Source organism: Vicia villosa, linkage group LG2 (assembly GCF_029867415.1).
Source record: "Vicia villosa cultivar HV-30 ecotype Madison, WI linkage group LG2, Vvil1.0, whole genome shotgun sequence".
Classification (NCBI taxonomy): Eukaryota; Viridiplantae; Streptophyta; class Magnoliopsida; order Fabales; family Fabaceae; genus Vicia; species Vicia villosa.
This window is the reverse complement of record NC_081181.1, coordinates 197,583,531-197,655,619: the sequence shown is the minus strand read 5'-3', so window position 1 is coordinate 197,655,619 and position 72,089 is coordinate 197,583,531. Positions and strand designations below refer to the sequence as shown.

Here is a 72,089-nt window from a genome sequence, read left to right as displayed (position 1 = left end):
ACCTGTATCTAAAATTCAAAGGGAAAAGTTCTTACTAATGCTTGTGGGAGTGTGATGGCAAAGAGTGAGGTAGTGATTATATTAGAAGCATTGATAGGTGTATATTGTTTAAGCAAGGCTTAGATGCTTTAAAACTCCTCTTGAGTGAAGCCAAAAGAGGAACTTGCAAGACCATATGTCGATGCTGAACCATTAATGGAAGCATTGTTGGCCTAAGGCTGTGAAGAATTTTGAGCAGAATTATGACCTTTCCCTTTCTGTTTGTAGCCTGGTGGAGAACGATGCTTCAAGAAGTAAGTGTCCACTGTATGGTTTGTTCTCCCACAGTGAGTACAGACCCTATGTGACCCTTTGCCTTTGGAAAACTCTGAATTTTTGCCATGTTGAGCATTGGCATGTAGGGTAGTGATTGCAGAATCAGTAGAATCAACTAGTAATGTGGAATTCAATTCACGTTCTTGTTGAATAACAAGATATTTGTCAATGTGAGGTAGAGGATTCATCATCATGATTTGAGATTTGGAATGTGCAAATCGCTCATTCAACCCTTTCAAGAACCTGATAACATAATCTTACTCATAGTACATTTTAGCAGAATCAACAGCGCCACATGAATAAGCAAAGGAACACGCACAACAGGGAAAGGGAGATAATTCTCTAGTTCGTCCCAAAGAATTTTCAGTTGAGTAAAATATTCAGAAATATCGAGTGTACCTTGGCGGAAGCGATAAAGTTCTTGAATATCTGAAATGCGAAAACATCACTCTGCAAAAACCTAATTTGAAGATTCATCCAAACACCTGAAGCAGTGTCGATCCATAACACCGATTTTGCAATGGATTTAGAAATCTATCTTTGAATCCAAGAAAGTATTATGGTGTTGCATCGAATCCACTGAGCATAAAGAGGATCAAAGACAAAGGGTTTGGTGAACGATCTATGAATTTCTCCTTGTTCTTCGAAATCAACATGATGTGCATTGATCGAGACTATGTATGGTAATTCTTGTTATCTAATTGTGGAGCAACAAGAATGAAAGCGGGATTTTCGTTTGGATGGGGATAGTAGGGATTGGCGGGGTTCGTCACTAATTCACCATAGCTCTAGTAATCCATAGGAGAAATTGCAAAAAAAATCGAGAGAGATCAAGATTAAAGTTGTGGAATCTTGAACAAATGAAAAAGAAAGGAAATGAGAAATGGTCACCAGAGCTCAGTTGAGCCCTGATACCATGTTGATATTGCAAGAAGAAAATATGGAAAGAGATATTTTCATTATGCTTCAATAATACGTTACATAGTAGTGTAAAGGGTATTTACATATTCATATATGAGGCCTATGCTACCAATATATATTATTGTTCTATGTACACAAGGGTAACTTATATGCACCATATAGTGGTTATATTGATAAATACATAAACTAAAAGCTTATTAAAATAGTAAAAATTAGATTAATACACTTGTATTATGTTGGCACTTGTGAATGTCATCTTTAAGTCGCTTTTGTCTCTTTCATTCATGTCATCTTTTAATCCCTTTGTGTGTGTGCACGCGTGCTTTTTACATGTAATATTAGTGGTGATATCTCATATTTTGACCTCGAAAGTTATGTGAGTACACATACACACAACTCAATTTATTTTCTTTATTCTCCTCAATAATTTGCTCAAAATGTTTGAAGAAATGTATGTTATCTATATTTAGTTTTATACAAGATTTGAAGTAAGCATCCACACTTTCACTAAATTGATTATTTTGCAAGTCAAGTGTGAATTTCTTTATGTAGCATGAATCCTTTTTTTTAATAGCATAAACTAATTTAATCCAATCATTTTCATGAAGATTATATTGACTGACCAAATTGTCCATGCTATTATAAAATCCACTTCATCATTAAATTCAAACAAGAGTTTCTTGAAACCTCTTTGAAAAAATTCTTCCCTTCATCAAGTTCCCGAGGAGTTTGTTTTCATTCTACAACAAGTGTCATGTGCTTAAATCTTGCTAAGTCGTGTGCCTCACTTTAACAAGTGCTCTAGCCATTATCTCATCTTGGTCAGTAAATACAATATTTGGTTTTTGTTTCAATATGCCTATAAGAATGTACCAAACAACCATTTCAATAATTTGATTGTCTTGTCATACAACAATGCTGAAGCAAAAATGATAGAACATCTATAGTTCTAGTAACTAGAAAATGGATCTAGTGGTCTATTAGCATGGTTGTTTTTTCTTAATTACACCATGTTGATTTCATTATGAAACTTAATGTGAAGATCGATAATAAGGGGAAAGCAACAATTTGTTTTGTTCTTTACTTAATTACAAATACTCGATCTCAAAAAAGATGTGCTTAGAAAATATCCACAGAAAAACGAATAAACATGTAAATAGTTTTAATAATTAGAGTCAATTATATAGTGTAAAAAAGTTATTAAAAATGTGAGTTTTTTCTAAGAAATACTTTGATCGAGTTTAAACAAAATTTTCTAAAAACATGCATAAAAAAATAAAATATAAATAACGATGCAATAATTATATATCTTTAAATTATGATAAAATTAATGTATACTCAAACAAAAAATATATTATTTTTTAATTAAATAAAAAACACAATAGTTGTGGAGATGCGGGGTATCGATCCCCGTACCTCTCGCATGCTAAGCGAGCGCTCTACCATCTGAGCTACATCCCCATGTTAGAAAAATTTTAATGTGTTTTTATTAAATATGTTTCTTCTAACTATAATATTCATAGCTTAATACTCTTTTTTTGTCCCGTGTCTTTTACTCTCGATTTATTTTGGTTCCTTAACTATACAAACTGAATCACGTAAGTTATTTCGGTCTATTATGTTAGTCAAAGTCAATCAATAAAACTATATGGCATTGATGTGGAATGTAATAGGGCTTATACCAATTTTGTGTCTGATTTAGTGGGAAAAAAATATGTCAAAAAAATATGTTTTGACTTTTCAATGATTTTCTTCTTCGTCAAAAGACAAATCCAAATGCTCAAGGTCCCCCAGTTCTTACTAATCTCTATGGGAATAACTCCACTGAATTGAGTAAAAGAAAAAAACACTCATTTTAACTTCCCAATAAAACCATAATCGTAACCATTCATACCATTTGAAGCTAAATTCAAAACCTCTAAACTATCAAGAGAAGATAAAAAAAATTAGTTGTCACTCCAACAATCTTATTAAATCTCAAATTCGAAACCCTCAATTTTTTCAAACCTTGAAAATAAAAAAGGAAGACAACCACAAATAAAATATGGAAGATTTCCTAACAAATAACTCTTACAACTCAAACAACTTATCCTAATTTCAAATTCGTAAAGAGGAAAATACCAAATTCAGAGTAAGGATGTGAGTTGTGGTTACCATCATCGCCTTCATTGTTATCGATGATGAAAGGGATGACGAAAAAATTTGAATCACGGTGGACACCATACCATAAACATTGACCAAAGGAAGGGTTCATCATGGAAAGTACATTGGCGGACATCATACCATATAGCGGACACCATCTCACAATAGAAGAAACAAGAATCAATTCAAGAAAACATTTATTCTTCTCCTTTTGATTAGAGAGAGAGGGGGGTGTTTCTAAAAACCTTAATTATAAATTGTGAAAGGAAATAGAAGATGCAGAAAAGGAATGAAGAAGAAAAAGAAGACTCAACGCAAAATCGTGAGGATTATGGGTTGATTATCTTGTTCATTTATGCTTATGCTGTCGGATTTTAATTTCCATTTAGATTCGATATAGAAGTTAATTTTAATGAAGACAAAAAACCTATTTCAGTAACTAATTTTTTATGTTGCTAAATCGATTACAAGCGAAAATTGATGTCTTTACGAATATTTTGATTAAAAAGACTAACGTGATATATTTTGAAAAATTGAGGGATCAAAATGATCTTCTTCATAATGATGGAATCAAAATGAACTTTGAGCATAAGATACGGAACGAAAAAGAGTATTAAACTAATATTCAACATACAATTAAATTAATTAAATACACTAATTGATCTCAATTATATACAATTAACATTGACTTTATATGACAATCAAACACTTGGACTCGAGTGAACAAACTCCTACTAAAGAACGAAAGTTCGAGAAATACTGAGTTGGATTCTTTCTAGATTACAATGTAAATTTTCTAGTTCATACTCTACACAATAACCTCTTATTCAACAGCTGAATTATGAAGGAATTCAAGATAATCATATTAGATCAAGAGAAATCTATAGAGTGAATTAGAAACTACATCTTAATTTAAAACCTGAAGACAATAAATATATAGATTTTTCTCATTAATATCTTAATATGCTGTTTAACACTCACTTTTTAATCTAAAGTGAGATTACTAATTCACATTTGACAAAAAAAAAAACATATAAATGAAACTTTTCAAAATTGTGTATAAAAGCTAAAGTGAACCAACAACACCCTCCCTTTAACCATGGCCCATAGTACAAAATTTAAAACCTTACTTTAATTTTGTGGTACTTTTGTTAAGTGAATATAAAAACACAGTGGAAACCAACAAATAGAATATTGAGACAGCTGAAGTAGCTTTTTGGCAGCTTATAAATACTCCTCAATTCATCATATCAATCAACCACAACCATTCTTCACTTCTTCTTTATCTTTTGCAACTATATCACTTCCAATGACAAAAACCAATTCCTCCCAACAACACTCAAACTCAAAAGTTCCTAGTGATCAATTGGATATATGGAGTTCAATTTTGAACCAAAAGAACAAAGATGAAGCTTCACAATCAAAAACCAGTCCCTATATTCACCCACTTGTCAAAAAATCAGAAAGTTATTTAAGTGAAAAGAGTCTTGAAATTTGCACAGAGAGTCTTGGATCAGAATCTGGTTCAGATGGGTTCTCTTCTTCTTACAAATCATCATCATCTGAGGGTAATAGTTCAGAAGATGATGAAAAATTGAAAGAAACGGTGAACATGGTGGTGAAGAAGCCTCGCTGTTTTCCTCCTCCACTTTCTTCACTCACTAGTCAAATTCAACAACTCCAAATGAGTCCTCACCGTGACAATGGAAGGTTGTTTTTGTCCCTCCAAGTTGCGTCGGTTCCTTCACACAACAATTTCTTCTCTAAACGACATAACGGTCGCCTTATCCTCACTTTTGCTGATGAACAAGAAGAAGAAAGTGTTGATGAGTTTGTGAAAGATGAGTGTGTTATAGAGAAACCACAGTTGAGTGGTTTAGAGATTATGGTGCATAAGGAAATTGTGTTATTTGACAAGAATCAAAAATGGGTAGAGAGGTTCAAGAGAGAGACCAGTTTTGAGGATGTTAGAGTTGTACAAATACATAAACATGGTTCATGGCCTCGATTTCTCAATCAACAAAATAACTTGTCGTTCATGAAGGAAAATGGTAATAGAAGTAACAAAGATGTTGTCTATGGGAACATACATCAAAGTTTAAAGGAAACACGACAACAATTGTTGGTTTTGAGAGAGAAGAATGGAGATTTCTTGATTAATGATTTAAAGTGTTACAAGGATTCTACATTCCAACTCCAAACTCCAAGACCCATTAAGTTAATAGAGTAATTTCTTTACATATTTACAGATATATTGGTCATCTATAAAATTAATATTTTGTTGTTCACACTCTTGCATTTTATTAATATCATATTCATAAATAAGATTTTTTTTTTATTGATAACAATTACGATTTATTAATAAACAAAATTTAAAATTTTTCAAAACACAATTCCCTAAAAAATAGCATGTTAAGCAAATAATACTTTTATTTTTAAATAAAGTGGAGAGCTTTCTTAAAATTTGTGAATTAAAATTGAAAAATAAATTGTAGTCCTCACAATTCTTAAAATCACCTCATAACACCAAATTTATGTGGCGGTCAAACACTTCAGAAAAATTGTAGTCGTGCTAAGTAAAAATCATCTCGCAATTTTGTTAGGTGTAATTCACGTCTTAATTCTCTTGTCAGCATGTGCAAAGCGCTCAGAGCAGGGCGTCAAGGAGATTAGACAAGTGAAAAACACATCGCAATAGATAACATTTATTTGTTGGATGTTTAACCCCTCGTATATAAAAATTTATTTAATAAAAAACTATCATATTATATTTATACTACAAATATTCATTTTAATATATATAAAAATATTAATATAATAAATAATTTTTAGACATATTTAATATAACCGTCCTTATCTGGATCAATTTGTGGTAGTATTTATTGATGATATTCTAATATATTCCAAGTCTGAAGAAGAACATGTTGAACATTTGCGAACCATGCTGCAATTGTTGAAAGGGAAGGAATTATATGCTAAATTATCGAAATGTGAGTTTTGGTTGGAGAAAGTTAGTTTTCTTGGTCATGTTATTTCAGGTGAAGGTATTGTTGTGAATCCATCCAAAATAGATGCAGTGTTACAATGGAAAACTCCAAAGACGGTTACAGAAATTAGAAGTTTTCTAGGCTTGGCTAGTTATTACAGGAGGTTCATTGAAGGTTTTTCCAAGTTAGCACTTTCGCTAACTCAGTGGATTTGCAAAGGTCGGGCATTCATGTGGGATGTCCAGTGTGAGGAAATTTTTACTGAATTAAAGAAGAAATTGACGACAGCCCCGATATTGATATTACCTAATCCCGAAGACTCATTTGTGGTATATTGTGATGCTTCTAAATTGGGCTTAGGCGGTGTGCTTATGCAGAATAATAAGGTAGTAGCGTATGCGTAAAGACAATTGAGGATTCATGAAAGAAACTATCCTACTCATGATTTAAAACTAGCTGCAGCGGTCTTTGTATTGAAGATTTGGAGGCACTTTCTGTATGTCTCTAGATTCAAAGTGTTTAGTGATCATAAGAGCTTAAAGTATATTTTTGACCAAAAGGAATTAAATATGAGGCAACGAAGATGGTTAGAATTACTAAAGGATTATGATTTTGGCTTAAATTACCATCTGGGTAAAGCTATTGTTGTTGTGGATGCTTTAAGTTGGAAATTGTTACATATGTCAGCCATGATGGTTAAAGAATTAGAATTGATATAGTAGTTCAGAGATATGAGTTTGGTTTGTGAGTTAACACCTCAGAGTGTGATGTTGGGAATGCTAAAGATTAACAGTGATTTCTTGGATAGTATTAAAGAAGCTCAGAAGTTGGATGTAAAGTTGGTAGATTTGATGATTGAAAGTAACCAAGTCGGAGGTGGTGATTTCAAAGTGGACGAACAAGGTGTGTTGAGATTTCATGATAGGATTTGTATTTCTAATGACACTCAGCTGAAGAAGATGATTTTAGAAGAAAGTCATAGGAGTGGTTTGAGTATTCATCTGGGTGCGACGAAAATGTACCAAGATTTAAAGAAGTTATTTTGGTGGAGTGGGTTGAAACACGATATGGCACAGTTTGTGTATGCGTGTTTGACTTGTCAGAAGTCGAAAGTCGAGCATTAGAAGCTGACAAGATTAATGCAACCGTTAGAGATTCCAGAGTGGAAGTGGGATAGTATATCGTGTGGATTTTGTGACAAGTTTTTTGAGTACACTAAGAGGATATGATGAGATTTGGGTAATTGTTGATAGACTGATAAAATCAGCTCACTTTATTCCGATAAATATCAGTTTTTCGATACCGTAGTTGGTAGAGATTTATATTCGGGTAATTATGAAGATGCAATGTGTTCCATCGAGTATTGTGTATGATAGAGACCCACGATTTACTTCTGTGTTTGGGAAGAGTTTGCAAGATGCGTTAGGTTCTAAGCTGAAATTGAGTTCGGTGTGTCATACGCAAACAGATGGGCAGACGGAGAAAACCATTCAATCGTTGGAGAACTTGTTGAGAGCTTGTGTGCTTGAACAAGGTGGTTCGTGGGATAGTTACCTTCCTTTGATAGAGTTTACTTATAACAAGAGTTATACCATTCTAGTATTGGAATGGCGCCTTTCGAAGCGTTATACGGTCAGAAGTGTAGGACTACGTTGTGTTGGTGTGAATTTGGTGAAAGCATAGTACTTGGACTTGAAATTGTCCAACAAACTACAAAGAATGTGAAACTACTTCGGGAAAAGATGAAAACTTTGTAGAGTAGACAAAAGAGCTATCATGATAAAAGAAGAAAGGACCTTGAATTTGAAGAAGGAGACCATGTGTTTTTAAGAGTCACTCTAGTGACCGGTATTGGACGTGTGCTGAAATCGAAGAAGCTTACTCCTCGATTTATTGGCCTGTATCAGATTTCAGAAAGAGTAGGAGTTGTTGCTTATCGGGTGTTCTTACCACCTAACCTTTTGAATTTGCATGATATATTCCATGTTTCACAACTTCGGAAATATATTTCAGATCTATCTCATGTGATTCCAATTAATGACATTCAAGTTCAGGATAATCTTACGGTCAAGACGTTACCGGTGAGGATCGAAGACCGTGAAATGAAGCAGTTAAGGGGCAAGGATATTTCTCTTGTGAAAGTAGTTTGGGGAGGGGCTGTTGGAGAGAGTATGACGTGGGAACTAGATATCAAGATGCGGGAATCTTATCCGGGATTGTTCGAATGAGGTAATTTTCAAGGACGAAAATATTCTAAGTGGGGAAGAGTTGTAACACCCGTTTATTTTACTTGGTTATTTAATTGATTGATTTTGAATTATTTAGCGAAATTAGAAATTATTATTAATTATGCTAATGTATTATATAGTTGAATAATAATAATAATAATAATAGAATAATGTGTTAAATAGTAGTTGGGCCTATTATAGTGTTAGCATTAGAAATAGTGGGGGGAGTAGTGTTAAGCCCATTAGTGGAATAATAGTTAGTGAAGGGTTAAATAAAAATAAGAGGAAAAAGAGAGGATTAGAAAATAGAGAAGAATTTGAAGAATCAGAGATAACGTAGAAGAGAAGAGGAACTCAAAAGGCTAGGGCAAGATTCTATTGAAAGATTAGAGCACCTTCAGTCCAAAGGTAAGGGTGGAATTCTAACTATATAATGGGTTGTATAATGATGGAGAATGGTAGTAATTAGGTTCCCATAGTTGTAGGTCTTGAGTTCTCATTGTTTGGTTTTATGGGATTTTACCCAATTGATAAATTGTGATGTTTTTGTGTGAAATTGATGATGTGAATTGCGTTGAAGTGGTTGGTATTACATGTGTATAATTTATCAAATAAAAGCTACTGGTTTGTTGTGAAAATCTGGAATTTTTGGGGTTTGAAAGGAAAATCTCGCAGGAAAAATTATAGTTTTTGGCCCTGGTTCAGTGAAGTAACCGGTTACATGGTTGTGGTAACCGATTATTTCGTAATAAAAAGGTGTTTTGGCTGAGTTACAGTGAAGTAACCAGTTATTGGTTTGAGGTAATCGGTTACCTAGTACAAAAATTGGAAAACAGTAACTACTAATGTGAAGTAACCGATTACTTGATTTGAGATAACCGGTTACCTGGGACAATTTTTGTTAAAATAGTGGCAACGTGGGTGAAGTAACCGGTTACTTGGTTTGAGGTAACCAGTTACCTTACTGAAACTGACAGATTTTTCAAACTTTGAAAATTCATATCTTTTGACTCGGGTGTCTGTTTGACGCGCCGTTCAAACTGTTAGAAAGCTAAAATTATTTTCTATCTCATAAAAATACATTGTAAACTAGTGGGAAATTATTTGATAACTTATGCTTGTTGTAGGTGTTTTGTTAATATTCAATGATAATGGTGTTGTATGATTGATGTCATTGTTTGTATGATGTGTTGTACGATGAAGATGGTGAGGGCCTGTATTGGCGTGATATTGATAAGATGAAATATTGTTGCATGTCAATGTCGCATGAATTCATGGTTGGGACTTGTGTTCCTTAAAGATGGCATGTATTGACGTAAATAGGGCATGTATTGGTGAATGATGGGGGTTTATGCTCTGATGGTACCACATGCATTTGAGTCGGTGTTAGTCCTATTGCATTTCACCGTGAATGATTTGATGTTTGATGCGGAAGAAATATAATTATGTGTGCTTAATTTGTTGCCTACTCATTATTATACTTCCTTTTATATTGCTATGATATATCACCCCTTCTATTTGAATGTTACCTATATGTTGGTAACACGCAGATGACAAGAATTAAAGCAGTCGAGGTATGGAGCGATGCCTAATATTGCGTAGATTGAGTCGGGTTTTCTCTGATATGTAACACCGGGGGATGAACACTTGTTTTTACAATTCTTTTGTTTATGATTGTGTTTTGAAAGTTTGAGAAGATTATGAATTCTCTTTTATATTATTGCGATGTTGGTATTTCTTTTAAGTTGATTCAAAGATGATGATCATTATTCCTGAACTATTTCCATTGCGTTAATAAATTGAAGCTTGAACAATTAGGATGATCGTGGAATTGGTTCATCCGACTAACGTGTCATGTATCTTTGTTTAAATATCTGAGAAAATTGTATGATGTTTATGATGTAGCATCCCATTTGGCGTTGATTAATATTTTTAATTACTCTGAAAATTTAATTAATTTACGATGGGGAAATGGGGTGTTACATACTCCCTAGGCAGGGTAAACATAGTGATCCTCGATTGAATATAACCATTGCAAAAAGACCTCCTGGCACACTAAACAACGCACTTCCAAACCACCACATAATGCATACTATGGAAGTTATAGTCGCCGCAGTTATATTTTTGAACCTCATCAAAACCTTCTCTATAATGTGGTGGGGAATTAAGAACCACATCACCAACAGTCAATATTTCAATGCACACTATTCAAAGAGATCTTACCATCATACACAAAGAAATGTTTAGAGACATGTCTGGAAAACATTGTTAATCACAGGGAAGGAATTTAATGCACATTTTCCCAAAGACATCAACACCCATCAAGACTCTTCTGCTCTCTTCCATCAGAGCTCGGACTGAAGACAAATAAAGTAAAACCTTCACTTTATGACATAGGAACAATGGCTTATGGGGAAATTACTTGAGGTCATTTGTGAGGGGAACCCTTATCTCTGTCAAGGACACACGATTGTGCAATCCATTTCACCTCTCACCATCGATATCTAATCGAACGGTCATCCATTCAAGACGCTGAATCACACGGGGGCAATTTTAACCTCACATACAAAATAAATATCAGATTGCGTCATTTCAGATACTCAGTGCATTTCCACTCTCATATTATGTTTCACTCAATACTGACTTAGGTGTTGGCAATGCTAACCTTCCAGGTTCACTCTTTCTTCCTCATACTAGATGTTTTCTCCACCGCACCAAAATCTCATTCCACCACTTCACTACTGGTTTATTAATTTATGATTCTCGAAAATAATAACATGTAAATTCTAAACCAATAAAAAATTCCTTAGGAAAAAGAAATCTTATGTTTCTTCTTTTAAACATTTGTAGAAAATATTCTTAGAATAAGAATTCAAACATTGTCAAATTATTCCAATTCCTACACATAATTTAACTCAAACAATATGCGCTCTCACGAGATTAAGTATAAAAATAGTACAACATAAATTGATTATCAAATAATAATAGAGCAACTATGGCTGTCACACTTTCTCGAATGAGCTAATATATGGTTGTACTCAATTGAAGTATATAAACAGAACCGTCTTTAAGGGCGTGCAAAACAGACTAGCGCAAAGGACCTCAAATTTTCTAAGATTAAATTATAACTAAATATGACCTTATAAATATCTCATAGGTTAAATCATGAGTACAAAAGACCTCTATTAATTTTTTATGATTAAACTATAGCAAATCTACACAGGGCCTTCTAAAACTTGAGACGGCCTTGTATATAAACACTTTATTTTCAATCTTTATAAAGGCATTAAATAATTGATGGAAGTTATTATTTATAAAAGAGAGAAAAATGGCGAAAAGTTTTCAGAAGTCAATTAAGCTTAACTTAATCTCCAGCTTAGGTCCACATTTGATGCAAGCTAATAATCCAATAAGTATGAGGTTTGGGAAGCATATGCTTGATGTAATAATTCCAAAAGATAATATAATCCAATTGTTGAAAATGATGTTTGTTATGCTGAATACACGGTCCCTGATTAGTTAATTAGTTCAAGTGATTAGTACCACAAATTTTTCATATGCTTATGAATATTATATATGATAGCTTAGTGGTTATCTAGTTCATTTCAATATTTATATACACTTAAGAATTTGAAAAGCAAAAATTCAGATTCTAAAATTGCAGTTTTATGACGAGTCAACTTCAAATCCATCCGTTGAACTTTGGACAATTTTTTTTTTAAAAGAATATGCAAATTAATAAAATTAAACTTTGTTGTCTATGGCTTTACTTTTACGAGGATTCAACTTCAAATCCCTTTACTGTTGTGTATGACTTATACAAAATAATTTACGTGGAATTAAGGTCAACACAAGGGCTAGATAGAGTTATATGTATAAATATCTCACAATCAAATAGTGAATCACAAAATAACAAATCATTTTAAATTAAACAAAATAAAAATATTAACCACCATATAATCCAAAGATGAAGTTTATTTATGATAGAAAATAAAATACATTTAAAATTATTAAATCCATATATAAATAAGGGCCGAAAAAAAAGTCAAAAATAACATATCATTTGAAGTAATAAATATAAGAAAAATTAAGATAATATTTGAAAAATATATGGTCTAAAAAAGTAATTTGGATATAACACTATAAAATGTTTTAATTAATATATTAGATAAATTTAAATTATTTTATAAAATTTTATTAAATTAAATATAAAAAAGCACTTAATGTATACTCACTAACTCATATATTATGTACCGAAGAACTAATAAAAATGTAAATTTAATAAAATATAGTTATTAATAATAAAATTTATAAGATAAATATAAATTTGGAATAATAGATAAAATATATTAAAATATTATATAATTTCTCTTTAATGATAAAATTTAACATATCTTTTTAATTTTATTAAAATTCATTGGATACCCCAAAAATAATATATATTTTAAAAATATTTATCAAATTTATAAGTTAAAACAATTAAAATGTTCATACTTCTAGGGGTGTTTGCGAGTTGGGTTGAGTCTAATTTAATTAAATTCAATACCCGGCTCAATCAAGAATGTTTGGTTTGGGTTGAGTGTTCAACGCGTACTTTTAAGACTAAACCCGAACCAAATCAACCTGCTCATTAATAAGTTGGATTGGGTTGAGTTGGATTTGTGGGTCACCTACTAAATATAATTTTTAAATTCTAAATAAAATATCAATTTAATTAACACATTTATTTTATAAAAACATTAAAAAATATATATAAAATTTTGTATTTAATTTAAATAAAATTTATCATTTAAGACTAAAAAATTCGTTTACAGTTCCAATCAAGTAAAAAAAAAATACAAATAGTGTAAAGGATAATTAAAAGGTAAGATATATCTCTCTTTAAATAAATAAATTTGATTTAGACTTAGACTTTTACAATTAATAAAAACTATAATTATATTTTTAAAAATATATTTATGCTAAATAATTTATAAATAGAATAAAATAAAAATAGATTGACATGTCAATGGGTTGGGATTCGCGGGTTTGTGGGTTTAAAACTTCAAACCCATTACTCAAACTAAATACTAATGAGTTTAAATTAGTTGGTTCAGATTGGACCCTTACATAATTAGGTTGAGTAAAAATATGAGTTAAATTGAATTAGGTGAGTGAATTCGCGGGTTGGCCCCTACCCATGAACATCCCTACATACTTCTATATAATACTCTTATTTTAAATAAAAATAAACATTAAACCCAATATTGTTATATTTTATAACATATTTAATGTTCTTATATATATATATATATATATATATATATATATATATATATATATATATATATATATATATATATATATATATATATATATATATATATATATATATATATATATATATATATATATATATATATATATATATATATATAAGTTTTATCTAGTCTTTAATATAAGTTTTATTTTTTATTTTTCTTAGTAATCACAATCAATATTTTATACATATTTACTCCAATAAAAAATATGGACACAATTGATTGAGCAATGTGATCAATTTAAATTTATCAATTTCTCAAATATTTATAGGTTAATAAAAGTCTTGATAGATGTTGCATAAATACGAACTTGATAACATGGATAAATTGGATTGCACGAGTTAAGGGAGAGGGTTGTGGAAGGAAACAAAACAATATGTTTCTATTTGGCCAACATGGTAATGAACCACGCAGTGGAATTGACATCTCTGATAGAAGTATGAGAAAAATTTGATATGGGTTTGTTAAAAATTCGCCCAAACACTTTAGAGTGACTTTCGGTCATTATTCATCGTCTGCTCTCTCAGACTAAAAAAATACTAACAAACCCGCCCAAACACTTTAGAGTGACTTTCGGTCATTATTCATCGTCTGCTCTCTCAAACTAAAAAAATACTTTCACATGGTTGTTTTTTATTAAATAAAATAAAATATGAACAAGGATAGAAAACAAGAATTGTATGGAGAAGAGAAATCACGGTAGCACAATCTAGAAAATCAAAAAATTCCTGCTTCTTGTCGCTGTTAGTGGCACCTTACCACCTCCAACTTCCATATGGTCGGCCGTCCATCTTTTTACGACCTCGGTCCTTATTTATTTGTAGGGATGCTTTATGTGTTTAGGGTATTTGGACAATATGAAGCTTTGTATGTGTTTTTGTGGGAATTGGAGACATTTTCCTGTCCTAAGATTGAAGTATTTATAGAAGTTTTTTTGGTCTTGAGTCGGAGAGTTAGTGGGCCGATTTTTTCCTATATCCACTACCAAGGAAATGGTCGAGGAAAGGCTTGTTCTCTCTTGAATTATAGATGAAACGATTTCTTCCATTGACTGGCTCTCTTCAGTTAGTCATTATGCTCCCATGTCATCACCCATGTTTATTTGGTAAGTGGGGTTACTTTGGGCGACCTGTCACCAAGTTTTGAAGAGTGCGTTTGGCTTGTATTGGCGAGCTTAGGCTTCGTTATGTTACTTGCCCCTCACTAGTGTTTGACTTCTCATAGACTATTCACTCTTATATTGGTACAAAAAACTTAAACACAAAAAACACTTATTAATAAATAAAATGAATCTTGACCTTAAATGTTAAAAGAATGCAAGTATATATTATAAATGTTGTTGGAGATAAATTTGACATATTTGTTTATGTCCTAATCACACTTGAACAACATGGCATAACAATGAACTTGTTAATTGTTAAAAATCTATTGAATCTTATAAAACTTATTCACTTTAAGAAGGCATGCTATATATCAACCTTATGTCTTTTAAAACGTGATTTTCTTTATTTATATAAAAAAGGCAAGCTAGATATATGCATAACATTGCATGATAAAAGGTTTCTTAATGATTTATTTCATTTAATGATTCATATCATTAAAAGAAAATATAACTCATTTGTGATATTACATCTCTTAATAATTCATTTCATAAAATAATTACATTTTTTAAAACACCAAATTAACATAAACTAAATAATATAATTTTTAATTCATCAAGTGATAAGTATTAAAGCAAAAAGTATTAAAACCAAAATATCTATATTATTGATATACCAAAAGTATAATTTAATGACTGATCAACTCCAATCACCATAATGTTGCAATATATGGCTCATTTAGAGACGTATAAATAACAACAACAACAAAATTAACATCATGATAAATGTAAACATAATGATAATTCATTTTCAAAGATAAAACAATTTAAATTATCATAAAAAATATCATAAAACTAAATTGGTCCAAACTATCTCAAAATCCACTTTAACGTCAAATTCAAACTTGTGCTTTTTGAAATATGAAATTTCTATAAAAAATTCCCCTTCATCTAATTCTAAAGGTATTTGATTTCACTATGCAACAAGTTGCATGGGCATAAATTGTGTTGAGTTTTAGGCCTCACTTCAACAAGTGCTCTAGTCATTACTTGATCTTGTTTACTAAATACAATATTTGATTTTATTTTTTTAATTTCTATGTGCCTATAAAAATGTATCAAACAACCATTTAAGTGATGGAACCTCTATAGTGGTTTTCTCTAAAAATAGAGCTAGAAGGTCTATTATCATGGTCTAGTGACATCACATCACCAAATTGTTCATAATATAAAACCACACTCGCATCATACTTAAACACATATGTGGTATGAATGGAAGAATGATGAATTCTCTTACAACTACTGCTGAAAATATTGGTAAGACATTAAGGATAACAAGGATAAATCAATAATTTGTTTTGTTCTTTGCTTAATTACACCATATTGATTCTTTTATAAAACTTGATGTGAAGATCGACAATAAAGATAAAGTAATAACTTATGTATTTCTTTACTTAATTACAAACATTTGCTCTCGAAATGAAAGTTGCACATCTAAAAAAATAACTAATTAATTTATAAATAGTTTTAATTGTCCGAGTTAGTAATATAGTGCAAAAGAAGATTTAAAAAGTGATTTTTTTTATGGTTACATACTTTAAGTGAGTTTTAAAAAAATTAAAGACACTCATAGAAAAATAAATGTTAACGTTAGAGAAAGTATATCTTTTATTTTAATAAAATACAAAAATACTCCAATGACACATCAAAAGAAATATGGTACAAAAAATATAATTAAATTAGTAAAAGAGTAATAATTTAAAAACTAAATTGAATATTAAATTAGTAAAAGAGTAATAATTTAAAAACTAAATTGAATATTAAATTAGTAAAAGAGTAATAATTTAAAAACTAAATTGAATATTCACTTAATCAATTTATTGATGGAGATGCGGGGTATCGATCCCCATACATCTCGCATGCTAAGCGAGCGCTCTACCATCTGAGCTACATCCTCATATATTATTATGCCAAGTATATAATTTTTTATTAAACATGTTTCTTTTAAATGTAGTGCTCAACCAACAATTGGACTAAATGCACTTATTCATTTCATTTGCTTAGAATTATTATTGACTTCATATGACAACTATATATATATATATATATATATATATATATATATATATATATATATATATATATATATATATATATATATATATATATATATATATATATAGTTATAATCTCATAATTATGCATATATATCACTTTTCATCATGATAATAAAAATGGATCAAACTGACAGATTTGACTAGTTAAACCATAAATCAGATTTGTGTCTAATACATTTTACCATTAAAATTAGATTGCACTGAAACTTATGTGCAACCTTTGTTAATAGGCGGTGGAACCTCCCTCATAGGTGACATTGTGTCCAATATAATTGGTGACACCTCCCTCTTAGGCGGTACCGCTCTTAGTGTTGCATCTTCTCCTCCCATACCCCTTTATTATTTATTATGAAGAACTTTACAGTGGATCTTTTTTAGAGTTTATAGTCTATTATGTGATCCTATTCTTGCAAATAGACGGGGGTACTGAGTATATGAATTGTTACTTGTTAAAATAAAATTTTCTTTGTGTACGTGCCACATATCGATAAGGCCTATTAATACCCTATGGAAGTACTTATAGTATTCTATATTATGGAGGGTCTAAGACATCATTTAGATCTTAATTATCTTAGGAAGCCACCATTTTATTCAAAACCTACAAAATGGAACCCATTCAGCCTCTATCATTATGCAAGGAATTCCTTCTAGTGGATTTTGGATGTTTCAGCTCTTGAAGATCACAAATGTTTTCGTTATCCCAATTGTTAGTTCCTGATGTATGATACCGTGTTTCATGAGTACGAGAAGCAAATTGTCCTTAATTTGTTTGAGCAACAATTATTAGTGGCCTTTTCCTTGGCTTCTTTATAATTGTACCCATCATGTTGGGCTTACATTTGAGGCTTTTGGGTTCTATGTTTGTATCTTCGGATCTCGTCCCATATCCAATTTTCTGCCATCTTCCATCCTAAATGGTGACCGTCAAGGTTTGGTTTCGTTTAAGAAAATTTTGATTATCTTTAAACCTTCGTTTTTTTCCTTCTGCTAACTTCGTGTATTGGTGGGTTATTATTATGCCTCTAACATGAACCTCCTAAAATATTATATATTCTACTTATAAGCTTTTTACTGACTTTGTCATGTCATTTTCTTATCATTTGTGTGTTTCCTAAATACTGGTCTGGAGACAACTTCGAGAAACTCTTGAAGAGCATGTGCTTCAAAATTAAAGATTTGACATCCCCTAATGTGTGTTACCTGCATGTAATCTCTAAATACACACACACACACACACACACACACACACACATATATATATATATATATATATATATATATATATATATATATCAACAACGATGTCTCATGAAAAAACATCGTGAATAAGAAGTTCCACAAGTGAAAGGTATTCTTTTCCTCAACGGGGCTTCCCAAACCCATGTCTTTTTCTCTTCATGTTGTTGTTAATGTTGATGAAAATGAAGTAACAATAGATGAATATGGTTTTGATACCTCGTATGTAATTTAGGACGTCTTTTCTCATTGTTCTCCAAAGGTTGTCTTCTTCGATCGGGAAGGTAAGGAAGATGTTATTATTTATCACTAATTTACTCCCTTTAAGACTTCATGACCTTCAATCCTTAGTACCATATGTTGATACTATCACGGTGTTCGTTCTAACGAGGAATGAATTAAGTGTAATCTTGCCTAAACCTGAGAAAAGGCTCGTTCTATTACAGCCCGATTTGAGAAATTGAAGGTCTATTTAGCTGAAAAAAAGGTAGATTAAAGTAATGGAAAGATCTTTTTAAGAATAAAAATGAGATGAACAAAGCTTATATGAGGTAAATGAAGGACATAAGGAAAATAAAAGACTAACTATATGTGCTTGCTGAGATGTGTATTATTGACTCCTTGGTCACCATGCTAGCGGAAGAAAATAGGATTGTTAAAGATTAGATGCAGATGGCCGAAGAAGGGTTGAGCTTCTTAATGCAGAGAATGTCAATCTAAAATAAATTTACGTTGCGGCTGAAAGATATATTCCCAAAGTCGACCTTCAATGTTTCAAAAAGGTCGTGGCTTGGATCTAATACTTGAACCATGTTGTGCACATCTGATTTGTGGGTATGAATATATGCAAGAATGTTAATAGTGGGAGGATTGAGTCCTCTGAAGTCGTAGTACATGTACCTTATCTTCATTTTCATCTTTTTCATTTAACGTTCAGAGAACAAATATGTGTAATGTACATGGTCTCCTATTTTGTATTGGTGTTTGCCCTATGATATATGCATTTGTTGTGGCATCTTTTATATCATATATGTAATATTTTATTCATCATTTCTGATTTTGATTTTTTTCGTGTATCTATTTGATAGAGCTTCCTCAAGCAAAGGGGTTCCTTCGTCGTCCCTTTTTTTCTTAATTTATGGCCTAAAATAGGGGGATGATTCCTATTGAGAACTCTTTAACTTATCAATGACTAATCGAGAAGACAAATTCTCTTGCTATCTTAAATGACTTACTTGTTGTCTTCATATGTTCTCTGTGAGAGAAATGACGCTTTGTAATTTTTTAGTCCTCTAAGGAGTGTTATATTCATCTGTCCTATAGAGACTATCTTTTTAAATATTGACATGAACACGTGTCATCTTCGGGTATTTTTTTAATAGGAAAGAGAAAATAAAAAGTGAATTTTCATATATAGATTAAAAACAAAATTTAATAACTTATTAGTGATCTCAAATTTATATATGCACTAATATGTTAAAACCCGTCGTTTAAAGATAAAGATTGTCGTTTAAACGTATTCTCGGAGGCTCAAAGCACTATCGCTGAATCTGGTTTTGTCGCGCACGAAATAGCGTATTTGGTTCCAAAGCCAAAACTCAGTCGAATTCAATTCTTGAGAAGGAAGCGGAAACATGGGAGAATCAAACCCAACCACCAACATCCAAGACGATTTACTACTCAAAAATTTCTTCGCCGAAGTCAGCGAAGTCGAAAGAGACAACGAAGTCCTCAGGTATCTTTTTTTTCGCTTTCTCATTATTAGGGTTTTATTAATTGCATCTCACGGAGAATTTATCGTTTTTTTGAAGTATTTGATTTGATATCTGTATATGTATGGTTTTAATTGCAAAATGTTTATGCAGAAAATAAGAAATTAGGTTACTTTATGCATTGTGATGATCAAAGTTTGCTTTTTTATTTTTAAAACAGGATTCTTGGTTGTTTTAAGTTGAACCCATTTGAGCATTTGAACCTATCCTTTGATTCATCGATCGATGAAGTGAAGAAGCAGTACAGAAAGGTAACTTTTTGCTCTACAGCTGAGGGTTGTTTGATTGTTTGTTTGTTTCAGTTAAATGTTATGTTGGTATCTTATAAGATTCTCTTTGGGTGATTTTTTATTTTTTTTGCAGATATCATTGATGGTTCATCCTGATAAATGTAAACATCCACAAGCAAAGGAGGCTTTTGGAGGTAAATTAAGAAATGCTTGATAATTATTCTAAATGGAACTGAACATGTTGTTAATTGTTATCGATATTGTTTTTGTCATAGAGTTACCTCTCTTGTTTAGCAAATTAGTTTTTAGACAAACTAGCTCGAGTCATGAATCTTGTTACTGTATTTTGATATCCTGGAATTTGCCAAATTCCAAATATTGAGTAAATATGTGCATAAATTGAAACTTGTGGTGCAATGAAGTTAACTGTAAAAGTGGGGATTCAGTTATGTATGAACTATTTTTAGAATCCTATTTAGACAGAAAAATCTGGAAGATTGGGAGAAATCCTTCTTTCCTCGGCATAAATTGTGAAAGATAACTTTCAAAAGTTCAACTATTTGTGCATAGGTTTCAGATAGTTATAATCAGTTCCATCAGATAGTTCTACACTAAATTGTTTGTTCAGTATTACACTTTTTCAATTACTTCTTCATGCTGTCATCTTTATTCGGTTACATATATGATGCCTAAGAAGGAAATCTATAGAATCTACCTATGTCATTTTATATAAGTGTTATTTTGGATGATATGTACATTGCTGGGTTCAATTGCAGTCTCAGAACATTGGGAAGTAGGATCCTGTTTTTAACTCTTTGTTTTGTGTTATTTACTTTATTGCAGCACTAGCAAAAGCCCAACAATTATTACTCGATGAAAATGAAAGAGATTATCTTCTTAGCCAAGTTAATTCAGCAAAAGGTTACTGTTAGTTTGTCTTTTTATTTTTATGCTTGTCTAGTTGATATATGTCTTACACGGTTTTGGATCCATTCTACTTTTTTTCTGTCTATATCTCTGGCAACAGAGCCCTTACTTATCTTTTGAGAAATGGAGAGGATTCTAACTCGCCTTAATGCAAATTCTTTCTACTAAGGGTTGCACTCATACCTTGGAGAGAAATTGTCACATGACTATAGTGATTTATTAACCTGGTTAACTATTTTTATCAATCTAATGGTAAAAAATATCCTCATTTTTCCCCCCAAATGCTATAAGATCATTTGTGATATTGTCTCGCATCTGAGGATGAATTGTGTGACTTTATCTTTAGTTGAAAGTTTTTGTTTGGCTGTCTGTCCATGTAGTTGCTCTTACATCTGTACACGGTAGGGGTAGTTCATCAATGTGTTTTAAACTTGAAAACCTATAATCTTTTACTTTGGGTCAAAAAAATTCTGTTATTGCAACGTTTTTCCCTAATTCCTGCTCCTGTTTTTTGGACTTCCATCTGTATAGAAGAAGTATCTTCTTTATGTGGGATCAAGGGCATATGTAAATAAAATAACTAATTTTTCGCTGTTGATGTGGGCTGCAGAAGAACTTAGAGTAAAGAGAAAGAAACATCTGAAGAAGGATACAGCCTCAAAAATGAAGTCCTTAGTTGATGAGGTACGTATAGTTTTGTCAGGGTTCTCATGGTTACACTAGAGCACAACCTAGAATTTTAGAATACTCTTCCTTGTCGTGTGAGTATATTTCATTTTGGCTGTTTGAGTCTGTCTTGCAACCACCCTTGTGGTCTGATTACGCACAAGCGGGGTGACATTGCCAGACTTTGATCATGTAGAGTTAGTATCTTAGCAGCCAAGAGGCAATATACCCTTGCTTGTTAAAAAGAACTACTTTGTTTCTTTATCAGGGAAAATATGATAAGCAATATGAACAGTCAGAAGAATTCAAGCAGGAGCTCAAACTCAAAGTTCGTGAACTATTAACCGAAAAAGAATGGAGGAGAAGGAAAATGCAAATGAGGGTATGTTATAGTTACTTCTCACCATCCACTAATACCCACATTAAATCATTGTTGTTATAATCAATGTGAAGTCAGAGTCGTATGAGATTATGTGTGTTTGAGCCAATTCGATGAATTACAACGTGATAGTTATTTTTCCCATGCACGCCTAAAATGAGTGATTCATTACTTCTAAAAAGAACTGGTCTAGTTTGGTAATTTACAAGATATTAAAATTATGTTATTGTGATTTGCTTTATGATTAACTTAGAACATTTGCTTCCCATTCCTCTCCCAAATTTTGGTATTTTGTCAGAAAGTTCTAGTGTTAAGAAAGTGAGATCATTATGATTGTGTTTATCTGTGGTAAATTTGGTATGAGAAATAATGTACACTTGTGGAATTATTGTTGTGACCTTTTAGTTTATTGAATACAATGTAGATATCAGAGGAGGAAGGAAGATTAAAAAAGGACGAAGAGGAACAGAAGGAAATGTGGAAAAGAAAGCGTGAGCATGAAGAGCAATGGGAAGGAACAAGAGAAAAAAGGGTTAGTTTTTCATATTTAAACTCCATTTTATACATCAAACTGCAAGTTGTGTTTGAGTCTTCAAGTGAATCTTAATTTCATTCTTTTTTTTTTCCTTTGAAATTTGTGCCTATGATATCTATAACTAAGCTACAAAGTGTTCCGGAATATGGGCAAATGATATCTGTGTTCTGTGTATTCTGGCTATCTGTGATAAAGCTTAGTACGCATGTGACAGTACATGAGGGTTACTTAAGTGGTGAGATTATTTATTCAGAAAAATATTTGAAATGAAGATGCACCATTATCAGTCTCACAGAAGAGTCCTTGCAAACAAACATGCTTTTTTTAAAATTTGCAAAAGCTGATTTCAGGTCTATGATATTCTGACTGAGTCATAGTCCTAATCAAAGTGGTAATATTAATGGACTTTGAATAATAAGCTTGATAACCCTTTTTGTGGGTTCATTGGATTTATAAACATTTTTAACAAAAATTATTGAATGGCTTAATCTATTTGCAACTACACTAAATAAAATTTTAGAGGGTGGGTGTTGTCATCTTGTAGTGACCAACTACCGTAGCCACATGATCAGCCTCTTCCTTCATTCACCAGGGTAAGGTTGCATTGCATACATACATGTAATCCTCTTCAGACAATAGTGTGAGCCTTGTGTAATGATCACCTTTTTTAATTCTTGTTGCATTTTAAGCCTATCTTGTCCTTTGCTCACTCACTCTGAACCCAATTATGAAAGAGCTTGAGTTCTAAATCGGCTGAGTGTGACGCTGTTAACTTCTGTTTAAAGAGTAAGCTTCCCTGTTTTTAAGGGTTATTGGAGGCCAGTATATTTGATTGAATGGATTCCTCCTTCAACCCAATGAGATAGACACTGGAATGAACCCCATATCCAAGTGTGCCCCCGACCTCTTTTCTATTGGAGATTCTATCATCTTATTAGATTTTCTAAAATTCATTATCATAGAATATCATGCAATATGGACCACGTAAGTCAACAACCAATTGGCTGAAAAAATGAATCTTCGTTTTATCTCTTATTAACTCTTCCTCTCACATAAAGGCATTTAGCCCAGCGTATTTGTTTCAAGCATTTCTAGGAATAATTTGGGAGTGTATATTCTTATGTTTGTTACACGGTTACCAAATTTATTCCCATTTTCATAGTTTTCATTCTCAAGGGAGTGTTGGGTAAGTTACCCATATGAAGTGTGAATGAACTGACCTTGAAGAGAAAAAGCAGAACAGATCACAGAATAAGAAGTTAAACTTGGTTTCTGTCTGTTTAATCTGTTTGTATTAATATTAGCTATATCAACTGTCGATTTTTCGCTTGCTTTTCATCAGCAGCTTAAAAGTAATCAAAATGGTACTAAGTACATTCTTTTGTGTATGATACATTCCTATAAAGAAAACATATAACAGATGTTATTGATGTGGAGTATCTTGCTTATCATCAAAAAAATGTCATGCCATCAAAATATATTAGATGTATTGACACAAATTTCATTATCAGGTATCTAGCTGGAGAGATTTTATGAAGGGTGGAAAGAAGGTAAGATATTAGGCTTGCTAGTTTTAGTATCAGCAAGTATTCCTTTGACACATACATCTTGGAACAAAAATAGGAATTTGCTTAACTAATATTATATTTTTGTTATGAATGCAGAATAAAAAGGGAGAAATTCGCCCCCCTAAGCTCAAGACAGAAGATCCCAACAAATCCTACGTTCAGAGGCCTGTAAAAAGAGGATAGGTTGTTTGTTCACAGAAGATCAATTCAACAGGAATCCAAGAAAACTTAATGTGCCCTTTGTATCAGTTTGATATTGTAATCATATTTATATCTTGGGTCATGAGAGGCATCTTAATGGAATGTATACCTCCAAATGAATATCCATTCTGGGATGCTACTACCTAGTACTGATGCAGAGGGATTATTAATCTATGTTGCCTTATAAATGATTTTTTTTTTCAAAACCTGTGTGTATAACCCCATTTATATACCAAGTAGAATAGTTGTTAGACATGTTCATGGAAAAACTTCATTCTGGTTATATATTGTTAGAAACTAGAGGAGAGTTAGTTAGAACTTTTGTTTTCATCTTGTAATCGAATCCTGTTATTGTTTGAAAGTTGGTTACAATAGTTTGACACCTTGTAACTTGTAGTAGTAATAAGGTGGCCTGCTACAGTAGATAGAGTTTACATCTAATGCTGACAGTTGTCAGTATAAGCTATATCAGATGCTATTATAAATGGCAGCACTGATGTGCTCCTGTCATCTGTGGATCAGATGCCCAATCAGCATAACAAAAGACTTGAGTAGAAGGAAAGTAGTAGTGCTGAATGGAGTGAGATGAAGACCATAAATGATAGCCTTTAAGGTATTTGAGAATCCTTTTCACAAATCATAACTATCCAATGAACTTCAAGAGGATGAGAACCAGCTTTTGTGAGTTTACAGGTAGACTACGTAGGGGCATTGATAGGGCTACAGTCAACATGTTGTCTTTTGAAGACTGCAAGAGAGAAGAGGAACTCCTAGAGATATTAATATCATCTACATAGACTAGAAGGTAAATTGTATGCCCTTCTAAGAAATAAGTAAATAGAGAGTGGTCTCACTTGCTAGGCTTGAACTTAAGTTGCACAAGAGAAAATTGCAATCTTTCAAACCATTGTCTTGGAGCTTGCTTAAGACCATAAATTACCATATTGAATTTGCACACCAAATTAGGATTTGAACTTCCAAAACCCTCGGTTATTCCAAATAAACTTCCTTTTCTAAAAACCATTAAACAACACATTGTTCACATCTAGCTGCTAAATAAACCACTTTTATGTTACAGCAATAAGAATAATCCTAATGGTGATAGGTTTAAATACCAGAGAAAAGGTCACATTATAGTCAAACCTTTCTCTCTGATGAAAACCCTTGGCCACAAGCCCAAATTTGTATCTGTTCACTTAGCCATCAAGATTTTCCTTCACTTTAAAGACTCATTTGCATCCAATGGTTTATCTTTGAGAAGGAAGAGATACAAGGGTCCATGTATTGTTGCTCATAAGAGCATCATACTCTGCTTGTGTGGCTGCCTTCTACTGCAAGTCATAAAGAATTTGTTTAACATTCTTAGGCTCAAAGTTGGCAAACAATAATCTTGCTTCCAGCCTTGGTTGAGAAAAACCAGTTTTGCCTCTAGTTTGCATGGCATGAGTGTTAACCGGTCTAACTTCAATGGGTATATCATTAGGAGGGATAGGTACAAAAGTGGGGGACTCATGATCAAAAGTGACACTTGACTCACCGTGAGGCAAAGAGGTTGGACTACCAGAGGGAGTAGCAGACTCAGAGGAACTTGAAGCACTAGACTCTTGGTGAACTCTATGAGAAGTAGACAAAGTATGGGAAGAGGAGGGTGGAGACTCAAAGGAAGAAGAACTGGGACTTTCACTACTAGAGGGAATCATGAAAAGGCCTGGCTGATGTGGTGGACTAGCACTACTAGAGGACTCATATTGATGTAGGAGGGCTACATGCATGTATCGAAGGAAAAGGTGTGCGTTGGAATAGTTTGGCGGGATTTACGCAAGTTTGGCGTTCGATATCAGAACTACTCGTATTATACCTTTACGGAAAGCAGATCGGCCCAGGAGTTTAACTCATGCTTTGTAGTGAAATATAGATTTTAAAACCATTTAAGCTCGTTTTAGGTCCGAAATTATCAATTTACTATTTTGTTTTATTTAGTATTTGATTTTATTCTAGGTTTAGCGCTTTCTATTCTCTAGGGTTTCCGATTGTGTCAGTTGGCATCAGAGCAGGTTTTTGTTAAGAATGAGAAAAATAGTCAGAAAGTTTCTAGGTCCGAAATTTTCATGCTGTGCAGTCAACTAGGGGTTAGTCACTCGCGGGTAGCTTGTGCAGGTTTCCTGAGTCAACGGACGTAACGTTCATCACACTAGTAACTTGCACAGCTACATGCTGTGACTAACTCCTGCACAGCCAACTGCTGTGACTAACTTCTGATAATGAACCGTTCAGGGATCCCAGCAGGATATAACGTTCATCTATCTTCTGGAGATAATAGGTGTGCTTCTTAATCAAGCAGATGGTCTCCTATTCTCAAAATGTATGTTTACGACTCACTGACTAGAAGTCACTTCTAGAGCCTAAACATTCTATCAGAAGTTTTCTAAGATATAACACACTATGAGCAACAACTCTATGTGTTTTACATTTAAATACAAGAATAAAATGTCTTGTAGTCTTCTTGTCTTCAACTTCTGTGTGAGATCTTCTTCTGAAAGTAGATGAAGAGCAACAGCTCTTATGTTGGATGCTTCTATCTTGATCTTCTTCTTCAAATCTTCTTAAGATGATTTAGAGCAACAGCTCCATTGTTTATTGCTTCAGATTTGATCCTTAGCTTTTTCTTAAGCAGCTTCAGAGTATCAGCTCGATTTTGAATTGCTTCTTCAAATGATCTTCTGAAGGCAGAATTAGGGCAGCAGCACTAGTGAGTTGCTTTTTCATATTGATCTTCATCTTCTCCTTCTTCAATACTGATCTTAAAGCTTATTACAGCTAGTGACACATTGATAAACGTCGGAAAACATGAAACACTTCTACGAGCAACAACTCAGTGTCTTTTGTTCCATTTGTCTTTCAATATGATCATTTAACCATATGATCAAGTATTCTTGGATATCTTCTAACTCCATTGGAAGATACTGCTTAACAGCAACTTTTCTTCTTCTTCAGCTTCTGAGATACTTTTTTTAGGCATGTGATATGTATTTCATTCATCATACACTTCGTGTAAGTTTAACTTCTGATGTGTATGCACACGTTTTTCTCTTTCTGTCTTTATATAGGCATATGATTAGTGTATGACAACGCTATAGCTTATTTCTGCACATACAGAGTATGTGTTAACTCTTGTAAATCTTCTGATGCATGTGTTCATATTTCTTCAGTTTGATGTACATGCTCAGCTTCTCTCTACAGATTTTCTCTCAGAATCTCTCATTTTCTGCTCTCTGTAGATGTATCCTACATATTCTGATGCTCACTCTGGATGCATACTCAGATGCATACACATACCAGAACGCATACCTTCACATTTTGAAGCTTGATCTACTTATAGAGCTTGGTATGTTACCGTTGGGATCTAGCCGTTTGAGATTTGAATATTGCTTTTAATGCTTCGTCTAGATTGAGCCTTTTGTGACAAGTGTCGTTCTTGGCAGAGCCTTGTCTTTAACTTGATGATTATAGTGGATGGCGTGTTTATTTTGGTTAAGTTTGTCTTTCCAATGTGTTGCATGTGGCTTGCTTCTTCTTTTCACCTTGGGAGTTATTCCTTTTAAATGTTGTAACCGTTTTGTATGTGATGATGTTTTTAACGGCTCTCCCTTTGATTTTAAGCTCTTTGTATTTAATTTATTATGTATGTTGAGCTGTAGGTGATCTTCTGATTCGCATGTGACTCTGCTTCTGTTTGCCTGTCACTGTATTGTAGCTTCAGAACATCTAACTTAAGAACTTCTGATCTTCATACTTGTGTGATCTTCTGATGTTTGCAAAAATTCTTGCATTTTCTGATGTACTTTCTGATTGAGACTGTTGTATGTAGGCATTGATATTGCTTGTTCTTCTGAATGGTCTTGTTCCTCATTATTGCTTCTTTACTTTAGATTTTCTGATCTTGTCTGGTTTAACGAATTCTTAGTCAGAACATTTGATGAATGATGTTTAGCTTTGTCAATCTTCTGGATGTAGTTGTATTCTTTTTCTGATGAATCATGTATACGATTTATAACATAGTATCTGCACATTAAATGAAACCATTAGTAATAAAATTGTTGCTCACAAAATATATGCTTGTTATCATCAAAACTAGATTCTGAACATAGATTCTCAATCTTGTTCTAACAAACATGTCACCTCTACCTCGACATGCACTACCACCTCTTGAGCTTCGACCACCACAAAATTGGTGAAATTCTGTGTCAAAGGTTTAAGCAACAGTGTGAGTGTTGGAGTCAGGAGAATATGAATATGTTTCCCCAGTGGTTTAACCATTGGATGCCACATATGTGCGATTGAGCGAGACCAAATCAGGTGGTGATTACATCTTGAACTTGGTGAGGCACAATTCATGAGCAAGGACAAGGATTCTCCACTTCATCAAGATCCATCAAACCAAATTTGCTCTCAATAATTGATACAACATGCACAAAATCAGAGGTTAAACCTTCCAAAATATGATGTGAAGCAGGAATATGATTGCCTATGGATGCTAGAGCATTAATAATACTGTGAATTTTAAGAAGATTCTCCTCCACATTGGAGTTGTCAAGTGTTAAAGCATGAAGCCCAACACGAAGTTGTCTTGCTTTGGCGCGAGTTTATTTTTTGAAGTAATTGAACATGTGATCTCATAGCTTATGAGCATGAGTATAACCAAGAACGCGTAAGAGAATTTCATTAGACAACATGGATTGCAGCCACGACAAAAGCATCTGATCCTTCTTCAACCAGCGAGAGTAATCAAGATTCACAGTGCCAGAAACACGAGCTTCGTCAGTGGCAAACTAAAGTGGAACTCGCGAGCAAACGACGAATTCAGTGAGGTTGTGAGTGTTAATGTATGCTTCAATTTGTTGTCGCTACAAATGGAACTTCCTTTTATCAAATTTTTGGATAATTTTGAGCGAAAACTGAAGACGATTTGAATCCTCCGTGGATTGCGACAGAGACGAAACATATGTACCAGAGATCAGAGCGGAAGACGACAGAGGCTGCACCGATTACAGTTATTCAGTCATTGTGAGACCTAGATTGGTGGCTTAATCTAATACCATCTTAGAAACTAGAGAAGAGTTAGTTAGAACTTATTTCTTCATCTTGTAACTAAATTTTGTTATTGTTTAAAAGTTGGATACAATAGTGTTACAATTTGTTACTTATAGTAGTAACAAGGTGAGTTTGTTACAACGGGTAGAGTTTACATCTAATGCAAATAGTTTAACTGATAAGTGTGTGTTTGGTTTTGCAGTGACGAGAAATGATTTTGTTGACTTAATTCTAATTATAAGTGAATTGAAAATAAAGTGTTAAGGAATTTGGTTGAGCCTAACTCATCCCTACAAAACCGGCAAGTAGAGTGAGGATTGCCCCATTTATAAGCACATGTTCAGACCATATATTATCCGATGTGGGACTCTTAACACACACCCTCATGCCCATGCCATATACTGTCTGATGTGAGACTCTTAACACACCCTCCCACGCCCAGGACTAGACAATTGGAGCGTGAAAATGAAACCATAATAGGTGGCCCACCGGAGCTTAAACGAGGCTCTGATATCATGTTAAAGAATTTGGTTAGGCCTAACTCATCCCTAAAAAACTGGCTAGTAAGGTGAGGATTGCCCCCACCTATAAGCACATGTTCATGCCATATATTGTCCGATGTGGAACTCTTAACATAAAGTAATTTATGTTCGGATACATTCATGTAAAAATGAAAAAATGAGTTGAATAACAAATTCATATTTAAAAAATCATATTTAAACCTAAAAGCTACAAATTCTTATTTCAAGTAAAATCAATCAAGAGACATAATTAATTCTTTTTTTATACCAGAAAACTCAATTATTTTAAAATCAATTTTCCACTATTTAGAACTGTTATTTTTCTCTTCCAAAAGAGAAACCAAACAATTATTTTTCTCTTCCAAAAGCTAAACCAAACAGTTTGGGCTTACAATATTACATACAACCTCTTATTAATTCTCTTGTTAATTTTACCAAGATGATTATGAAGCCAGAACTTCATGTTAACATCTCATTAACGTAAGTCAAAATCTTTTATCATAATTCACTTTCTTCCTTGGAGAATTTTGATTCACACAAAAATTAGTTGTACAAAGATGAAAATTACACATCAACTATGATACAAGGACCTATATTTATCTCACCATCACGTAAAAACCCTCATCCTCTTGATTAATAAAAAAGCCCAACAATAATATTAGCCTAAGGGCAAAAGGTGAATAATGTATAAGAATAAGAAAAATAGTCAGCACTGACAATTCATGATACAGAACACAACCTTGACTTCATAACCTATGCTCAATTTACAAAGGGTGGGGCATACCCGAACCGCAACTCCTACCTTTGAGAAAGTAAACCTAGCAGTCACAACCAACTTTGCATGTGGAACTTGTATCTTTCTTTATCAAGGCCTGCTGATTGAGGGGTGAGAACCAGAATTAAGAAAGCAAGCTTTCTGCAGGAATTAAGATCACAGGTTCAGAAACTCCCGTAAATGGCATCATGCTATATACAGAACACAAACAAAGCGATAGCGCGTGCCGGTTAAGTGAATATTAGGACATCCTCAGTAGTAATCACTATATCCAAGTGAGTGAACTCCTCAGTAGTAATCACTATATCCAAGCGAGTGAACCTCGGTCGTTGGTAACTGGGGGACGGCCTCTAGTTGGTGTTGGTGGTCTGTTGGCATTCAACTCCTGTACATTATTAACAGTTAATGATAATTTTTTAATACTGTGAAATGAGAAACTAAAAATTGACTTAGATGTGTTGGTTTATATCTGATATCACATAAGCATCACTATTAAATGGAAAATATGTGTATGAGTACCTGCATCCAAGTATCTTCAATATGCCGTTCTGGTGATGTTTCTGGTGAAGATATTGCGGGCGGTAACGGATGAATCAGTTTAGGAACCACAACAAGGTCTCTACCCAAAACTAATATTGCTCCTGCATTATTTGCAGTGCCTACGGGAACAAGAGGAAGAGTCAAGATTTAAAAGAGAACATGATGTAAGGACATAACACTGCAAAAGTTGGCATCATATACCACAATAATTTGTAGCCGAGAAAAGTGTGATCAGATGTCCCTGAGCAAAACGCTCAAACCCATCCATCACGCATTCATGTGCACGGACAATTAGCTGAAGATCATTGTTGTTGCAAAATTCCATCACTCGATCAGGCTGAAGTACCAAAACCAAATTTGAATGAGCATGAAAAAATGAATTGGAAAAAGATTATCAAATAGCACACTATTTAAAGTACACACCATCCAATAAGGCAACTACATGTATGATCTACAATTCAAATAACACCCATTTACAAAGATAGATTTCAAATTAGAGCTAATAATGAGTGTCAGCAGTCATAGCACTTCCACCAGCACGATATATAAGAATCTAAAACCACCATTTATCAGTTTCGCAATCTTCCAAATTAAAATTTATACAGAAAGTGTAGATTACAATTCACAACTATACTTCAATTTTCAAGCTTCAATGGATGCATAACATGCATTGCAAGATTATGGACACATTGAAACTACCAAATTACTACATTATTTACAGAATGACAGGTAAGGAGCGCTCACCCCAAAAGTAACTAGTCCAGGACCTCTAGCATTTGGCCTCAGTCCTTCCACACTGTCATTCTCTGTAGGATCAGACCTAGAAAGGAATATTTAATGCTGTTATTATCCAGGACACAGAACAATCATAAACAGGCAATGGCACACAAATGCACTAACCATAACAGATCCATAAGCACAATTGACCCCGCTTCCATCGGAATTGGCCGCTGAATATTCTCAATTTGTTCTACATGATTTATTGAACGACCAATACCTCCATGCATGCAAATAATCTTCTTCTCAATTAAAGCAGCTAAAGGAAGCCAATTAAATAGCCGGTTAATCCGATGCCACGTCCAAATTCCGTCTCTCTCGCCCTGATCAAGAATTCACATGGTTGGTCGGTGTACCCAACATAAATAAGAAACAGTATCAGGTAGCAGGAATTCCTTACCATCCTCTCGATACACTCAATTCGAAAACCAAAAAGGGCGTTAATATCTGCAGCTTCATGATTTCCACGTATTAAATGTACATTGTTGGGATATTCAACCTGCAATATTCACAAAATCATGTATAGATATGGGGTCATTAAACCTGCAATGCAGAAAGACAACCTAAACAATTAAGATTACCTTCAGGGCAAGAAGAAGGGTTATAGTTTCTAAGCTGTGCTGTCCTCGATCAACGTAATCTCCTAGGAATAGATAATCGATATATCTGAAAGTCATTTATCCAAAATTAGTAGCTGAGAAAATTAAATGCCTAAATCACTTTTTCAGTTCATATCACATCCACTGTAGGACTCTAAATAAACCCTTTTGTGCCCAAGAATAGACATCTAGAGTGTAACATGAGTAGCCCAATAGATAGCTCTGGTACCATCTTAAAATCCGGGTAGGGCCCTAAGTCAACCTAACAAAACCAGCTTGTAAGGTAAGAGACCCCTCTTATAAGGGTTAGGGCTTACTAACACAAGAAAATATAATTTATTAATGATACTTAAAAACCTCTATTTATATTAAAATACCCACACAAAAATTCCTAAATCCTAATCAAACAATAATGAATCATATTTCCCAACACTCAGCTGTTTTAACCACCTCTTCTGCTCCATTTGTAGCCATAAACCCTTAAATCATCATGGAAAGCTAGGGTATTCAATGCAAACTCTCGGGATAATTCCAATTCAGAACATATTAAAAAATACAACAAAAGAAAACGCATTATACCATCCAATAAAGGAAAATATGTAAAAATCATGCACTTTGGTGCTAACTAAGCATTATGCGAACTGCAAAGACAAGATCATTTTCTTAGAGTAGATTAGGCTGGGGTAATTGGGAGAAGAAACAGTGTCATGAACAAAATATTGAAAATGAAATAAGATAACTATAACATGCCCATGTGGGGTAATCAACCAAAGCGTTGGTTAGGGATGAGAACTCAACAATATCCCAAGGGTAAGGAAATTTATAAAGAAACACAATCGGCCTAAATATAGAAAGGTCGGTAGTTTTTTAATTTGACATCTTATATATCAATAACCATGTTTAAATACGATGAAAAATAACTGAATCAGAAGTATGCACCAACTGAAAATCGTCCATATTATGCAAACCAGTAAGCAGACACCAAAATAGTATCCATTATCCACAAATAAACTCATCAATGGGAAACATGGAACTTACGCAATGTCACCAGCAGTCGATGGTGCACCATACTCGTCAAAAAGGCGCATGAGATCCCCAAACTGCCCATGTAAATCACCAAATATTTTAATTGGTGCACTTAGTTGTAAGACACTTGGTTCACTTGAAAATATCCGCTCGGCACCATCACAAAGATCAGCAATTTCATTACAATCTAAGAAAAATTGCCGGCGCACAGGTGGTTTCCATCCACGAGGCTTTAAGAGGTGTGCTATGACCTATAAAGGTGGTGAGGGAACTCCATAAGAAACAAATCAAATTATAAGACAAAACAAGCATGGGAATGTGTATAAAAATGTACAGAGTGAGTCAACGCAATACAGAAACCCCAAAAATATCAGAAAATTTAATGCAAGATAAAGAAAGAAGTGCCAATAAAATAGTTAGGGGTGTACATGGGTTGGGTTGGACTGAGGTTTGGCCTAACCCGTTACCCAACCTGTTCAAATTTCAATGGGTTGGATTCGCCGTCCAACCCACAATTTCATTATCAAAACCAACCCGAACCGACACGTTCATTTATGGGTTGGGTTCGTGGGTTGTGTTTCAAATTAAAAAATAATTATTTTTTTCAATTTAAAAATATTGCAACACAATTCAAATATATTTATATTCATTTCTAACACACAAAATAGATGAAGCATATCATATAATATCTAATAATATTCATCAACATGACATAACACTAGATAATAGTATAAAATTTCACAAGACACATTATTTTTATAAAATACGTAAGTTGGAAATGATACAAAAGAAAATAAGAAACAACATTTAGTCTTAGAATTACGTAAACTTATTGATCTAGTAGTATTATTGGTGGAGATTAAAATATTTTTGGAAAAATTATGATTAGTGCTGAGATAATATTTTTTATTTCTATTTAAAATAATAATAAAAAATAAGAAATTTCTAATGTCACATCAATGGGTTGGGTCAACGGGTCCGCGGGCTGCAAAACTCAAACCCGATACCCGAACCAAAATTATATGGGTTGTTGTGGGTTGGATTGGGTATTATCCGTAAATGAACAGGTTCGGGTAATTTATGGGTTGGGTTGATTTGGATTAGCGGATTTGTGGGTCGACCCGCACCCATGAACACCCCTAAAAATAGTGAATAAACATTAACAATAATAATACGAAGTTTTTGTAAGATATAATTAATGACTTATTACTATGCTGTTCATGTTCTATAACTAATTGTAAAGATGAATTTGTACCTTTTTTGGCACACTATTGATGGACATCTGCCGATCTAATAACTTTCTAGCAGCAGTTGCATTTTCTGGAGTGCCATAACTGACCCGCCTGCCTTCATTTTCAAATTGATCGATTGAAAGCTGTCTAACCATGCCACCTAATGCTCCACCAGTCTCTGCAGCAACAACTACCTGTAGAAAATCGAACACAATAATTTCTTGCGCTTAATATTATATAGAAATTTATATAAGGCATATTTTTTCCTTCATAAGTAGTATGTATCACCCACAGCTCTATGATGCAGCCGAACTCCACCAGAAACATTGTTATTTGACCCTACAGAATCAGGCTTAATCAGGGAAGATGTGTGTTTCCCACTAGGGGTAGCCTCAGCCCCACGGTCTCTATCAGGTAATTCCACTTCTCCATTTTCTTGCCGTGCCTTGGCAGCAGCCAATGCAGCACTAATAGCTTCGGCTTCTGCAGCAGATGCTTCAACCAGATACTCAACTCCTTTGGCAGTTCTACTGTACAAATTAGTTTGAATGAATTCAAAGAACATAAACTACATGACACAATGGGAATGAAACTTTCTTTCGTACCGAGATCCCTGAAGTATAGCATTTTCAGTGCTGATGTCAGTATAAATGTCACCATTCATTGGGGGTGCAACTGGATTTCCCAATACAACAGAACCATCAGCAGCCACTTCAGTCATTGTTTGCCTGGGCCTATCATCAAATCCATATCGTCCAGGCAAGCGTCCTGCTTGAACATTAGATGCAGCTGCAGCAGCAGCAGCATGTGAAGCAGCAGATGTTGTTTCAGCAGCAGCAAGATCTTCGGCAACAAGTAGGTCATCCAGCAAGACTCCTGCAGCATATAAGCACAATACATTTGGGTCAGTCCATCTGTTGAAGTGATTAAATGGTTAAACCATGACATGATATCTCAAAGTGAATAATTACAGAATCTACAACAGACAACTGCTGCAATTCAGACTGCAGCCAATCTAGTTTATACAAATGCACTAACAATATTGAGGTGAATTGTTGTTCTATTTGGAAGGCCTTTGAGAATCATAATCTCTTCTCCGTATCACCTCACAGCTTGAGCTTGTGTATATATTTACCAAGGAAATTCCTCATCTTCCTCATCGATTTCTCACTAGAAAATTGATGCTTCTTGACCAGCAACATCAATTTAAGGAGGCAGTGTGTCAATACTAATTGTATATACTTTACAATTAGAATTAAAATCAAGATGAAACTGATAGAGCTCGTTGAGTCATTAATTGTAATAATTGAGTATGTGCAAATTTATGGAGGAATAGAGAATCCAAGAAGGCATCAAGCCAGAAGCCTATAATTACTTTTGACCATATGAACAGGGATTAACTGGAAATTTTTCATGAACAATAATAGGGACAGAAGAAAAGAATCCATTGATTGAAAGGAAAAAATGACCTTGGTTGCTCTTACTTGAAAACCAACAGAATACATATTATCTAAAAAGTATTCTGCAACTCAATAAATTTGAATTTCCTCTCTTTGTTCTTGTCAACTCTATTGTTTCTTAAAGTATCTTGCTAAACATGCATTTTCTCAACGGCATCAGAACCAAAATTATCTATACTAAGTGAATCATTCCATAATTAATTTTTATCTCCTGAAACATGTAGCAGTGGTTGAGAATTTGTGTATCAATGATGGTCATTAAAAAAATCCTATCATCTACTTGTAAATAATTAAATACAAAATCAAAGCCAAGTTTCAAAGTCACTATTGCTTCAAGTCTATCCAAAAACAAGAACAGAAAATAATTCACAAATTTTTTCGAGGGAACAGATATTCAAGTTGTATTGGATTGGAAGGAATTTAATAATCTGAATAGCCATAACTAGATTGATAAAATATCACAAGAGATGAAGCAATATATAAGAACTAATAAGAGATGAGTCTGCAAATAGTTACAGTATATTGATAACTTACCCCCTCTTAAACCACCATAAATAAAAATCAGGTCACCAACAGCAGCAGCAGCATGCCTACAACGTCGAGTCAACTCAACTGCTGCATCTCCACCAGCTGCATCAGCACTGTATCTACCAGTTCTTGGAGTGGTAACAACCGATTTGGTATCACACCAAACACCAGCAGCAGTATCCAATACTACAAACGAAAAAAGAAATAAAAAAGGAAGATATACATCATTTGGAATATCACTAAATATTGCATCCACGTAGAAATAAATTAATGCGAGTGACCATTGGTAAAAATAAGTAATGTAACCAAAAGAATGAAGTGAAACTTTAATTTCTGATACTATATTACAGAATAAAAAAGCATTTGCATTTCAAATATTGAAAACTATAGATGCACATATCAAGAGCAGGGCAAGAAGATAGTGTTAGGGGATAAAAACAATAGCTATTTCAATTGCATGCAATCCATATGGTACATGGAGCAACTGCCAACAAAAAATATTAAGCAACCTTAATTGAGTTACCTGCAACACTTGAAGAGTCTTCAACCATCCGGCCTCCACCTAGAGCCCCACCAGACACATGCAGCCTTGCATTAACAAATACCTAGAATCATTAAATTAAGCATGATCCTTGAACGTATAACCAACTAAGAAAATGAGAAAAAAAAATAAAAGAAACTGAATCCAACCGCTGCATGCTGATATCTTGGAGATGGTGAGACACCAGGGGCAATTGCCCATTCCCAACGACCATCTCTATGCTTAGCAAGTCCATATGCACTAGCCAATGGCTGCAATATAAGTGGTAAAATGACATTTCCAGTAATGCTTAGGAGAAAATGCTTTACAAATAACCGCACAAAAAATGTCAACAGAAATTAAACAGGTTTTTTATTTAGAGTTAGTTTGAGTAAGAATAAGCCTTAAAATGGAAAGAAAATATTGATAAGAGCAACCGCCCATAGACATCTTAAATAAACCTAAAATGATCACTACTACGAATGCCACCGATAAATTTTTCTGTTGGAGCATTGATCAAGCTGCTGGACCTTCAAAATGAGAATCTTTGAATTATTTGTTCTTGTCTCTACAACTCAGACCAGGATATCGCAAAGTTGTTGCCTTCTTTGATTTGTAAAGAGATATAATTGTTAAGTTGCACTCTTAATTTCCTAGAATGTTTTGTTTTACTAGTTCTTTTTCCAACTCTTGATGATACTCTCAGAATTTGGGCTAGGACTAACTCAACCCAAAAACTAGCTCAAGAGGTGAGGAGTGCCAGAACTAAATAACAACTACTTCGGCCACATATCTAGTTGATGTGGCATCTAAAGTCTCAACACTCCCTTTCACGCTCAAGACCGAATATCTAAAACATGGAAAAATGCAAGTGGTCCAATAAAAACACCCCACCTATTTAGGGCTAGACTCTAAAGTATGGAAGAAGACGAGGAGCTCAAGAACAGATCTAGAATGATCTCTAAAAAATTAAGCAGTCAAGAGCTAGCACGAGAAGTGAGGATAAGGCACAAATTACACGCTTCGTCAGAAAATCAAATAAACATAACGGAAAAAAAAAAACTTACAACACTATTGGCATCCCTTCCTCCACAGAGCAGAAGAAGCCCATCAGAGCGTGCACTTGCAGTTGCATACCTAGTACAACAAATGGAAAATTTGGTAAATCAACCCCGACATAATGATAAGTTTTTTACAAAAAGATAGTCAGCTTCTTAAATAAGGAAAAGTGGGTCTACACTCTATATAGTTATTTTGCTTACGCCTTCAAAGGTGGTAAAAAAAATCCCACACTGACAAAAACAGTGATAATAAGACAAATGCATTACATAAAAGTATTAATGCTAAATAGAAAGTCAAATTAAGGAGAGCTTCAATTCAAACTTACTCAAGTCTACAGTCTAACTCTTTCAAAATCTCAAACATAAAGACTACGAAAAAAACGAAGGGGTGCCTATCCTACAATCATAATGCTCATACAAAAATAAAGTAATAAAAAAGTAATATACCAGGTCAATTTTTAAAAATTATGTTTTAAAAAGAGTGGAGAGAGAAAAAAATGAAGATTTGAGAAAATAGTTTATAAAACATATATATGAAACAAAGTTATCCACTAAATTTTTTTTAAATCTTTAAAATCATCATCATATTTAATTGAAGCAATAATTAAAGTTTATACAGAAATAGAAGGTAAACGGGCTACAAGCTGCGCCGCAACTCCTTTTAGGATTGCAAAACCAATTCTCTTAAAAACTACATTCATAGACCTAGGAGATACAACATCGATATTCATAAGCATTTGGACTGTCAATTCAAACCCACAAAAAACATGGCAATTCAATCAATTAAGATTTCTATACAAATCTAACTTGAATTTTGTGTTTCCAGAACCTAATACAATAGATCAAAGGCTAAAAAGTAAACACTATCTTGTCTTTAAGAATTTGAAATTGATATGTACAATGATGTCAAAAGATCAGTATAAAAAGGCAGAATTTAAGGAGATCAAAGCATACATGCATGGAGGTGGGCCCTCTCCTTCTGGCTCTAACTTGCGCCATTCATATGGCTTAGCAGCTGTGTCCAAGGCCCATACATCAGCCAAAGGTCTCTTTCCTGGGAAGAAAAGATGAAAGAAGCGAAGCATCAATTAAATTTTCAGAGACACGAACAAGGCAAAAAATAAATTGGGATAGCATCGAGAAGTTACCAACTTACCATCATTGCCTCCAATTGCCATAAGATACCTCTGGCCCACCAAAGCCATCACATGTCCATAACGTGACCCTGGTCCGGGGCCTTGAACAGATACTCTACATAAAATTCAGTATCTTAGATTATATAAATGTCCTTGGAAACATTAAGTCATCGATGGAAAAAAAACAACACATGGGTTATGTGTCTAACCTATGCCATCGGGGCCATTGCTGAGTGAGATCAAGAACATGAAGGTCTTCTGCCGACAAACCAGCAGGACCAATGCCACCCTAGGAAACAAGGTAATATTCCACAAAGAATTAAGTAATCATTTAAAGAAAGGAAATAAATCCACCGACATTAAGATAACCTCAGAGATATCCCCTCCGTGATACCTGAATTACCACCATGGTTCCCACGGCAGTTGCCACATGGGCAGCCCTTGGCGTTGGAGGTTCTCCAAACGGAGTTAGCCTGCATTATGTTTCCCGTATAAGCACTAGAGCAAAACATGTAAGACTATAAAAGTATTGTTATGGCTTAACAGAAGTGGGGAAGAATAACCTAGTTCTAAACTCACCTAGACCATTTATTAGTCAAGACATCATAACAGTGGACATCAGCTGTGGCACCAGCTAAACCTGCAGCGTAAATGGTATATTAGCAGTATTCATAAATTTCAACTATAAACACTTATCACTCAATTATTATAGCTATATAATGCATGTGATTTTGTTAACAAGATAAGCGCCTTTCGTCCGATCGATATTGACTCTTTTTCCAAAGAAAAAGTGTACAAAATCTAGATAATATTCAACAGGTAGTATCACTCACAGACCACAGTAAGTCTGATCGATATTGACTCTTCTTCCCGAGAAAAAATGTACAAAATCTATATAATATTCAACAGGTACCATCACTCACAGTAAGATATGCAGATGAAGCTAATTCTAAAATAACCAAGAATGTTTGCACCGAATCAAGTCGTCAGTATTTAGGGAGTGTTTAGAAAAGCTTATTTGGTGCTTGTGAGGGATGATTTTATAACATAAACACTTCTATTGGTGTTTGAAAACACTTGTAACAAAAATTTATGACATCCATAAAATGTTTTCAGCTTATTTCAGTAAGCCCTCTGAATAGGTTATGAATCTTAAGTAAACTCCAAACAATAACTTAATGAGTAAGCATTTAGTTAAGCTATTTACTTGAGTGTGTTCTTAGTTGGCTAGTTGCTAACAGTATGTGATGAATAGCTGCCAAAGGGACAGTTATAATGATGACCTTGCGTTTTGAGAATGAGAATAAAAAACATGTGGGACTCCTAATGAACAAAAACATGATGTTCTTAGTTAAAGAGGTTATGGAAGCAATAATTTGCTATAGTTTTCAACAAATGTTACATATTTTTAACATTGCTTGGGTCCCTTAATCACATGGTCGGTGAGTATAGAAAAACATATGTTGGGAAAGGTCAACCCGTTACATGGATCTCAATTATCTCAAGAGATTAGTCTCTGCAATTATGCACAAGAGATACCTTGGCTTACCAAAAAAAAATGAATACTCTTTTCACAGCATAAACTAAAACCATTTTCATAATGTAAAATATGGGATCCATAGAGTTCCTATACCACCAAACCAAACCAAAGATGACAAGTTGTAAACCGGAAATTTGTATGTGAAAATGAATACCAGTCCAACCTCATTCCTTGTTACATTCTAGGACCTTTGCCTACAAGAATTATCTTGTAGAAAAACTGAATGTTGACATGGCATCAATGTTTTATATCCAAGGGGTTAAGAATTCAGTCATTCGCAACTGCAACCCCTTCCCGCCAATTCTTCATATTTAAAGTCAAGTGTAGCAAAAGGGAAATTTGGTCTCTGCATTATCTGCTTCAAACTTAAAGGTCTCTTCTACAAAAGTTGATTAGAGATGCAAAAGCATTGTAAGACCTTCAACCTAGAGGATGTAAGCTGCTAGAAGAATTACTTCCAGACAAGCTCCGTTGGATGAATGCAACTGAACATATTAAAGTGGAAAGAAAGCTAATGCAAATAACTCCATTGTTATTTATGGTTGTCTTAAGTTAAAATATCCAATAAAAGAATGATCATAAATACCACGTCCACTCATTTGTGTTCAAATCTGCCATATCCATACAAGTTAACTATTACATAGCTTTGCAATAAACAAAGCCAGATTTTATCCCAATTGAAGTTCAAAAGCACCAAAGACTAAAAGAACCCATGAAAATAAGCCCTAACTACCACCAATCCATTGCCATAGATGCTTTTCCATGACATTAAACAGCAAGGAAATTAGGGTTCTTTCCATTCAAACAACCCTAGTACCTATTACCTAGACATTAGTACCAAAACAAAATAATAACTACACACTAACAGATAAAATAAAACCCCGCCCGCATGACAAACTACAATTCAATTCAACTTTAAAATACCAATTATGCAAGGCGTAAAGACATAAAACTAACATTAACCAAAACTCATCTACAACAATATAATTTCATAGTTAAATAGTTAAATACATACGTATTCCAGCATTTCCAGCTGACGAAGGAGTCCCCGAACCCGCAGAATTTCCTTCAAGAGCAGTAGCACCACCAAACAAAATCAGCCTCGGACCAATATACCCCGGCGTCCCCTCCTCTCCAACAGCTGCAACCGCCGTCAACGTATGTCCACACCTCGGCCCCGGTCCATCCTCCTTCTTCTCCAGAATCGCATCCACCACAGTGTAATTCGGCGCTAACCTCGGCCCAACCACCGGACTCTGCTGCGCATCATTAGCCCCTTGCTGCTGCTGTTGTGGCATCTCCGCCGGAGATCCGCCGCCAGACGACGGCGGTTCCGGAAGCTGCTCTTCTTTCACTACAACCGGCGCCGGAGCAGAAGCAGTTTGCTTCTGCACAACAGAATCGTGATCGGCCGCTTGAACCATCGAGGAATCAACGTCCATTCCTTCAACCCTAAGTTTCAAGCAATTTCGTTAAGATCGAAGCTAGAATTCGCGCATAATCGCATTACGAATTCGATGAATTCAAACGCCGATAACGAACTCGATTTTCACGAAACGAACGAATTCAAATGTTCGTAAACGCAATTGGAAAAATCTTAGCTCAGATCGTTGATTCTTCTTCAATTCGGAGAAAACGAAAATCAAAAACTCGCGAATTTTTCAACAAGTATATAGGGGAGAGAAAATAGTTATTAGGTTTAAAATTGAAACCTGAAAAGAACTGAAAATAAAAAAGAGAAGAGAAACGGGAACGAAGAAAATCACAAAGCCACGACTCCAAAAGAGAAAAATAAAATAAATTAATAAATTTCAGTCAAAAAATAAATAAATACATGATCTATAACAATAAATATAATTCTTTAAAAAAATGCAATCACTTTCTCGGTCATGTCTTTTTCTATCTTTGTGAAAAGAAGGTGTTGTGTCTTTCTCTCTCTAGATTTAAATTTTACCTTTTTAGTGTGGAAAAAAATGTTTTTTTAATATGTATTATATATTCTCTTTCTCTTTTTGATTTAGAAAAAAAATATAAAATATAAAACGAAAAAATAAAATAGGAGTGAGTGGTGACTGAGATCAATTGCTAAGAACTGCAGTAGGGATGGAAATAAGCTAAGCTTTGTCAAATCAAGTCTCGTCTGTAATGTGTCATAGATTTATTTTTAGGTTTCAACCTTATCTTATCGAATGTCTGGTTAGCGTGTTAAGCCAATTTATTTTAGACATATATAAATAAACAATTAAAATAATATTTAAATAGACTAACTAATTAAAAGACTAAGAGATTAAAAATTGTTTGCATTGACTTTAATTAATCTATTAACATAAGTTCTGTGAGACTATTTGTTTAAGATGACTTATGAAAACAATGTTCATAAGGTGTTTTTATCTTATTTTCACATGTTCTTCAAGATAACCAAGTTGTATTTATGTATTTTAATTTAAAGGACAAAATATAATATAATGGTAATAAAAAATTATTCACATTTATTTAAATAGGTCGGTCTGATTGATAGACTTAAAAGACTTTTTTTCTTTTGAAATCTAACTTTTTTAACTAAATAGGCTTATAAAAAAGTCTAAGTCTTTTAAAAAAAAAAGTGTGACCTAACCTGCCTGTATAAACTAGTATGTAAGCCATTGTTATTTGTCGGGTCTATTTCCACCCTAATACGGACGGAGGAAGTGGCGGTGACGGCGGGAATGGGCAAACATTTGTTAGTTGTTACAGTAATTAATTTGACATACCTTAAACTATTTTAATTGAAACTAGTCATTTACCATGGAACGTGTTATTAATTTATTTTAATGATAGAAAAATATATCAAATTAAATTATAAAATTAGTAAACAAATTTTATGAGAAAATGAGTGATGTACTGATATTATTGAAATGACATAGCAGACATTTTCGTTGAATGACAAAGTAAATTTTTCTTGCATTGTGCATCTCCATTAAATCTATATAAAATATATTTATTATTATTTTAATACAAAAGTAAATAAAATAAATAGTCATAAAAATATAATAAAATAATAATTTATATACATGTGATGTTGGAGTTAATGTTATTGATTTACAAAAGTTAAAATATTGAAATTTAAAATGGTGTTTGTAATATTGATATTCTTTCATCAATGACATGGTTATACTTTCAAAAACAAAAATCAAATATGAAATGTTGATATATGCAACAGTAGAATACATTACATCTTGTTCATACTCTAAATTATTATGTTTTATTTAATTTAATAAATATTTTTTCTTAAAAACTAAGACGAAGTAGTATTTTATAAATTATATTGAACAAAACGAATTGAGTTAAAGTGATTAAAAATTTCACTTAAAAATAATCTAAAGTAAAGTTTGAGTGTAAACTTTTTTTGTAAAAATTAAGAGTAAACTCCCATGCCATTAAGACACCTTAAGAAAAGCAAATTAAAACAAAAATTAATAAAAATAACTTTACTGAATAAGAATAAAAGTGATGTTAAAAATTGACAAATGAGATGTTGTTTTAAATATGAGAAAAATAAATATAAATAAATTATAAGAGTTGTTGTAGAATTTGGCCACCTGCATAATCCAATCATCTCTTCTCATAATACAAATGATTAAATCTATAAAATAATAAAAAATAATAAAAAGTTAAATAAATCTGAGGTGCGTAAGAACACTGTCCTTGAGAATTTAACCAGCTCAAATCCTCCGGGATTTAATCTGAGGTATCAGAACAACAAGAAACCAGAAAATTAAAAAAAAAAAGAAAGTATAAAAGAGATTTTTTCAATTAACATGTTAAGTGTTTTTCTTTTTTCTAGTCCCTCCAAAAGTAAAAGTGTGGGTATATACAAGAGAGGGAGAAAAGTAGTGTTTAATGACTTGGACTTGATTTGGACTAAGTTAAGTCATCATTATAATAAATTTATTATTGCCCACATTAATTTTAAAAATAATAATAATATTAATAATTTTCTTTGAAAATATTCTTTCATATTTGTCACTTAAAATTTGAGACAAAAACTTTTTAAAATTTTTGAAATATTATCAAAATTAAAAAAAAAAAAATGAGTAGTGACAAAAGTCGTTGAGAGAGAAAAGAAAATATAAATTAAGAGAAAATATTTAAAAAAAAAATTGTTTTGGCCTAAGCCCGAAAACAAACGAAACTACACGCTAACAAGCCTAACTGACGATGCACCCTTGACATCCTCCTCAAGCAACCTCACAATACAATGGCGTTGTATCAAAAATAACCATATCATGGTGAATCCCACACCCCACACTGGAAAGCACATCCGCACATTTATTCGCCTCCCTGTACGAATGACAAATAACCACTTCCTCCAAATTATCAAGAAATCTGCAAATGCGATTAATAAGCGATAAACTCTCTATCATACTAGCGCCCCTTCTCTCAATAGCTTTGAGAACCTTGGTGGAATCAACGTTAATTTCCACTTTCAAAATACCCCGATTATGGATTGGTACGTGTTTATATAATATATTTATTTTAAATCAAAAGCAAAATTTGAATAACAATTTTGGATCATAAATACAATTTTTCGTATATAAAAATATTTATATCAATAATATATTTTTTCCCGTATACAAATATTATTTATGTTTAGGTATCATTTAAAAATATATTTGGATCAATAGTAAATTTTCGTATATAAAAATATTTAAATTAATAATAGATATTTTTCCCGTATATCATTTTTCAATTAAAATTTTTTGGATTACAAATATCATTTTTCATATATAAAAATATTTAGATCATTAATAGATTTTTCCTATATACAAATATTATTTGTGTTTAGGTATCGTTTACAAAAATATCTAAATCAAATGTAAAAATTCATATATAAAAATATTTAGATTAATAATAGTTTTTTTCCGTATAACTTTTGTGAATAATTTTTTTTTATCATAAATATCATTTTTCATATATATAAATATTTAGATCATTAATAGATTTTTCCCATATACAAATATTATTTATGTTTAAATATCGTTTACATAAAAATATTTAGATCAATAATAGTTTTTCTCCCGTATACCTTTTTTTAATACAAAATTTTTAAATCATAAATACCATTTTTCGTATATAAAAATATTTAGATCAATAATAAATTTTTTTCCGTATACAATTATTATTTTTGTTTAGGTATCATTTACAAAAAGGTCTTAATCAATAGAATTTAATTATAAATAATAGTAGTATGTTACAATTGAATAAGTAATACACTTTTTTTCCATATATATTTCTCCTATTTACATTGATAACATATATTTGTGAAATGACATCAATAACAAATAACTTTTTTAATATGTAACCGTGCAAACGTTAAAGTTTAATGTGAAATGACACTAAGGTGTCAAAGTTTAATTTGACATCAAATCTCAACCGTTAAAAGAATTGATCAAACGGTGATAATAAATAAAATAAAATAAAATAATAAAAAATATACATATAACCTATCTTCTCCTAAAAAATAGATTACTCCTATGACCGTTTGATCGAGTACTATTAACGGTTGAAATTTAGTATCAAATTAAACTTTGACACCTTGGTGTCATTTGAACCTATCCCTTTTGAATCATATAAATTAAAGTTAATGATAAGTGAGACACATTTTTGTATTTTATTCAATAACACACATTTTCAAGTATATTTTTAAATTTATTTTAATTGAAATAATTTTTTTTAACTAAATTTATTATTATTTTCTTTAAAAATATTGTATCTTTAAATAAAATTTATTTCAAATCATATTTCTTTGTTATTAATATTCAATTACTAAATTTAATTTTTAAAAATTAAATACTATTTTAAATGTAAATTACAAATCATTTAAAATAATCATAATAATTTTTTATTAAAAAATAATTTATTGGAATATTTTGATTAATAATTTATTAGAAATAATAATAACAAAGTAATAAAAGTGAAAAGTGAAAAGTGAAAAAAGAAAAGTGAAAAGTGAAAAATAAAAAGTGAAAAAATGAAAAGTGAGTTCGAAAGTGAAAAGTGAATTGAAAAAAATCAACAAAAGACATTTTTTTGCCCTTATATTATTAATTTAGACTAAGATAACCAAAGGGTATTATGGTGAATTCGAGAACGATAAATTTTCTTATATTATAGATTAGTTGCACACAATATAATTTATAATAGATATTATTTCTACAGTTCTATAATTGGTAGATTTTGACTAAAACATATTTTTTTCTCATTTTTTTTATTTTAAGATTTATACTGATCTTCTAACAAAAATAAATTTCATATTAGTGCTTTAATTTTATTAAGTTGTATGATGTTGGTCCTTTTCATCTTTTAAACTCAAATGCTGTTATTTTTTACTTACATGGTTGATATTTCACCAACAACTTAAATTCCACTTCATTGTTTTTTCCTATTTAACAAAATTAAAGTTAATTGAAACTCATAGTCTTCCTAAAATAAATCTTTATACACTAAAACTAGGGTTCATCATAATAACATACTATGTCACGTGAATTAGGGATGTTTATGGTTCATGAACTGCACTGAACCGAACCATATTTAAATGGTTCAGTTTAATTTTTAATAACCACATTAATAACAATTCAATTGACTTTTAACATAGTTTCAATTTAGTTATAAACTAGTTTAGAGTTGTAACTCAGTTTTATATTAAAAATAGTTTTTTTAAGAAAATTAAAACTATTTGGACGTTATCTTGAATGGAATCTAATAGAAATGAGAAAAAATTGAGAGAATTGTAAAATCAATTATGATCTGAATTATTAGATTGCATGACTTATATAGGAACTTATCCTACATTTAATGAAACTGATATATAAACCTATTCACAAACTAAGAAAAAGAAATGAATTTCCATCGCAATCTGCCATCAAAAGTATTGCTATGAAAGTATTGTTTTATTTAATTTCACTAAATTGGCAAGTCAATTTCAGTTATATGAACTAGTAAGGAACATACAAATAGTATAGTGAAAAAAAGCCTGAAGATAAAATGGAACAAGGAGTCAGAGTTTGAAGAGAAGGCCTGAGAAGTACCTTGCAGAATGGTTCAATTTTTCACTCACACTACATTTACATTCGATAACTTTCATTTATTCTGAAACATTAAATTTTCTTGTAGATACAAACTTTATTGATAGATTATAAAATCATTAACAAATTACTAAGCTTCTTGGAATTGATTAATCAAGATAAAAAAATAATTTACTCATATATTCAATCAAACAAATTGATTAGTCATTTGCAATTTAGAATGTAAAAACTCACACCATATAATAAACATAGTATAAAATTTGTTATATTTAACCTTCATAATGTATAGAAAGTTGTTTTAAATTTTTTCGAAAATTTATAAAAAAATATTTAAAAAATAAAATAGTTAAACAATTCAAAGAAGTTTAAACCAGTTTATAAACTTAAATTTGGTTAACTGAATTGTTTATAATATGTGGTTCAGTTCATAAACCATTGAAATGGTTTAAGTTTTTTTGGTTCAATGCAATTTAGTTTAGGTATATGGTTCAATTAACCATGTTTTTACTCACCCCTAATGTGAACTTCATCTCCATTTTTCCTTCTGAAATTGTTGATGAATGATAGAGATTGGGTTTCAAATAAGAATTTTTGGGGATGTCAGAGTTCTAAACCATAATGGACATCAAAGTGTTGGTGTGAAATTTTATTGTACTTCAAATAGTCACCAATTTTGTGAATTTTGGAAACCTAATATGGGAATGTCCACACTTTAAAGAAAAATATTATTTTATTACTTAACCTATTCAAAATTGGAAGGCTTTTCTTGTAATTAAACTTTTTTGTTAAATTTTATTACGTTTACACGCAACCTTTCATACATATTGAATGTATGATAGAAACATGGATCCAGAGGTAGGCCTTGATATTGAGCCCAAACCAAAGATAAGGAAGGTGTACAAAAGAAAAGAAAAAGGAAAAGGAATATAAATGATGACATGGTTTATTGATGCATGATGTGCATGGGTGTGTGGCTATACAAGTTGTTACAGTGAGAGAGAATGGTTATGTATGAATTTTGTTAGAATTGTGGGGTCACTGTGAGTGACTTGGGGAGCATTGTGTGCTTGGGAATTGATAGTCTCTCACTATCAGTTTGTTATTCGAATTCCTTGCTAATACTCTCGTAATTATTTCCTCCATTTTAATACAATTACAAGCATTTTCTTATCGTTTTGTTATTATCGTTATTGTTTCATCTATCATTCATATATCGACCCATCAATTAGTCCGACCCGCCGGATCAATCTACCCCCGTATCAATAATTTTATATGACACGAAAACCAAAAATGGGAGATCATATTTACACTCTTGAAGAACATATGGGTGACGTGCAATCTACACTTCAAACCTTGGCTCAATAAATGCAGCAACAGTGCTTGGTTCTAAGTGAACTAAGCAAACAGATTGCCTAAAAAGGAGTAACTCCAGGAAGTGAGAATTTTGTTAGTGACTCACCTTAGGGCAAATCATGTTTGTTTGGGAAGAAGGTTAAGCTTTTGTTATTCGAAGGCGAAGTTCATGTGGCTTGGATCACATGAGCAGAGATTTACTTCGATGTGCAAAACACCACTGATGAAATGTGAGTCAAGCTTACTCAACTGATCATGGAGGGATCAACTATTCATTGGTTCAACCTCTTGATGGGAACAGAGAATGAATTATCATGGGAGAAATTGAAGAAGGCGTTGATTGCGCGCTATGGTGGTCGGCGACTCGAAAACCTGTTCGAAGAGCTTTCAACTCTAAAATAGAATGTGAGTGTAGAGGAGTTTGTACATCAATTCCACTAACTAAATGCCTTGTTTTTTCAGTTTAATCTTCAAATAGAACAATGTATTCTAGTTCTTTCAAAGATGATAATTTTCAACCGATTCAAATTTGCTGCTTCGAAAGGAAGCAACCTTGGGCCAACACTTCTCTTCACAAGGTTGGTAATTTTCTGCTTCGCGGGTCCCCTAGTTTCATTTCCTTTTTTTTGCGGCTCAATAAACATTGAACTATGTGATTGTATCCTTTCTTGTTCTGTCAGACTTACATGTGGTTCGATCGTTGGGGACATGGCTCCTTACCAAGCATTTTCCATTGGAAGGCTTGAGAGTGTTTGAGGGTATGGTGAAGGAGCTGTCGGATCTGGAAGATCATGTCTGGTGGCTAATAGCGAACTAACCCTCCCTATGGTACGTGATAGTTATATGCAAGGTCGACCCAAACAGTTTAAAGGACAATATTTTTAAAAAACTATCTTATAGATTAAGATACACAAGGGAAATATAAATATATTATGCATTTTATATGTAAATATATTCAATTGCTTTTATAATTCTTTTATGTGAGACTATTTTTGCAGTAATCTGAGTCTATCATATTTATGTTAGCTAATATGATGAAGCTTGCTCTTGGTAGTATGCAATAGATAATATATATAATTATTAGTGAAAGTAAGAGCAATATCATAGTATGGTATTTTGATTCACCACAAGTTGTTACTTAAATTGTGTTTGCATATATTTGTTGTTCAAGATTATTTAACATAAGCAAAAATTAAAAGTGATTTACATTTTTTACATATTAATTGCAACATTAAAATTAAAACTTGTAAGAAAGACAAAAATTTTGTCATCCAAATTTTGTTGACATAAGATGATAATTTTAAAAATACTTATTTTATATAAATAAGACTGAATTTATAGTTTTTTTTTCTTAAAATGCTATTTAATTGAGGTTACTTTAATAATATTTAAATTCTAAAACTCTAAACACTATCGAGTAAAAAGGAGTATTAATTATGTAAGCAAATAATTAGTTTATATTTTCAAATTTTTTATTTATTGATGCAAACTAAACGCGTATCATAGAAAAGCATATGACCTTGTATGTACATATTTCTCAAGATACTCATCTACTTTTAATATAATAAAGTACAATACATATGAAATCCTTTCAATAACCCTCTAATCTTTCAATTTGAGGGTGATAATCGGGGACACAACGGTAATTGCATATACTTCAATAATTTAATTAAAATTATTTATTCCTTAATCATTGCATTACTTTTCAATTGTCCAATTTCTTTTCCATAATTAATATTATTGTCATGCTTTTGTAGATAGTTGTGCAAATCTGCATGGAATACATCAATACTTAATTAATTTGTAGATTTTTTATATTAATAATTGGACCGTTGGTTTTCCCCAAATATTGTTTCACGCGTAAAACAAATTATTTTGGCATTTCATCACTTCCAACACTTCCTTCTCATTATATAGAAGGACAATCAACAAAACAAAAAAACAAAAAGTAAAAAAATCCTTCGCTCTCTCATTCGGTTCTCCCAAAAAATTTCTCTTCCCCACTGCTGCAAACAATATTCCTTCATCTTCCTCTCAACTCACCGAACCACCTCCACCCACCGTGAATCACCGTAACACCACCCCAAACTCCATCGTAAACCATCCTAAAACCCAGATGAAGATAATCTTCATCTTCAACCTCCCCCCAACCGCGAACCCCCGTAAATCACCCTCCAACAACCCAGAAAGTGCTGCATCCAGATGAAGATCTTCAAGATCTTCATCTTCTACCTTCATCCAACTTTGAACTGAACCCAGAAAACCACATGAACCCTAACCCTACGATGAACCCTAACCCAGAAAGTAAGAACCCTAACCCCAAATAAGAGCCCTACCCCTTTGAAAACCCAGACAACAAACAACAACATGCAACCAAACAACCCTAAGCTAAGTTCGATTTAGAAGTTACCTTATATTCTTGAATTATTGGATCGTGTTGGCTCCTCATTCTCCTTCTGATTTCTTTCTGTGTGTGTGATTTGCAGGTATGAAGATGAAGATCGAAAGTTGTGCGTATTCACGGCGGCGCCTCAAATTTTCCAGAAAATTCTCTCTAATTCCTCCGTCCTCTTCTTTAGTTTAGGTCCTTAGTTTATATAGTCTAGGGTTAGAAATTGTTTAGGTTAGATTAGATTCATGATTTGATTTCCAATCTGTTTGTAATTGATTCGAATCTTTCAATAAATTTTTTTTTATTTTGTTAAATTCTGATTTCGTTTCAGTTATTTGATTTGATTGTATTTTATGATTGTGAGTTGATTCAACTTTGGGCTTGGATCTTGATCAGATTAGGGTTTGTGTGGGGCGGCGCCGCTGATGGAGGTGGGGGTTAGGGTTTCGAAGGTTGAAGGAGAGTGAACAGGATCCGGGTCGGTTTGACCCGGTCCACTACTCCTGGAGCGTTTGGCCCAAAAATGGATCCGTGGCCCACTACCTTGATCCGGAATGCATACACAATCTGGCCCACTCTGCTTCATTAGTCTTAATCCCACTTAATATTAATTAACCCAATAACTAATAATAAACACCTGATAATGATACTGATGATGAAAAAAAACACAGTTATTTAGTAATAATACTAATATTAATTAGAATACTTATACAAATTAAATTAATACCAAAATTAACTAAAATGCTAACATTAATTAAATTAATATTAATACTAACTAAGAGGCTAATAATAATTAAATCAATATTAATATTAACTAGAAAATAAAATAAGAAAATCACCGTCCTTGAAATAAAATAAGAGGCTAATAATACCAATGTTAACCACCGTCCTTGAAAAAGTCATTTAATTTTATAAAATAAAATAAGAAAATCAATATTAAAATATTTTTGAATTTATGTTTAAAATATAATGGATTAATATTTTTTATCTAATATAATCATTACTACGATATTCTAAATATTTAATTTCAAGTTTTAATATATTGATTTAATTTTATTTCGTTAACTTTAATTGTTTTTAATCAATATTGATTTTTTTTATGCTTTTGATACTATTATTATCTACTATTATTATTTACTATTTTAATTTAAAAAATTAAATTTGCTTCATCGTTATTACTGCCTTAAACATTTTTTTATATGATCAGGGCAAATAATTATGTCGACAAGTTAAAAAAAATCAAAAACTAAAACCATCATTACATTTATGTCATGATTAATAGTCTGATTTAAGATAGTATATTTATTTTCAAAGTAATCATTAAGAGGTGGTAGTAGTACCATGATTACCTATTATAAGTTTTACTAAAAAAAACCTATTATACCTTTTACTAAAAAGCCTATTTTAATAATTTTATTTATTGCAGACCATTCATTAACGTATTGATAAAATCAAATTCATTATGACCTGTCTCCACAATTCCAATATTTAAAAGTAATCATTATGATTAATTAATCCTAAAAAGATGGAATTCAAATAACTCTCTGTACAATATCAACAAATGACATTAATTTTATACAATATTTAATAACTAATGTCAACTGTTTATACAAATTTTTTTATAAACAAGAAATAATTTACTGTTGATACAATTTTTTTTATAAACGGTAATAAATTATAAGTATTTTTATAAACGGGAAAAAGCCAACTGTTTGTATAATTTTTTTTATAAAACGGGAAAGAGTTGGTATTGAATATCTTATTCTTTAAAAACTTACTCTTTATTATAAAATAACTATCTTATTTGTAAAAAAATTAAGAGAAATAATTATTTAATATAATATTAAATAATTTTTTTAATTATAATATTCATTTCAATTACGTAAATTTTATTTTTTTCCCAAATTCAATTACAAATAAAAATATACTATGTCAACTAATATATTATAGGTAAAATATATAAACAAGCCTATAATATAAAATTTCTTAAATTTTAAGATAGTATATTTATTTTCAAAGTAATCATTAAGAGGTAGTACCATGATTACCTATTATAAGTTTATTAAAAAAACCTATTATACCTTTTACTAAAAAGCCTATTTTAATAATTTTATTTATTGCAGACAATTCATTAACGTATTGATAAAACCAAATTCATTATGACCTGCCTCCACAACTTCTTGGGAAACCTACACACCTCTTATAATAACATTGTGTATGAACCGTGTGAACGCACGGGTAAATGATTTCTTAATTATTTTCTTTATTTTTCTACTCAAATATACATTTTTCGACGGGACAAATCTACTTAATGTGTATATATTTTATTTACATTTTTAACCATCATTATATTATATTTATTTACAACTGTGATAGATAAATGCTTAATTATTTCCTTTATTTTTTATATGTACATATTAACCTATAACGGTGGAATTCAAATAACTCTCTATACAATATCAAGAAATGACATTAATTTTATACAATATTTAATAACTAATGTCAACTGTTTATACAAATTTTTTTATAAACAAGAAATAATTTACTGTTGATACAATTTTTTTTATAAACGGTAATAAATTATAAGTATTTTTATAAACGGGAAAAAGCCAACTGTTTATATAATTTTTTTTATAAAACGGGAAAGAGTTGGTATTGAATATCTTATTCTTTAAAAACTTACTCTTTATTATAAAATAACTATCTTATTTGTAAAAAAATTAAGAGAAATAATTATTTAATATAATATTAAATAATTTTTTTAATTATAATATTCATTTCAATTACGTAAATTTTATTTTTTTCCCAAATTCAATTACAAATAAAAATATACTATGTCAACTAATATATTATAGGTAAAATATATAAACAAGCCTATAATATAAAATTTCTTAAATTTTAAGATAGTATATTTATTTTCAAAGTAATCATTAAGAGGTAGTACCATGATTACCTATTATAAGTTTTACTAAAAAAACCTATTATACCTTTTACTAAAAAGCCTATTTTAATAATTTTATTTATTGCAGACAATTCATTAACGTATTGATAAAACCAAATTCATTATGACCTGCCTCCACAACTTCTTGGGAAACCTACACACCTCTTATAATAATATTGTGTATGAACTGAACGCACGGATTAATGATTTCTTAATTATTTTCTTTATTTTTCTACTCAAATATACATTTTTCGACGGGACAAATCTACTTGATGTGTATATATTTTATTTACATTTTTAACCATCATTATATTATATTTATTTACAACTGTGATAGATAAATGCTTAATTATTTCCTTTATTTTTTATATGTACATATTAACCTATAACGGTGGAATTCAAATAACTCTCTATACAATATCAACAAATGACATTAATTTTATACAGTATTTAATAACTAATGTCAACTGTTTATACAAATTTTTTTATAAACAAGAAATAATTTACTGTTGATACAATTTTTTTTATAAACGGTAATAAATTATAAGTATTTTTATAAACGGGAAAAAGCCAACTGTTTATATAATTTTTTTTATAAAACGGGAAAGAGTTGGTATTGAATATCTTATTCTTTAAAAACTTACTCTTTATTATAAAATAACTATCTTATTTGTAAAAAAATTAAGAGAAATAATTATTTAATATAATATTAAATAATTTTTTTAATTATAATATTCATTTCAATTACGTAAATTTTATTTTTTTCCCAAATTCAATTACAAATAAAAATATACTATGTCAACTAATATATTATAGGTAAAATATATAAACAAGCCTATAATATAAAATTTCTTAAATTTTAAGATAGTATATTTATTTTCAAAGTAATCATTAAGAGGTAGTACCATGATTACCTATTATAAGTTTTACTAATAAAACCTATTATACCTTTTACTAAAAAGCCTATTTTAATAATTTTATTTATTGCAGACAATTCATTAACGTATTGATAAAACCAAATTCATTATGACCTGCCTCCACAACTTCTTGGGAAACCTACACACCTCTTATAATAACATTGTGTATGAACTGAACGCACGGGTAAATGATTTCTTAATTATTTTCTTTATTTTTCTACTCAAATATACATTTTTCGACGGGACAAATCTACTTAATGTGTATATATTTTATTTACATTTTTAACCATCATTATATTATATTTATTTACAACTGTGATAGATAAATGCTTAATTATTTCCTTTATTTTTTATATGTACATATTAACCTATAACGGTGGAATTCAAATAACTCTCTATACAATATCAAGAAATGACATTAATTTTATACAATATTTAATAACTAATGTCAACTCTTTATACAAATTTTTTTATAAACAAGAAATAATTTACTGTTGATACAATTTTTTTTATAAACGGTAATAAATTATAAGTATTTTTATAAACGGGAAAAAGCCAACTGTTTATATAATTTTTTTTATAAAACGGGAAAGAGTTGGTATTGAATATCTTATTCTTTAAAAACTTACTCTTTATTATAAAATAACTATCTTATTTGTGAAAAAATTAAGAGAAATAATTATTTAATATAATATTAAATAATTTTTTTAATTATAATATTCATTTCAATTACGTAAATTTTATTTTTTTCCCAAATTCAATTACAAATAAAAATATACTATGTCAACTAATATATTATAGGTAAAATATATAAACAAGCCTATAATATAAAATTTCTTAAATTTTAAGATAGTATATTTATTTTCAAAGTAATCATTAAGAGGTAGTACCATGATTACCTATTATAAGTTTTACTAAAAAAACCTATTATACCTTTTACTAAAAAGCCTATTTTAATAATTTTATTTATTGCAGACAATTCATTAACGTATTGATAAAACCAAATTCATTATGACCTGCCTCCACAACTTCTTGGGAAACCTACACACCTCTTATAATAACGTTGTGTATGAACTGAACGCACGGGTAAATGATTTCTTAATTATTTTCTTTATTTTTCTACTCAAATATACATTTTTCGACGGGACAAATCTACTTAATGTGTATATATTTTATTTACATTTTTAACCATCATTATATTATATTTATTTACAACTGTGATAGATAAATGCTTAATTATTTCCTTTATTTTTTATATGTACATATTAACCTATAACGGTGGAATTCAAATAACTCTCTATACAATATCAAGAAATGACATTAATTTTATACAATATTTAATAACTAATGTCAACTGTTTATACAAATTTTTTTATAAACAAGAAATAATTTACTGTTGATACAATTTTTTTTATAAACGGTAATAAATTATAAGTATTTTTATAAACGGGAAAAAGCCAACTGTTTATATAATTTTTTTTATAAAACGGGAAAGAGTTGGTATTGAATATCTTATTCTTTAAAAACTTACTCTTTATTATAAAATAACTATCTTATTTGTGAAAAAATTAAGAGAAATAATTATTTAATATAATATTAAATAATTTTTTTAATTATAATATTCATTTCAATTACGTAAATTTTATTTTTTTTCCCAAATTCAATTACAAATAAAAATATACTATGTCAACTAATATATTATAGGTAAAATATATAAACAAGCCTATAATATAAAATTTCTTAAATTTTAAGATAGTATATTTATTTTCAAAGTAATCATTAAGAGGTAGTACCATGATTACCTATTATAAGTTTTACTAAAAAAACCTATTATACCTTTTACTAAAAAGCCTATTTTAATAATTTTATTTATTGCAGACAATTCATTAACGTATTGATAAAACCAAATTCATTATGACCTGCCTCCACAACTTCTTGGGAAACCTACACACCTCTTATAATAACATTGTGTATGAACTGAACGCACGGGTAAATGATTTCTTAATTATTTTCTTTATTTTTCTACTCAAATATACATTTTTCGACGGGACAAATCTACTTAATGTGTATATATTTTATTTACATTTTTAACCATCATTATATTATATTTATTTACAACTGTGATAGATAAATGCTTAATTATTTCCTTTATTTTTTATATGTACATATTAACCTATAACGGTGGAATTCAAATAACTCTCTATACAATATCAACAAATGACATTAATTTTATACAATATTTAATAACTAATGTCAACTGTTTATACAAATTTTTTTATAAACAAGAAATAATTTACTGTTGATACAATTTTTTTTATAAACGGTAATAAATTATAAGTATTTTTATAAACGGGAAAAAGCCAACTGTTTATATATTTTTTTTTATAAAACGGGAAAGAGTTGGTATTGAATATCTTATTCTTTAAAAACTTACTCTTTATTATAAAATAACTATCTTATTTGTAAAAAAATTAAGAGAAATAATTATTTAATATAATATTAAATAATTTTTTTAATTATAATATTCATTTCAATTACGTAAATTTTATTTTTTTCCCAAATTCAATTACAAATAAAAATATACTATGTCAACTAATATATTATAGGTAAAATATATAAACAAGCCTATAATATAAAATTTCTTAAATTTTAAGATAGTATATTTATTTTCAAAGTAATCATTAAGAGGTAGTACCATGATTACCTATTATAAGTTTTACTAAAAAAACCTATTATACCTTTTACTAAAAAGCCTATTTTAATAACTTTATTTATTGCAGACAATTCATTAACGTATTGATAAAACCAAATTCATTATGACCTGCCTCCACAACTTCTTGGGAAACCTACACGCCTCTTATAATAACATTGTGTATGAACTGAACGCACGGGTAAATGATTTCTTAATTATTTTCTTTATTTTTCTACTCAAATATACATTTTTCGACGGGACAAATCTACTTAATGTGTATATATTTTATTTACATTTTTAACCATCATTATATTATATTTATTTACAATTGTGATAGATAAATGCTTAATTATTTCCTTTATTTTTTATATGTACATATTAACCTATAACTGATATTTTTGGAAAAATAAATCTATTAAATATATTGAAATTTTTATTTAAAATAAGTAAAAAGATTTCAAATGCTTATAATAATATAGGGGTATGAGTGACAATAAACAAAATTTGGACAAAAAAGTTTGGTACCTGTTACCAAATCAAATAAATATAATCACATATATTATATTTATTTATTATTTATAATATTGTGCAATACGTGCGAACGCACGGGTAGATGACTACTCACGATAGATTATAGCTATATTGTATAATGTGTGCGAACGCACGGGTAGATGACTACTTAATTATTTTATTTATTTTTTCTACTAAACTATATATTTCTAACTAGATTAAATTAATATTTATTTGACAATTATAATTTCAATTGTTTTTTATTTTTAATTTGTGTATCTTTTATATATATATATATATATATATATATTTATTAACCATCGTTATATATTTATTTATTGTTTATATCGACTTTACGTGACCCGTGCGGGCGCACGGGTCCTTTACTAGTAGATTAGAGAAATCAGTTACAGATTAAATATCAAGAGGTATTGAAATAAGACAATATGTTGTTATTAGCATTTGAAATAGATTATGGTATGATATTTGTCATACCATGTACTAATATGACATTTGTCAGTATAGTTTGTAGATTTAATTATGTCCCACATTGGAAGGTGGAATATATTATATAAGTAAATTTGGATATAAATTTATAAGGTAACAAAACTTATATAAGTAAATTTGGATATAAATTTGTAAGTGGAGGTAACAAAACTTAAAACTTAAATCCACTTTCTAACCTAGCATCAATTATATATAGGTGTGTAAATAAAGCATATAACTAAATAGAATAGAATAGCTAACCTATATGATTCTATATTTAAGATTTTGTGAGGCCCTTTTAACCATGAGGCCGGGCCCTGTGCCGTGGAACTGTTTGCACAGGCACAGGGTTGGGCCATGTTATATAAACAACAATCATATAATGTAAAATTGCATGATACATGAGATCATGTATGGTTTGATGTGCTAAATTAACTAATGTCTTCTTTACTAGAAATACTACAAAAGTATGATAGAAAGTTTGTTATTCCTGCAGACCTGATATCACATTTTATGTTGGTGTGTGTGCTAGATATCAAGAAAAGCCCAAGGCTAGTCATCTCACACAAGTGAAGAGAATTTTGAACTATATCAGTGGGACTTATGACTATGGCATATTGTATTCACATGATACAAATCCAATACTAGTAGGGTATTATGATGCATACTGGGCTAGAAGTGTAGATGATAGAAAAAGTACTTTAGATGGATGTTTCTTTCTTGGCACCAATCTGATTTCTTGGTTCAACTAGAAGTAGAATTGTGTTTATCTATCCACTGCTGAAAGCTGAGTATATTGTTGCTGGAAGCAATTGCACTCAATTGCTCTGGATGAAACAAAGGCTAAAGGAATACAATGTCAAATAAGATGTAATAATATTGTTATATGACAACTTGAATGTTGTCAATATTTCAAAGAATCATGTCCAACATAGTAGAACCAAGTATATTGACATTCACCATTATTTCATTAGGGATCTTGTAGAGGATAAAGTGGTCAATTTAAAGCACATTACAACTGACCAACAACTACCTGACATATTCATAAAACCTTAGATGTTGTCCACTTTGAAAGGTTAAGAAATGCATTGTGTGTGTGCATATGTAAGATCCTGTAGTAGTAAATGCTTGGGAAATATGCAAGAACACCAAGACAAAATATCTCTCTTATTATCTATGGTGCACATTTATTCAGGGTGATTTATCCTTTTCCAATCACTCCTTTTATCTGGACATTCGATACATGCAAGAAAAAGGTTCTCCTAGCCTTATTTTTCTCTGTGAGAGTTATCCTTTCGTCTACCCTACAAAGGTGTTTGCAGTTTAACATGAGTCAGAACCAGGAGAAAGCTAAGAAGAATTACTCTAGGATGGAAATCAATCCTAAAAAGTCTAGTGAACGGATCGTGGAGGCCAACAAGAAGAAGACCAAGGAAGTTGGTTCCTATTCTCATTCAATTGTTAGAGGACCATATTCTGGAACATAGACTGGAGCAATTATACCTGGGAAGACTTCAGTTACTAGGATGAAGTACATGAAGAATAAACTAGTGCAAGAAAGTGACTCGGATGGTGATGAACACTGGTTATCTACCTGTATTCAATTAGGCATGAAGACTAAAGGCTTGTTCGTACATACTAACTTAAGCATGACTGACCTATAGTTTCTAGTTTGAAGTGCGAACCCTTTGCCAAATTATGACAAAAAGGGGGAGTAGTGGTGTGGTGAGATCTTTGTTAGTGAACTGACTAACTGATAAGTGCCAAAATGTCGTTATTTTGAGTATATATTTGTGGCACTTATCGATTATATTCTTTTGGTTTTTATAATAAAATCCCAACTTTTGTGTAAATATTTGTATACTTGAGTTTTGATTCATTTTATGTACCGTTTGACCATTTTCATTCGTTTTATAGGTATTGATGCATATCGAATCCTCGAGTAATAAAGCGTCGAAGGCACGACTTCAATTACGCAATTTTGGAGCAAAATAATGGAAATTCTGCGGAAGCGCGCTTGCATAGGCACAAAACTGAAAAGAGCAGATTTTCTTAGCTCGCTTAGCGCGGTTAGCTCGCTAGCGAGGTTACGTTTACTGTGCTAGATATTTTTGTAATAAGTGTAGCTCACTTAGCCAACCAAGCTCACTAAGCGAGCCTGCGCAGGTTTTTCTTTATATTCTTTCATTTGTAACATAGTTAGGTTATGGAGTTTTGGGGATTTTTGCTCCCAAACTTCACCACTCTCATTTTTAGGTTAGATTAGGTTAGAGATACATCTTCGAATACACCACACCTTTTATTACAAAAAGGGTGACTTCGGAGATACATATCCAAAAATTTGAATGAGGTAAGTTTGAATGAATTCAGATATGCATTTTTGAAATATTGTAGGTTACTTCAGATATGTAAATCCGGACAAGGCGGACATTTTTCAGCTCAAAATCAAGATTAATGCAAGCAATGAAAGATGAAATGAGGGAACTTTACCTTAAATTTCAGCTTATTTGACTCCCTTTGATGTGATAAAATGCAAGAAATCTGGTTTGAAATCAAAAAGTTGATTGATAATGATTTTAAGGGTTTTTTGGGTTATGGAGGAGTTTAAAGAGTGAGGAAGATAATCATGCAAGGTGATCATATATTCAAGTTTCTGCTGAACCCTTTTGGAGATACATTTATGAAAATATCACTGAGTGGTAAAAAAATTTTTTCTAAATGAAAATAGTATTTTTGAAGATGTACATGTGAATTTATCTTGGATTTATTCAGAGACGCATCTCCAAAATAAATTTAAACAAAAAATAATATTTGATGCATTTAGAGATGTATCTCTAAATAAACTCAAAGATATTTTAGAGTTTTCAAAGGTGCATCCCATAATAGAAATTGCCAATAACTATCTAAATTCTAACTAAATAAGATTTGGGCCACATCATAACAACAAGAAGGCCCAATTACCACTCATTGCGATGTCACGTGCAATGCGATGGGTGTGTGTGGAGTGCAAAGAAGCAAAAGGGATAACAGAAGTTGAAAGCTAAGAACAGAATAATCACACGCACACACGCACACACGCAGAACCGTTTCCGTTTCCGAATAACTACGAAACTTAAAGCAACACAACATTGTCTTGTCTCCAACATACGCACTCTATATAATCCATCAAACATACAAACCTCTTACGTTACTTCAGATTTTTCAGAATTTGTTTCTTTAATGGTTGATGCGTTTTTAATGCGATGGGAGCTCAAAAGAGCATCCATGCTGGCAAAGGTTAGAAATTAGATTTCAATTTTCTAATCTTTCATTTTTCTTTGCTTTGTTTTCTCAATTTCAAAAACCTTAGTTTTTACTATTGAATGTTTTTTTTTTGGTTTTGCAGCAAAGATTGATGTTAATGTTGATTTTACTCACAAACTATGTACTTCTTTGATGCTCAATACCTTCAGGTTGGTTTCACCTCAATTCATTTTCTATTTTCACCAAAAAAAAAATTATATATTTTTATTTGTTTCTATATATTATTAATATTCTTTTGCATTTTTCTTTAACAGTAGTGCTGATAATCCTCTTTCACTAGTAATTGGGAGGTAAGATTCTCTGTTAAATTATTTTGTGATGTGCATTGGATTGTTGAAGGCTATGAAACACTGACACAGACACCAGACATAAACACCAGACATAACACTGACACCGTTAATGATTTGAGAAAAATAGAATAGTTGAAAATAGACACTTATCTGAAGTATCGGTGCTACATAGGTTGAAGAGGGTATTGGTTTTCGCGGAATTGTGTGAATGAGTAACTGATACATAAACTTTTATTTTGTTTTCATGATTAGTCTCTGTATCAAGCATCCGAACTTATTTGGTGGGAGTGAGAAGCTTGATGTTTCATTGGACAAGGGTTTGTATGATTCAAATATCTTAATCGCGTATAGAAGGCCGCGGCAAGAATGTCGTGCTCACCAGTCGTTTGTCGTGCAGGTTGGTTTTGTTCTTTTTATGCCAAACAATGGTGTGCAATAAACTTATGGTTCAAAGGATTTTTCTTTGTGGCCATTAGACGATTTCAAGCAATATTATTTAAGCCATTTAATTTGTGAAACACAAAATTTGGGTGAAATTTTACTTGTGTCCGTCATTTTACGCTTTGCAGCATTCTTTTTCACCGGAGATTGGAACCCATGGTATCCCTTTAAACAATTTCTCCCGCTCGGGAAGTGGAGGTGTAAATTTATCTAGATTATCAGTCGGAATGGACTTGAAGGAACCCGTGAGTTCAAAGTGGAGCAGCACATCCAGCATCAAATTTGAGGTTCGTGTTGTCTTTTTCGTGAAGCACAGTTTGCATGAGTTTTTTGTTTTGGTTATAGACAAAGTAGAAAGTAGAAACTAACATTTTGAACTGTCGTGAAGCATGTTCGCCCATTTAACGATGATGGATGCAGTATAAGTAGGGACTGTGATGGGTTTGCTTTGACTTACAGGTAACCGAGGGTTTTAATATTGCAGTTTTCTAAATGTCGAACTGATTTTGATTTGATGATATGATATGTGTTGCTTATTGCAGTGGCCGTCCACATGACAGTATGGTAGTGTTAAAGCATGAATCTCGATTTGCAAATGCAAACGATCGTAGCTGTTTTCATGTAATGAATTATATTCTTATTTCCAGTTAGTTTTCTAGTTCCTATTTTGTCAACCAAAGTAGTTTATGTGAACGAATTTATCACCAATATAAATAGTCGTTTTATGCATTGATTCCACTGACTGAATGCCTGGTTTTTTCAGTTTAATCTTCAAATAGAACAAGGTATTCCAGTTCTTTCAAAGATGATAATTTTCAACCGATTCAAATTTGCTGCTTCGAAAGGAATCAAACTTGGACCAACACTTCTCTTGACAAGGTTGGTAATTTGCTGCTTCGCAGATCCCCTCGTTTCAACTTGAAATCGAGTTACCATATTTTCATCTCCTCTTTTTGCGGCTCAATAAACATTGAACTGTGTGATTATATTCTTTCTTGTTCTGTCAGACTTACAGGCGGTTCGATCGTTGGGGACATGGCTCCTTACCAAGCATTTTCCATTGGAGGGCTAGGGAGTGTTCGAGGGTACGGTGAAGGAGCTGTCGGATCTGGGAGATCATGTCTGGTAGCTAATAGTGAACTGACCCTCCCTTTGGTACGGGATAATTTTATAATCAACAATCCTATAATGTAAAGTTGCATGATACATGAGGTCATGTCTGGTTTTGATGAATGTTTAGCACATGATATGTATGAATGATTTAAACCAATCAATTTTTTTCTTTCGGCCTCTGGAAATGAAAGCAGACAAGCATTGTTAAACACGTGCGCATTCGTCTTTTTAATTTCCTTACATTTTTTCTTACATTTTTTACTATAGAATAAGGTGGTGGAGGGTGCAGTTTTCATGGATTGTGGAACAGATTTGCGGTCTGGTTATCTTGTACCTGGTGAGTAAGATCTTGCGTTGAAAACTTGCAATTTTTTCTCTTAAATTGATCTACATGATCATGTTTATTGTGCTTGGTACACATTTTTTTTTAGTCTTTATGCCAAAACCATTTCGAATGCGCTCTCATGCTGTTAATCTCTTGGAAATTCAGGAAATCCAGCTTTAAGGCAAGGTAAACCAGGATCTGGTGTTGGAATGGGATGTGGACTTAGATTTAAATCACAGTTTGGTCATTTTCAACTTGATTATGCTATTAATGCATTTAAGCAGGGAACTTTCTATTTTGGCCTCAGCAATCTTGGTTCATGAGATTATAACAAGAAAAAGTCATTCTCTCTGCAGTTTATCATCCTATTACAAAGTTCTATAGAAGATGGAATGGTAAAGCTACAGATGCTGCAATATTTTGTCATCAGTTTATATCAATATAAGTTATTTAGTTTTAAATTCTTCATCATTGTAACCATCAGAATTTTTTTGTTTATAAAAAAATAAACAAGTTTAGTATGCACTACATTAGAGAATTTGTGCTCCTGTCAGAACTTTTTTAGCAACACTGACGCAAACCAGTGACAGCAAATAGAAAACAATTACATGCCAATTGAAAAATTCCTTCTTTTCTGTGAGAGAGTACTTCAAAAGATTTATACAGGTTCACAATCACAACCTTTAAGACCATGACCTCTGACATCTGTTGAGATTTTGTAAGGAGAGTTTGGAGGACTTGACTTCAAATTGATCTTTACTTCCATTTGCAAAACCTAAGAGGAAAGGAAGTTGGGGGTTAGTGATTTCCGATTATTTAATCTAGCATTGCTAGGTAAATGTCGCTAGATGCTAATCTCTAGAGAGTTGAGGTTGTAGTATGATATTTTTGCTGCTAAGCACGGGGAGTAGGGTGTTTCTGATACAAAGTTAGTTCTAATACTAAAAAAACATTTAAAGAAAAGCTGAAAGATGCAGACTTTGAAGGATCAAAACCTGAAGACCAGACTCTAAAGATTCCAGATTCTGAAGAAAGTCAACTTCTGAAGACCAGACTTTAAAGAAAGTCAACCTATGAAGACCCAAACTCCAAATGATCAAAACCTGAGATTCAAATTCTAAAGTCAATCAAGCTCAAGGATCAAGAAGAATTTGATAGGTCACTATCAGACTCAGAGGTCAATTTGTTTTCTTCTGATCACATGAAGACTTAAGCAGAAATCTGCAAAAGACAAAAGGATTGCAACAAATAATTCCTCTTGAAGCAAAGGAATTTCAAATGTCCTTCCAACGTCATTAACCATATTAGGAAGTACTCCAACGTCTCTGATCTAGCTTATCCAAGACTCATTTGTGCTAACCCTAGCTTTTCAACAACTCTTTTTTGTTCCTCTATATAAGAAGCTGATGACTTGAAGAAAACCGTCAAACTAAGAAAACTAAACTTTGACAACAAAAAAGATGTTACTTTGTCAAAACAAAAAACACTAGTTCAACTTAGAATTTCTTAACAGTTGTATATTTTAGAAATTCTTAAGTCTTTTTGTGTTGTATTTTGCTTACACCCCTGGTTGTATATTAAGTGTAAGTCTTAAATAATCTTTCATCTGTTAGATAAGATTGTTAGAAGTATCTTTCTTATTGCTTGTGCATCTGAAGTCTCTTGCTTATGTGCTTGAGCATTAGAAGTCTCTTACTTGTGTGTTTAAACATTTGAAGTTTCTTGCTTGTGTGCTTAAGCAAATGTAATTAGAAGTGATTATAGTGAAATTTCTTGGAAGTGCAAGAGGAATGAATTACTCCTGTTTAAACCATAGTTGACAACTATTCAAGAAGCCAAGGGCTTGAATACAATAAGTATGGAAAGTCTGATAAGTAATCTCCAGAGTCATGAGATGAAGTCGGTTGAAGATGAACCTGCAAATAAATCCAAGTCTCTTTGTCTAGAATTTGTTGACAAACTTGTCAAGTCCCCTCAAGTCTAGAAATATGAAGAAGCTGCTTATGTAGGAGGTTTTGAAGAAGATTTAGATGATGAAGAGATGACATTCATAATCAAACAATTTCAGTATCTGGCCAATAAGAAGAACAGAAAATTCTCAGGAAGAAGCAGTGACTTCAAAGGATCTGGTTCCATGGATAAGAATGATGACCAGAAGGAATGCTTTAATTGCAAGAATCCAGGTCACTTCATTTTTGATTTTCCATAATTACGAAAGGACAATCCAAAAAAAGGAAGCTATCAGAAGGACAACTTCATAAACAAGGTCAAGAAGAATCTCATGGCAACATGCGATGAACTTTACAAAGAATAAGATTCTAACAAAGATGAGGAAGAAGTCAGTCTAGCTCTGATGGATCTTACATCTTCTGACACAAAATTTGACTCAGGTTCTGGTTTAGATTCTGAAGAGAAGATGATATATTTTCTAAACTATCTTGTTCTAATTTAATTACCTTCATTCAAGACCTTATGGGTCATTGTCAAGAAAAGCCTTACACATGAAAATTGTGAAAGAGCAATATGATATATTAAAAGATGAATTAAATTTATTTCAAAATAAAATTGAAGAATTAGAAAGAGACCGTATTACTCTAATAAAAAATTGTCTGATAAACCTCTTGATGAACATGAAATGGCTCTTACTGGCTTTAATAGGAAAAAACTTGCATCCATGATTTATGATGTAAGTAGGAGCAAAGGAGAAGGTCTTGGCTTGTTTTGTGAGAATCCAAAACTTACCTTTTTGTCTAGAAGATATCTGATGTATCGCCGGATACCGCTTGGTTCATTTTGTGATAATCAAGAACCCACTATGTTTGATTTATGTAACTCCCTTTTGAGTCAGAGTATCGATAGATGTTGCATGATTTATTCTGCAAAAATCCAGAACCCATTAGTCTTTTGAAGTATCCCAAGGAATGTTCTCCAAGTTAACTTTCTCGGAAATATGTCCTAGTTGACCTTCTTCACATTTACCTAAGTCGGACCCCAATACTCCATTGCAGCTTTTAATCCACAAATAAGGAAATCGACCATTTCATTCAAAGGACAAAATTGGGTCCTTTGTATTTAATTATCTATCATCACGATTATATGAGGACTGTCGTCATTCATACTCTCTAGATGAAAGATAATTAAATCGAGGCATTTGTCGTACCCTAATTTTGTCCAAGGTATTTTCGTTTCATCTGATCATGATCTTTTTTTTTTGAACTTTTGTGATTAACTAAAGTTAATTTGTGTTGTGTAACATTTTATTTTATTGTTTATTCATGCATCATTTTAATTTGCATTTTTAGGCATTTTTGCATTAACATGTGAATTTGCATGAGACACACTTTTCTTCTCCTTCATTTTCTTTCACAAACTTTGATGATACTTAATTGCATGTTTGATTATGGTGAATGGATTGTACTTTCCTTTACTTATGCTCCAATTGGTTGAATATTTGGTGAGGAACTTTGTTCCGAAAGTCCTATTAGTGATGAACTATTATATGTGCTTTATGTATAACATTATGATGTGAATGCATTGAATTGGAAAGTATATGTATGATGTATAATGTATGATGTGATATGTTTGCATTTAGTGAACAATAAAAATACTCTAAATGGGTTAGATTCCTATACGAATAAAAATACTCTAATTGGGTTCAAATTTCATACGAGTGATAGTTCTTGAAGTGGGTTCGAGTCCCATGGAGAACCCGAATCCACACGAAAGTTGAATCATACAAACATCTGTGACCCCAGCCTTGCCCTAGACGTAGGTCTGATCGAGAGCGATGCTTTATGACATTTTCTGAATAATGATTATTTGAGTTGCATGAACTCATGCTACATGTTTTCTATACACGAAGCGTATTTCCCTTAGATGCTTAACTCCTTGTTCTTTTATATAAGTGTACACAAGTAGGACGAATTGAAGTATTGAACTCCTTAAGTTAATAATCAATAAGAGATCCTTTTAGAACCAATTGGACCCATAAGAAAGGAAATTCACTGAGATTATTATCTCACCCCACTATTCTTATTGTTGTTTCAGGTGGTTATTTATAGGTTAAAGGCAAGGATGAGTTTGTTTGATGATGTTCGAAGACCTTTTACTATCGTGATCTTCCGTTGTGGATTATGTGCAACGTGAACATTGCACATGGATCTTAGAATTTTTGTTTAGACATTTTCCCATATCATGTGCCATATGTTGTATTTTATATTGGACATGTATGTAAATGATATCGTTAGGCACTTATGTTGTGTCAATATCAAAATTAACACTTGTATGATATTATTCATGATTTACAATAGGTCCTTTAAGTTATTTTATTGTAACAAGTTGGTCCCTTAAGTTTTTTTGTAACAACTTGGTCATTTAAGTTAACAAATATGTGCACAATTATCTTTTTTACATTTTTTCCAACCTTTGATTAAGCTAATCACCCAAAATACATAAAATTGCAACAAAATACATATATTAGCATGCTAAATACATAAAGTAGCATCCAAAAATTATAAAGTCGAATCCTAATTCAACAAAACAAACTTAAAGCACCAAATTTGTTTAAAAAAATTTAATGGATCGCCCTGTTACAATAAAATAACTTAAAGGATCTCTGGTGTAATTATGCCTACATATTATACAAGATGTTACAATAAACAATAATTTAAAGATTCTTTAAAAAAAATCAAAATGCTATTATTGACTAATTGAAATCTAAATTTTAATCACTCTTTCTACAACCGTATGAAATCGACACAAAATGCATCCAAAGAGAAAGAAATTAATTGTAGCTACTTTAGGTGGCATGGCGCTACGGGCATGGAATATAGTGGAGACCGGTGCTAGTTTTTAAAGATATTGCAATAGTTTTTATTATTTTAATTAGGGTTAATACCACTTTACCCCTGCCATATAGGCGTGTTTTGCTTTACCCCCTAAAAAAAACTTATTGGACAGACCTTGCCAAATAAAGATTTCATCAAATTTGAACCTGATCAATTTTTTTGGCCAAGATTCTTAGAATCTTGCCTATGTGGCATTTTTGGCAGTGCTGACTCTACAACACATAAGCGATGTGGCACAGTCAGCACTGCCATGTGGACATTATTATTTTTTTTTTTAATTTTTTTTTTAATTTTTTTTTTACGTTTTTAAAAAAATATTTGACAATACCTACGGATTTACCTACGAATTTGACAATACCAGCGGATTTACCTACGGATTTGACAATACCTGCGGATTTACCTACGGATTTAAAAATACATGCGGACTTACCTGCAAATTTGACAATACCTGCGGATTTACCTACGGATTTAAAAATACCTGCGGATTTGACAATACCTGCGGATTTACCTTTAAAAATACCTGCGAATTTGACAATACCTGCGGATTTACCTTTAAAAATACCTGCGAATTTGACAATACTTGCGGATTTACCTACGGATTTAAAAATACCTGCGGATTTATATATAATAAAAATAAATTTTAAAAATAGTTTTTTAAAAAAAATTATACTTTATTTTACAATTTTTTTTAAAAAAAAGAAAATTGGAAAAAAAAAATTGAAAAAAAAAAAGATAATTCCACGTGGAAATTAAAAATAAATAAAAAATAAAAAATGCCACATGCGCATGCCACGTATGCAGATTCTGTTGGAATTTTGATCCAGGGTCAAATTTTTTGAAATCTTTATTTGGCAAGGTCTGTCCAATAAATTTTTATTAGGGGGTAAAGCAAAACACGCCTATATGGCAGAGGGGTAAAGTGGTATTAACCCTTTTAATTATTGTCTGTATATGTTTATATTTGTTAATATTTGTGTACTTTTTTTATAGTCACTAACCTGTTAACATTTAGAGTTAATTCTTTTTATACTTATTTATGCGAGGTAAGGTTCATGTGGAGCAATTGTTATTCGATCTTGAAATCTAAAGAATCGCATGCAGAAACAACAATAACAACATGTAAAAGAAGCAAAGAGCCAAGATGATAGATCTAGAAGAGTCTTCTGTCTCAATACAAAGAATCATGAATGAAATTATTAAACAACAACAATGGTGGAATGTCATTCCACAATAGTCCAAGACGTTTAGTTCACCTCACTAGAACACAAAGGAATGTCCGACAAAGTGAAATGAAAATAGGATTATTACAAATTATGTATGCTAACCCATTTGCAGGTTTAGATCATGAGGATTCGTACACACGCCTCACTAAGTTCTACAAAATCTCGGGTACGCTAGGAGCTCCGTATAATTAGGAAGAAGCAGTATTTCTAAGGTTGTTTCCAATACTCTCTAGTTGGGAAAGTGAAATAGTGGTATCTTGATCAACCCATATTAACGATGAAAAATTGAAATTATTAGAGGAAAAGTTCTTAAACAAATTCTTTCCTTACAACAAATTTATGGAAGTCAAGATAACCATCGGTGTTTTTCCAAGACGCAATGGAAAATCTCTGTGAAACGTGGGAAAGATACAAGTTCGTGCTGAGACAATGTCCAAACCACAATTTTGACGAACACACGCAAATACACATCTTCAAAAATTGACTCTAACAACGACTAAAGTTATTACTAGATGCTACTATTGGAGGTTCTCTCATGTCCAAAAGTGCGAAAGATACAACAACAATCATTGAGCGAATGACACTCAGTGGTCATAAAGGACAACATAATAGAATTCCTTCCTAGAGATAAAATGGTATCATAGAACTAAACATCGATGTTGTTATTATTGCTCAAAACAAATTGTTAACCTGGACGGCAGATGAACTGGCCAAACAACTATCAAAGTTGCACAAAGGCATATTGAATTTTGTGAAATCTACA

The 72,089-nt window shown here is 31.8% G+C and overlaps 5 protein-coding genes and 1 non-coding gene across 8 annotated transcripts; 4 read left to right on the top strand and 2 right to left on the bottom strand.

Moving 5' to 3' along the window:
* Nucleotides 1-2,624: 2,624 nt before the first annotated feature.
* Nucleotides 2,625-2,697, bottom strand: TRNAA-AGC (transfer RNA alanine (anticodon AGC)). Its single transcript has one exon. It is a non-coding gene; the product is annotated as a tRNA-Ala (tRNA).
* A 1,957-nt stretch (nucleotides 2,698-4,654) lies between these two features.
* On the top strand, nucleotides 4,655-5,660 carry LOC131647863 (protein FAF-like, chloroplastic). The gene has a single exon (XM_058917682.1). It carries the CDS (start codon nucleotides 4,688-4,690, stop codon nucleotides 5,606-5,608), a length of 921 nt encoding a protein of 306 aa, XP_058773665.1. The 5' UTR covers nucleotides 4,655-4,687; the 3' UTR covers nucleotides 5,609-5,660.
* Nucleotides 5,661-6,319: 659 nt separating this feature from the next.
* LOC131651034 (uncharacterized mitochondrial protein AtMg00860-like) lies at nucleotides 6,320-6,769 on the top strand. The gene has a single exon (XM_058920716.1). The coding sequence runs from the start codon at nucleotides 6,320-6,322 to the stop codon at nucleotides 6,767-6,769; it is 450 nt and encodes a 149-aa protein (XP_058776699.1).
* A 13,073-nt stretch (nucleotides 6,770-19,842) lies between these two features.
* On the top strand, nucleotides 19,843-24,906 carry LOC131653514 (J domain-containing protein spf31). The gene is made up of 9 exons (XM_058923678.1): nucleotides 19,843-20,080; nucleotides 20,278-20,368; nucleotides 20,481-20,541; nucleotides 21,191-21,268; nucleotides 21,885-21,958; nucleotides 22,209-22,322; nucleotides 22,744-22,851; nucleotides 24,366-24,404; nucleotides 24,519-24,906. Exons 1-9 carry the CDS (start codon nucleotides 19,980-19,982, stop codon nucleotides 24,603-24,605), a joined length of 753 nt encoding a protein of 250 aa, XP_058779661.1. The 5' UTR covers nucleotides 19,843-19,979; the 3' UTR covers nucleotides 24,606-24,906.
* A 5,822-nt stretch (nucleotides 24,907-30,728) lies between these two features.
* LOC131653513 (serine/threonine-protein phosphatase BSL3-like) lies at nucleotides 30,729-43,224 on the bottom strand. Of its 3 annotated transcripts, XR_009299097.1 has the most exons (22): nucleotides 42,445-43,223; nucleotides 40,469-40,529; nucleotides 40,284-40,362; nucleotides 40,099-40,178; nucleotides 39,910-40,004; nucleotides 39,708-39,807; nucleotides 38,760-38,829; nucleotides 37,863-37,964; nucleotides 37,696-37,777; nucleotides 37,179-37,358; nucleotides 35,790-36,060; nucleotides 35,477-35,714; nucleotides 35,208-35,378; nucleotides 33,965-34,203; nucleotides 32,909-32,993; nucleotides 32,728-32,826; nucleotides 32,451-32,650; nucleotides 32,295-32,370; nucleotides 31,752-31,887; nucleotides 31,530-31,669; nucleotides 31,238-31,395; nucleotides 30,729-31,151 (listed from the first exon to the last, which is right to left on the bottom strand). XR_009299097.1 is itself a non-coding variant. In XM_058923677.1 (21 exons), exons 1-21 carry the CDS (start codon nucleotides 42,869-42,871, stop codon nucleotides 31,312-31,314), a joined length of 3,012 nt encoding a protein of 1,003 aa, XP_058779660.1. In that variant the 5' UTR covers nucleotides 42,872-43,224; the 3' UTR covers nucleotides 30,729-31,311. The 3 variants fall into 3 exon arrangements, 2 of the variants coding, with proteins under 2 accessions (XP_058779660.1, XP_058779659.1); XM_058923677.1 differs by having other exon boundaries at nucleotides 30,729-31,395; nucleotides 35,477-35,711; nucleotides 42,445-43,224; XM_058923676.1 differs by having other exon boundaries at nucleotides 30,729-31,395.
* Nucleotides 43,225-62,831: 19,607 nt separating this feature from the next.
* On the top strand, nucleotides 62,832-65,781 carry LOC131647862 (outer envelope protein 39, chloroplastic). Its single transcript, XM_058917681.1, has 11 exons — nucleotides 62,832-63,060; nucleotides 63,170-63,236; nucleotides 63,342-63,377; nucleotides 63,630-63,774; nucleotides 63,947-64,105; nucleotides 64,207-64,277; nucleotides 64,361-64,439; nucleotides 64,582-64,697; nucleotides 64,826-64,973; nucleotides 65,199-65,268; nucleotides 65,422-65,781. Exons 1-11 carry the CDS (start codon nucleotides 63,027-63,029, stop codon nucleotides 65,577-65,579), a joined length of 1,083 nt encoding a protein of 360 aa, XP_058773664.1. The 5' UTR covers nucleotides 62,832-63,026; the 3' UTR covers nucleotides 65,580-65,781.
* Nucleotides 65,782-72,089: the final 6,308 nt, after the last annotated feature.

Bases quoted from the DNA above. Each gene is read 5' to 3' on its own strand.
- LOC131647863 (XM_058917682.1), top strand. From the start codon at position 4,688: ATGACAAAAACCAATTCCTCCCAACAACACTCAAACTCAAAAGTTCCT.
- LOC131651034 (XM_058920716.1), top strand. From the start codon at position 6,320: ATGCTGCAATTGTTGAAAGGGAAGGAATTATATGCTAAATTATCGAAA.
- LOC131653514 (XM_058923678.1), top strand. From the start codon at position 19,980: ATGGGAGAATCAAACCCAACCACCAACATCCAAGACGATTTACTACTC. The intron at 22,852-24,365 runs GTTAGTTTTTCA...TTTCATTATCAG, and splicing joins AAGGAACAAGAGAAAAAAGG to GTATCTAGCTGGAGAGATTT. The intron at 24,405-24,518 runs GTAAGATATTAG...TTATGAATGCAG, and splicing joins TTATGAAGGGTGGAAAGAAG to AATAAAAAGGGAGAAATTCG.
- LOC131653513 (XM_058923676.1), bottom strand. From the start codon at position 42,871: ATGGACGTTGATTCCTCGATGGTTCAAGCGGCCGATCACGATTCTGTT. The intron at 40,179-40,283 runs GTATCACGGAGG...CTTGTTTCCTAG, and splicing joins GAACCATGGTGGTAATTCAG to GGTGGCATTGGTCCTGCTGG. The intron at 34,204-35,207 runs GTACAAATTCAT...CCACCTTTATAG, and splicing joins TCAATAGTGTGCCAAAAAAG to GTCATAGCACACCTCTTAAA.
- LOC131647862 (XM_058917681.1), top strand. From the start codon at position 63,027: ATGGGAGCTCAAAAGAGCATCCATGCTGGCAAAG. The intron at 63,061-63,169 runs GTTAGAAATTAG...TTGGTTTTGCAG, and splicing joins GAGCATCCATGCTGGCAAAG to CAAAGATTGATGTTAATGTT. The intron at 63,378-63,629 runs GTAAGATTCTCT...TTTCATGATTAG, and splicing joins CTTTCACTAGTAATTGGGAG to TCTCTGTATCAAGCATCCGA.